This window comes from Mustela erminea, chromosome 15, assembly GCF_009829155.1.
Source record: "Mustela erminea isolate mMusErm1 chromosome 15, mMusErm1.Pri, whole genome shotgun sequence".
Classification (NCBI taxonomy): Eukaryota; Metazoa; Chordata; class Mammalia; order Carnivora; family Mustelidae; genus Mustela; species Mustela erminea.
This window is the reverse complement of record NC_045628.1, coordinates 34,017,866-34,089,954: the sequence shown is the minus strand read 5'-3', so window position 1 is coordinate 34,089,954 and position 72,089 is coordinate 34,017,866. Positions and strand designations below refer to the sequence as shown.

Here is a 72,089-nt window from a genome sequence, read left to right as displayed (position 1 = left end):
TTTCCTTTGAGAAAATTAGCGATAATTTACAAATGTTATTTTTTCCTGCTGATTTGTTTAAAATTTCTAAGTGTTTATTTTATTATTTTTTTCCCCAAAGATTTATTTGACAGAGAGAAGATGCACAAGCAGGGGCAGTGGGAGAGGGAGAAGCAGGCTCCCCATTGAGCAGGGAGCTCGATGTGGGGCTTGATCCCAGGACCCCAGGATCATGACCTGAGCCGAAGGCAGATGCTTAACCAACTGAGCCACCCAGGTGCCCCTAAGTGTTTATTTTTAAATTTTTATTTTTAAAGATTTTATTTATTTATTTGTCAGAGAGAGAGAGAGAGAGCACAAACACGGGGAGAGGCAGAGGGAGGGGGAGAGGGAGAGGGAGAATGGACTGTGCACTGATGAGGGAACCTGATGGGGGGGCTGGATCCCAGGACCCTGGGATCATGACCTGAGCTGAAGGCAGATGCTTAACTGACTGAGCCACCCAGGAATCCCTTAAATTTTGTAAGTGTTATTTATTATATTTAAAAGTTATATATTTGTATTTATATATACATATATATATATAAAGTGTATATATTTATAACTATTAAATTTTAAAGCAAAAATGATCACACTGTCTTGTGGGGTTTGTGACATAGATGTAATATATTTGACAAATATAGCAAAAGGCAAAAAAACCCCACAGATTTACATAGTAAATAGACTCATAAGGTTGCAAAGTTTCTGCATTTTACATGTGGTATAATAGTAATTCTAGACCATGAAAAGTTAGAGATGTATAATGTAATCCCTAGAATAACCAGTAAGAAAATACCAAGAGGTATAGCAAAAAGCCAATAGATAAATAAACTAGAATTCTAAAATTTTCTTATGTATAATTTTCTTGTATGTATGTTTAATTAAAAAGGAGACAGGAGGGGTGCATGGATGGTTTGGTTGGTTGAGTGCCTGAATCTTGATTTTGGTTCAGATCGTGACCTCAGGGTCCCGGGATGGAGCCCCACCTTGGCCTCCGTGCTCAGCAAGGAGTCTGCTGGGGATGCTCTCTCCCCATCTCCTGCTACCTCTACCCCTGCTCACATGTGCACACACTGTCTCTAAAATAAATAAATCTTTGAAAAATTTAAATTACATTAAAAAAATTAAAAGAAGTCAGGAAAGTAGGAAGAGAGGAACAATAGCACAACAAAACCCAGTGGGAACACAAAAGAAAACAAATAGTAAAATAATGGACCCGAAACCCAAAATGTTAATGGAATAACAAACTACAGACTTTTTTTTTTTAAGTTAAGTGAGTTCATTTTTGGAGCTGTTTGTTCTTTATTTTTAGGGGAAACAAACAAAACAGCTCCAGATAGCCGGTGTAATTACACAGATGCAAAGCAAAGGATCTACTCGTTGACCTGGAGTGAAAGAAAAGAGATAACACAATACCAGTGACCAAGAGAACTGAGATTTGTTGACATGAAAAGGGGCCAATTTTTGGACAGTTGTGGTCAAAATGAATCTGGGCTCGGGTGAGCAGAGACAGTCTTGTAAATTCAGTGGTTACAACCAAAGAGCGTGTTGAAAACCAGGCACTTTGTCAGACATAAATCAACATGTACCATGTGCCAGGATACTGTCCCAAGTTCTTTAACACATATTACCTACCTTACTGTAATCCTGTAATGTGCTTATTATTATAATACAACTTTATATTTAATTTATATTTACATTAATGCCCCTGAAGGTCAACTGACCTGTTTTTCTGCATGGAATCATAGCTAGTAAGAGACAGAGCTGGGTGTTCTGATTTCAACTCCTTGACTCTTTCCACAATAGCATACTTGTCTCAAGAGTCAGGAGACCAACTCTAAGTACAGGGCAGCCATCAGAGTCAAGGAGTTAGGGAAACTAGATATGGAAGTGACTTTTAGCTCATCTAGAGAGCTTCCCAATCCCCCTGTAGGGCAAGAGTCCATTCCAGGGGTCATGCCTGGGTCTCCAGGTGAGCCCTGATCAGTGGATTAATCTGCTCAGTGAGGGAAGTGCAGATCCTGACTGTGCCTTGGAAGAGCAGTGGAGGAGGATCAGAGCTGCCATGTATAGGAACAGACCCCCGCGCTTGTATGGGCCTCAAGGGAATGTTTCGTCCACTGACTTGAAAAAACTTCATCCAAGCCAAATAATACAAGTCACTGTAGGAACAGAATGACAAGCACATTCCTTGAGATTATACCTAAAAGGGAAGCAAGAATCAAGGGAAAGTGGGGGATGTTCCCAGGCCTTTGATCTTGTCTACCTGCCACAGGCCTCTCCTCCCCCTCCGAGAGACTTCCTGAGGCAGGAAATGGTGACATCACCCTGTGTTTGTCAGCACTCTCTTGCTCTGAGTCATCAGGATTGTTGGCATGGTTTTCCATAAGATTTTCCAGTAGATGATTTACTCCCCTTTTAGGGGCTTGGCATTGTGTTGGGTAGCTATTACTCAATGAACTGCCAGACTTCCATTCTATGGGATTTCCTCTTCAGAATGTCATTCAGAATCCTTACAAATCTTTTTTTTTTTTTTTTTAACATTACCTTTATATTAGCTAACTCTAAGTTTGGAGAGGAGGTCATAAAAATACAAAGTGGTTTCCAATTATTGGTTATTCCAAACAGTGCCATAGGAGACATCTTCCTACCTAAATGTGTGCATGTGGATGACTGTTTCTGTACGACAGATCTCTAGAGGAAGAACTGAGGGGTTGGGTGATACAAGCATTTATGTTGTTTTAACTGGTCATTAAAAAAATATTTTGATTATGGAAACTTGAAAACAAATGTGAAAATAGAGAGAACAGTATAATGAACACTCACTGAACCTTTTATGTAGCTTTCACAAGCATCAATTCACAGACAACTTTAATTTATTTATACTCCTACATTTTTCCTTGTCCTCTCTCTCCTGGAGGGAATGATCTCTTTTGATTATCTTAAAGCAAACCTCAGACATATAATTTCATTTATGACTATTTCAGTATGCATGACTTAGAGGTTATTCCTTTTTAAATAAACAGAACCACAACACCTTTCTCATACTTCAAAATTAAATAATTTCTTCATATCATCTTGATAGGTCATTTTAAGTCTGAATAGGCTCTCAAAAATTGTCCTTCAAAAAAAAAAAAAAAGTACTAATTCATCCTTCCACCAACAGTGCTGCTCTTAGGACCAAAATGCTGGAGGGAAAGGCAGGGTATAAGGGAAGGAACTTGCATTAGCCAATGTTGAAACGTAAAGAATGACACCAAGAAATGGCAGTGTAGCAAGAGCGGAAACTGAACCCACGAGGGCTCTATGAGCTCTCATACATTTAACTCCCCTAAAGAACAGTCTTGAATAACAGACAACATCAAAAGGCAGCTGTGCTTTTCTCAGAATAAAACAGCTGAGCCAAACAACCAAAACCAAACAGCTGTACTGCCTTTGGATTTAGTGTTACATTAAAATTAGATGGTTTCTTTCTCCAGCCTCTCTCTCTCTCTCTTTTTTTTTTTCTGAAAGAAACAATTGAAGAGTTTTATTTCAGACATAAATGTTATGTTCCAATCATTTGCACACAGCCCACAGTGAAATGTTAGTTATTATGAAAATTTGACTGATAGCATTGTCACTCGTAAGTATAGACCCTCTCTGTAGTGTTTTCATTATTTATACTACTTAATTATTTAGAATTTGCCTGTGTACAGTGAATACTATGATCCTGAAGGAGAAGTTCAGTTGCAAATTTTTCAGATATTTTATTTGTAAAAAATATGAAAATACTCTTTTGGATTAAAACAACTTAAACTTGATCTCTAAACAAGTATTTTATTTTTTTATTATTATTTTGAGCAAGTATTATTTTAAACAAGTATTAGTCCTTTCATTTATAGAAAAGTTAATTATTATCCATCAATCTAAACTGAAGAATCCATGAAGGCAAAGACAAACATGGTCTTAACTCTCCCTTACAATAAACTTCCCCTCAAAAAGTAATACTATGCATTAAATTTTTACATTACAAAATATTACATGTCCATAGTGGAAAATAGAGTTAAGATGAAAAAAGAAAAGAAATGCTCCACCATTTATTCTTCAGTTACTCACCTGGTAATCTGTGCTAGAGATAGCCATCCTCCATATTCAGCCATTTGTAAGTCCATTTTGCAAATTCAAGGTTATTGTGTTCTGTAATGTGCTTTGTTTCTGCATATGTCAGCATAATTTTTCCATGTCATTTGACTTTTTTCACAGTGAAATTAACGTAGCTCACAAAAGTGTTTTTAACTTTTCTTCACATGCGTCCATTCTGGGCCTGAGAATGTGCAAAAGCAGGCAAAAGGAGATGGACTTCAGACCAATGCTTGTCAAATTATCTGTGATGAAGGACCAGTTTTCAAAATTTCCAGCCAATTGTGGACTGCTATTTCTGAAACATATGATACAAATAAGAAAAGTAAAATATTAACAGATAAATGATTTTTGGGAAAATATTAAAAAAGTAATAGAAAAATGAGATAAAGTTAGACAAAGTACTAGCCCATTTCTTTTTTAAATTAACATATAATGTATTATTTGCCCCAGGAGTACAGGTCTGTGACTCATCAGGCTTACACATTTCAAACCACTGACCATAGCACATACCCTCCCCAATGTCCATAACCCAGCCATCCTACCCCTACTCCCCTCCCAGCAACCCTCAGTTTTTTCATGAGATTAAGAGTCTCTTATGGTTTGTCTCCCTCCTGATCCCATCCTGTTGCATTATTTTTCCCTCCCTACCTCCCACGACCTCCCACCTTGCCTCTCAAATTCCTCATATCAGAGAGATCATATAATTGTCTTTCTCTGATTGACTTATTTTGCTGAGCATAATACCCTCTAGTTCCATCCATGTCATTGCCAATGGCAAGATTTCAGTGTTTTTTGATCGCTGCATAGCATTCCATTGTGTATGTGTGTGTGTGTGTGTGTGTGTCTCACATCTTCTTTATCCATTCATCTGTTGATGAACATCTAAGTTCTCTGCATAGCTTTCTCACCACCCTCTCCCTACAACCCTCCCCCTGCAATCCTGTTTGTTTTGTGAGATTAAGAGTCTCTTAAGGTTTGTCTCCCTCTCGACCCCATCTTGTTTCATTTTTTTCCTTCCCTACCCTTCAAACCCCCACATGCCTCTCAGATTTCTCATATCAGGGAGATTATATGATGATTGCCTTTCTCTGATTGACTTATTTCACTCAGCATAATACCCTCTAGTTCCATCCACGTCATTGCAAATGGCAAGATTGCATTTCGTTTGATGGCTGCATAGTATTCCATTGAACATATATATACCCCATCATCTTTATCCATTCATCTGTTGATGAACATCTAGGTTCTTTCCATAGTTTGGCTGTTGTGGACATTGTTGCTATAAACACTCAGGTGCATGTGCCCCTTCAGATCACAACATTTGTATCTTTAGGGTAAACACCCAGTAGTGCGATTGTTGGGTGGTAGTGTAGCTCTATTTTCAACTTTCTGAGGAACCTCCATGCTGTTTTCCAGAGTGGTTGCACCAGCTTGCATTCCCACCAACAGTGTAGGAGGGTTCCCCTTTCTCCACATCCTCACCAGCATCTGTAGTTTTCTGACTTGTTAATTTTAGCTATTCTGACTGGTGTGAGGTGGTATCTCATTGTGGTTTTGATTTGTATTTCCCTAATGCTGAATGATGTGGAGCACTTTTTCATGTGTCTTTTGGCCATCTGGATGTTTTCTTTGCAGAAATGTTGGTTCATATCCTCTGCCCATTTCTTAATTGGATTATTTGTTCTTTTAGTGTTGAGTTTGAGAAGTCCTTTATAGATTTTGGGTACTAGCCCTTTATCTTATATGTCATTTGTGAATATCTCTCCCATTCTGTCAGTTTTCTTTTGGTTTTGTCGACTGTGTTTCCTTTGCTGTGCAAAATCTTTTGATCTTGATGAAGTCCCAATAATTCATTTTTGTCCTTGCTTCCCTTGCCTATTCCCTTGGCAATATTTCTAGGAAGAAGTTGCTGTGGCTGAGGTTGAAGAGGTTGCAGCCTGTGTTCTCCTCAAGAATTTTGATGGATTCCTTTCTCACATTGAGGTCTTTTATCCATTTTGAGTCTTATTTTTCTGTGTGGTGTAAGGAAGTGGTCCAGTTTCACTTTTCTGCATGTGGCTGTCCAATTTTCCCAATACCATATGTTGAAGAGACTGTCTTTTTTTCCCACTGGACATTCTTTACTGCTTTGCTGAAGATTAGTTGACCATAGAGTTGAGGGTCTATTTCTGGGCTCTATATTCTGTTACATTAATCTATGTGTCTGTTTTTGTGCCAGTACCATCCTGTCTTGATGATTACAGCTTTGTAATAGAGTTTGAAGTCTGGAATTGTGATGCTGCCAAATTTGGTTTTCTTTTTTCAACATTCTTCTGACTATTTGGGGTCTTCTCTGGTTCCATATTAATTTTAGAATTATTTGTTCCATTTATTTGAAAAACATGGATGGTATTTTGATAGGGGATTACATTAAACACATAGATTGCTTTAGGTAGCCTAGACGTTTTCACAATATTTGTTCTTCCAATCTATGAGCATGGAATGTTTTTTCATTTTTTTGTGTCTTCCTCCATTTTTTTCATGAATACTTTATAGTTTTCTGAGTGCAGATTCTTTGCCTCTTTGGTTAGGTTTATTCCTAGGTTATCTTATGGTTTTGGGTACAATTGAAAATGGGATCGACTGTTTAATTTCTCTTTCATCTGTCTTGCTGTTGGCGTATAGAAATGCAACTGATTTCTGTGCAATTATTGATATCCTGACACTTTATTGAATTCCTGTATGAGTTCTAGCAGTTTTGGAGTGGTGTCTTTTGGGTTTTCCACATAAAGTATCATGTCATCTGCAAAGAGTGAGAATTTGACTTCTTCTTTGCTGATTCAGATGCCTTTTATTTGTTTTTGTTGTCTGATTGCTGAGGCTAGGACTTCTAGTACTATGCTGAATAGCAGTGGTGATGGTGAACAGCCCTGCCATGTTCTTGACCTTGGGGGGAAAGTTCTCAGTTTTTCCCCATTAAGAATAATATTCGCTGTGGGTTTTTCATAGATGGCTTTGAAAATATTGAGGTATGTGCCCTCTATCCCTACACTTTACCATTAGCATGGTAAATCGTTTCCCACCCCCTCATTTAACATCTGGAGGTGTCTTTGGGTCTAAAATGCATTTATTGTAGACAGCATAGTGATATGTCTTGTTGTTTTTTGTTTGTTTGTTTCAATCCATTCTGATACTTTGTATCTTTTGATTAGGGCATTTAGCCAATTTACATTCAGGTAACTATTGAATGATATGAATTTAGTGCCACTGTATTGCCTGTAAGGTGACTGTTACTGTATATTGTCTCTGTTCCTTTCTGGTCTGTTACTTTTAGGCTCTCTCTTTGCTTAGAGAACCACTTTCAATATTTCCTGTGGGGCTGGTTTGGTGTTTGCATATTTTTTTAGTTTTTGTATGTCCTGGAAGCTTTTTATCTCTCCTTTTATTTTCAGTGACAGCCTAGCTGGATATAGTATTCTTGGCTGCATACTTTTTCTCATTTAGTGCTCTGAATACATCATCCCAGTCCTTTCTGGCCTGCCAGGTCTCTGTGGGTAGGTCTGTTGCCCATCTAATCTATCTACTATTGTATGTTACACACCTCTTGTCCCAAGCTGCTTTCAGGATTTTCTCTTTGTCACTGAGACTTCTAAGTTTTACTATAAGATGATGCGGTATGGACCTATTTTTATTGATTTTGAGGGGAGTTCTCTATGCCTCCTGGATTTGATGCTTGTTTCCTTTGCCAAATTAGGTAAATTCTCTGCTGTAATTTGCTCCAATATACCTTTTGCCACTCACTCTCTCTTCTTCTGGGATCCCAGTTATTCTAATATTGTTTCATCTTATGGTATCACTTATTTCTCAAATTCTTCCCTCGTGGTCCAGTAGTTGTTTGTCTCACTTTTTCTCAGCTTCTTTATTCTCCATCATTTGGTCTTTTATATCACTAATTCTCTCTTCTGCTTCATTTATCCTAGCAATAAGAGCCTCCTTTTTTTATTGCACCTCATTAATAGCCTTTCAACTTGGTTAGACTTTAGTTTTTTTATTTCTCCAGAAGGGGATTCTCTATCTTTCATTTTCTTTTTTTTTTTTTAAATCTCAGCTAGCACTTTGCTAATCATCTTTCTGAACTCTAGTTCTAACATATTAGTAATGTCCATATCGATTATGTCCCTAGCTGTTGGTACTGCCTCTTGTTCTATGTGTGTGTGTTTGTGGGGTGAGTTTTTCTGTCTTGTCATTTTATACAGATAAGAATAGATGAACGAAAGAACAGAATTTTAAAAGGGTAGCAATGACCCCAGAAAGAAATACACTAACTAAATCAGAAGAGACCCAAAACTGGGGGGGAGAAAAAAGGGGGAAAAAGGAGGGGAAAAAAGAAAAAAAATATGTATGTATTAGACTGGTGAATAGACTAGAGCCACACACTTGATTTGGGGTGTACTTTGGTCTGTTAGAGGAAACTACCTCCCAAAATTTTAAAGAAGGAAAAACACACACACACACACACACACACACACACACACACACACAAATAAGGGTAAGCATGATAAGGGATGGAATATGAGTGTAAAGATACAAATTTTAAAAGATTCAAAAAAGGAATTGATAAAATAAGAAGTTGGTTAGAAAAGAGGAAAGAATGTGAGCAGTCTGGAGACTAAAACAAATCCATGTGCTAGATTTAGGGTATATTTTGATCTATTAGTAGAAATAGTATCCCAAAGTTTTAAAGAATAAAAACTATATGTATACAAAAAATAAAGTTAAATACAATCAAGGGACAAAATGTGAGTATAAAAATGAAAATTAAGAAATAGTTTAGAAAACATATTGATAAGATAGCTAAAAGTGTTAAAATAGGAAAGAGAAAAATTAAAAAATATAATAAGAAAAAAAAAAATTAAATAAATTTAACTTTGAAAGACTAAGGGATCATGGGAGAAAAGCTATGAATTTTATGTGTTGCTTTCCCCTAGCTCTGGAGTTCCACAGTTCCCATTGATTGGTGAACTTAGTCTTGACTAGATGTTCTTGTTGATCTTCTGGGGAAGGGGCCTGTTGCAGTGATTCTCAAATGTCTTTGCCTGAGGCAGAATTGCACCACGCTTGCCAGAGACTGGGCTAAGTAATCTTCTCGGGTTCACTCTCGGTAGCTTTTGTACCCTGGATGCTTTCTGTAGAGCTCTGGAAGACGGGAATGAAAATGGCGGCCTCCCAGTCTCCAGCGCTGTAGGAGTTGAGAGCTCAGGGCCCCACTCCTCAGTGTGCCCTCAGAGAAAAACAGTCAATCCCTCCTGTCTCCCTGGTCTCCGGCTGTGCTCTGTGCTCACCCGGCCTGTGACCAAGTGTTTCTATCCTGGCGCACAGCCCTGTTTGGAATCTCTAAACCCAGCAGATTCTTGCCATGCTGCTCCTTCCAGGGGAGCATGGTGAATCTCCCCAGATCGGCCAGTTGTGGGATCCTTGCTTGAAGAGCAGTGTCTCGGATCACGGTTTAAGATAATCCTGAGCTGAGAGCCCCTCCTTGGCTCCATCTCTGAAGCGGCTTCCCCATTCCAATACCTGGGAGCTCTGCCACACTCAGACATCCCTGGTCTTTTTGTGGCCCCAAGTGTCCTGAGACTACACTGTCCCTGCAAGGGCTCCACCCCCCATTTATCCTCTGGAGCAACATCCCTCAGGGGAGCAGACTTCTAAAAGTTCCTATTTTGTGCTCTGCTGCTCTACCACTTGCCGGGACCTGGCCCCTCCCCCACATGGTCTATCTTCCTGTATTTTGCCTCATATTCACTTCTACTTGTGTCCTACCTTCTGGAAAGTGGTCGTTTTTCTGTTCCTTGAATTGCTGCTCTTCTCTCTCCTATTGAATTTGTAGCTGTTCAGAATGGTTTGATATCTACCTAGCTGAACTCCTGCACCTGATGATATTATACTTCTCCACCATCTTGCTCCTCCTCCAGCCCATATCTTGTTATTAGATGTGATAGATATAAAATTCCTCTGAGAAATTATTCTATATACTTCTGTTTTTTCTCAATATTTGTATTGATATCACAGGCCAGTGATAGCTACATGGACTACACTTTGATTATACTGCTTTACACTTTGCCGTGAACACTAAATAAATGTTTCTCTTCATAGGGAGTCATGAATGGAAAGTTTAAATAATACTATCAATTTACTGTTTACGATTAAAACCAGCACCCTTCCATTTTCCACAACAAGGCCCAGATATCAGGAGTGATTCCAGACTACTCTCTCGATGGGCCAACTAATAGAGAAGTCCTACACAGATCTTGCTTTTGCTGTGATTGCTTCTTTTAAGCAGCTTTATTGAGGTAGAATTGACGTACAGTAAAGTGCACGTATTTAAAGCATACAATCTTGTTAGTTTTGATGTATGTATATATCTATAAAACCATCTTCACAGTCAATATAATGAACATATACATCAACCTAAAAAGTCTCCTCATTACCCTCTTATAATTTCCTTCTCCCCCTTTTGCTGTCCCCTTTTCCCAGGCAACCCCAGATCTGCTTTCTGTCACAATAATTTTGCATTTTAAGAGTTTTAGATAAATGAAATCATACAATATGTACTCTTTGGTTGTCTAGTTTCTTTTAATTGTTTTGAGTATATATGATATAAATACCTTGAGATTTATTCACATTGCATGTATCAAGATTTCATTCCTTTTACTGGTCAGTAATAAGTATCCAATGGTCTTGATAGACCATAGTTTCTATATCCATTTACCTGTTGATAGACATTTAGTTGGTTCTCAATTTCATTGATGATAAATAAATAAAGGGGCTCTGAACATTTGTGTAGAAATCTGTGTATTGACATAAGCTTTCTTTTCTCCTGGGTAAGTAATTAGGTGTGAAATGTCTTGATCATATGCTACATGCATCTTGAACTTTTTAAGAAACTGCTAAACTGTTTTCCAAAGGGGTTATATCATTTTATATCCCCACAGGCAGTGAATGAGAATTTCAGTTACTCCACATCCTTACAACACTTGTTCGGCCAGTCTTTTTAATTTTGGCTATTCTATTAGATACAAAGTGGCATCTCATTGTGGTTTTAATTTGCATTTCCCTAATGGTTAATGATGTTGAGCATCTTTTCATGTGCTTACTTGCTATCATCAGTACATCTTTGGTGAAGTGTCTGTTTAAATCTTCTGCCCGCTTAAAGAATTGTGTTACTTTCTTCTTAAGATTTCTTAATATAGTCTAGATACAAGTGAGATTTATTAGATATACCCTTGGTAGATTTTTCTCCCAATCAGTGCTTCTTCTCTTCATTCTTCTAACATGCCTTCCAATGAGTAGAAGTCTTTAATTTTGATGATGAATTTTGAAAGTTATCATTGGTCCTAGATGACTTGCCTCTGCTAGAAGAGAAGCCAAGTTCCAGAATGAAGAAATAAGAACAAAATAATTCAGGAAGTACATGGTGTTGCGAAGTCTCACCACCAACCACAGAAGAAGGAATAGGCCAGCCAGCTGTTTTTCACTGAAGGGGGAACCTGTTGTCTCAAGTTATAAGAGTGTAGAGAATTTCCCAGCTTAAAGCAGCAGTTTAGAAATGAAGAATGCCTGAAACCACTCTTTGATTTGGTTTAGATGATTGAGGATGACCATAAAGTAACCCACTCTATTAGTTTGCTGGGACTGCCATGACTGGGTGGCTGAAGCAACAACGACGTATTGTCTCACAGTTCTGGAGACTGCAAGTCTGAGGCTTATGTGTTAGCAAGACTGGCTTCTTCTGAGGCCTTCCTCTTTAACGTGTTGATGGCCACCTTCGTGTTCACAGGGTCCTGTGTGTGTGTGTGTGTGTGTGTGTATCCAAATATCTCCTTAAAAGAACAACAGTCAGGAGCACCTGGGTGGCTCAGTCGTTAAGTGTCTGCCTTCAGCTCAGGTCATGATCCCAGAGTCCTGGAATCAAGCCCCCACCTTGGGCTCCCTGCTCAGTGGGGAGTCTGCTTCTCCCTCTTTCTCTGCCCCTCCCCCCACTTGTGCACCCTGTCTCTCTCTTTCTCTCTCACTCAAATAATAAATACCATCTTAAAAAAAAAAAAAGAAAGAAAGAAAATAAAAACAGTCTTTCCGGATTAGGGGTTAACCTAATGATCTCTAACCATAATTATTTCTTTAAAGACCCCTACCTCCAAATACAGTCATGTTTTGAGGTAGTGGGAGTTAAGACTTCAATATATGAATTTGGAGGGACATAATTTAGCCCCTAACACACACCTAAATGAAAGGCTAACCACTCATTCAGAAGGACTATATTTTGAATTCTTTCAGTGCTGGTATGGAATGAAAGTGAATGGACTTCCTGAAGGACTCCAAGAATGACCAGGTGGCATTAAGTAGTAGCTATTTGTAAGCAAATCTGTATAACAGTAGATGAATAGTCTGTTAGTCGCTTGCCCCTAGCTTATCCATTTTAAGGAAGTGGAATTGTGTATAAACTTGGGTTCATACTCTTCCTAGGCAACTGGAACGGTAGGATATGTGAGTTAGTTATTTCTGGAATTAACCAGCCACTTTTGCCTACTTTATCTTATTTTATCTTTACTTTATTATTTATTTTTTAAAATTTATTTCTTTATTTTATTATTTATTTATCATTTTATTATTTATTTTAAGTAGGCCCTGTGCCCAGTGTGGGGCTTGAACTCACAACCTAGCTCTACTGACTGAGTCAGACAGGTGCCCCAACATTATTACAGTTTAGGCAAGACAAGTCCCTGTTGTGGGCAGTTGTCCTGTATAGGACGTTTAGCTGCATCCCTGACCTCTATTCACCAGATGCGGGTATCATCTTCCCAGTTGTGACAACCAAAAATGTCTCTAGACATTGCCAAATTGCCCCAAATCAGAACTGATCTAGATAATACGCTTCAGGATTCTGAAAGTAGCTCAGCTACTGGACAATATGAAAAAAAGGTGTGTGAACTGAAGCAGGAGCGTCTGCTTCATTTTGCAAAGCCCTATCTCTTCTAACCCAGCAACATTGGACACTCAATGTCTCACTGCTTTACTAGACCCTACTTTTCTCGAAGTCTTGGAGATATATATATATATATATACACACACACACACACACACACACACACATGCTTTCTGACCAAGATATTCTTTGAAGTGTCCCCTTTCTTGGGATCTGTCACTCTGGATCAGTTGCCTAGATCAACTAGCTGAAGCTGGAAAGAATTACAAGTGCTAAATTGTTAAAAGCTGTCAAGAAATACAAGACTAACTTTGCAAGTGGTGTTTACTTTTTAAAAAAGTATAGTTCTTTGGAAGTTCCATGGAAGATTCTTTAAGCAAACTTCCAAGTAGGATGACATGTTATTTGTAGAATATGGATTCTTCTTTCTAGGCGTTCCAATTGCATGACATTGGCCATAGTCTAATCTCACCAATAGGGAAGCCTTTCCAGAAAATACCTCTTTCTGAATTGTGAGTCATTCTCCCCCTTTGTTAGCTGCTGGGCAGTGAAGAAGTTAAGCAACACCTTACAGGTTGTAAACCAGAGATAATAATAGTATTTGCCTTATAAGGTTATTATGAAGATTCAAAGAGATAATCCACATAAAGCCCTCAGAAGAGTGCCTAGAATTTACTGAGGACCTAAAAATGGTAGCTATTGTTATTTGTTCATCAACTATATATTGAATTCTGGCTTTGAACTAAGCATTGTGCAGGGTGATGTGGCAGAGTCAAAGATCAGTCATGGATTCAATATCAAAGAAATGATTAATGTATCAGTAGTACTAATAGCTACCATTTACTGAGCACCTCCTGTGGGTCAGCTTCTATGCTCGATGACTTATATTTATCATTTTGTTTATTCTTCCAAAAGACCTTGCAAAATGGGTCTTACTTATCCTATTTTATAAGTGAGGAACTTGAAACTACTTGGGCTTAAGCAAAGCACCCTATGTCAGCTATTTAGTCGTGGATATGAGATTTATGTAAGAGCTGGCTGATGCCTAAGTTCTGCCCCTGTCTTCTGTGAGTGTAGGTTCTAGAAGAGATCCCTCACACCCATCAAGTTGTATCCTACCAAGAAAAAGGGGCTACGTGCCTGAGGACAGATACCTATACGCTGTCAGAGGGATTAGAGCAGGAAGTGATTTTTCCCTTCGGGATTTTAAAGAAAATCCACAGGAGAGCTATAATCTGGGCTGAATTTGCACGTGTGGTGGGTTGGAGCATTACTGAATATAAGAGCAAAACCATACAGCAGGAAATTGTGGTTTTTAAATGAGGAACAAGAGGGAGTTGGGTTTGACTAGAATTATGAAGGAAACCCTAATCAGCTGTATTTGGAACTATTGTCCCTTTGTTCTCCCTCTGACTTGCCCTCTGTCTCATCTTTCTGAGAACTTGGTCCTCCATATACTGTCTACATTACTAGGAGAGAGATGATCTTTCTAAATCTTATCATGTTGCTCTACTGCACAAAATTCTTCAATGTCTCCTCATCATCAATGTGATGGATATCTAAATTTTAGAAACTTCATAATGTGCCTCCAACCTACTGTCTGGTCATACCCCATTCCATTTTTCCTCTTCCGTGTTATGCTGTGCAATGCTGAACCCCCAGCTGGTACTGAGGAGACACTGCTTTGTTTTCTTACACTGTCCTTTCCTCACATATGCTGTTTTCCCTTGCCTTCTCTTGGACACCTGGAAAATTCTACCTTCATTCTTTGGTTTTGGACCTTAAATTGCTTTCCTTGAAGCCTTCCCAGACATCCTCTATCTCCACTCCCAAACAGATGTGGCCCATCATTTTAAGCACCCACTACATTGGGTAGGTGGTCATTAAGTGATTATTTTATTATTGAGATTGTGTTACTTATATGTTCTTCCATTTTTCACCTTTTTGAGGGCAAAAGCTGTGTCTTCTTTTCTCTTCTGCATTCTTAAGTCTCAATACATAGCGAGAGTCCAATAAATACTTCTTGAATAAATGAATGAATGAACACATGACTGAATGCTGGGCGTGTATTAGCAAGGGATTTTGAGACTCTCTCTTTGGGGATCTAGATGGCAAATTGAAGTAATTCAGTTCTTTTTATTTGTTTTATTTCGTTCTGCATTGGGGAACCAGGGAACATTTTTGAATAAGGGCCATTAATCTTAGATTAGTATATAAAGCCTACAGGAAAGACCAAAGTCAGAAAGATGAAGAGACTATAATAAAAACATGGCAAAAAGATAATGAAGCCTTGAATTGGGGTTATGTTACAAAACCATTCCATTTTACCGCCCCCCTCCCTTTTTTTTTAAGCTTTTATTTTTAAGTAATCTTTACACCCAGCTTGGGGCTTGAACTTACAACCCTGAGATCAAGACTCTCATATTCTACCAACTGAGCCAGCCAGGTGCCCCTGCTTTACCTTTTTGACTGAGGAAAATATTATTGGGAAACAAAGCGAGCTTTCCATTTATCAAACTTTTAAAAAAATATCGCCGAGTTTAAATAGAAATTCCTAGATGCTCCTTTCCTCACAATCATCTGTAAAATGAGGTTAGTATTGATGTGTCTCAATTCCCTGTGGCTGATACGAGAGGATTTCACTGAGTTATGCTCCTTCAAGACAGGGACTTTGAGCCTATGGCACCTGCAGAACCTTGAACGGAGCTTGCCAGATAGACGGGTGCTCCATATACATTTGTTGAAAAAAACGCCTTCCGGTGTTGTTCTGTTCAATTTAATAGCGCTGGTGTAATGGCTCCCGTGTTCTCTCTCTTGTCCTCTCCGTTCAGACAAATCAAAACCTTTAGTTCTGATGCTTACACTTAGTTGGTGCCCTCTCCAGTTGGCCTCTTTGTCTCACTAAATCATATTGTCTCTTCTTTAAAACAACAACAAAAAACCCGTTAGCTTTTCCCAACTGTGGTCAAACCGCCCCCCTCCCCGCCCCCAACCTTCCTCCACTCTTTTCTGACTACATTACGGAAAACCACTGACTTCAGGAGTCAAGAGTTAAATCAGGTGCTTGAAACTTACTTACTGGCAGGTTGTGAAATCCTTGAAAAAGTCTTGGCTTTTGTTGTGAATCTCGCCCTAGGTCCTCGGTTCCTAGATCTGGCCAGGTGTCATCATCAGAACGAGTTAAACATCTACTTTCCTGGGGCCATTCCAGCTTCAGTATCTCAGAATTTAGGATGGGTGGGGCCCGATGAGGACAGCGGGAAGCCCAGGAATCAAAATTTAATAAGTGTCCAGGTGATTCTGACATCCGGACAGGTCGCTGGAACACTTGGTGTAAAAATGTCTCCCAGGGTAAGCAAAGCGGGGAGGGAGAAAGATATGTTCAAACTTTGGCAGAAACTGGGGGAGGAGAGGAGAGACCGTAGGCTTTGCTTAGTCTGAGTCTGACTCTGCTTTTGAGGGTTATCTATGCATTTTAAATTTTATATTTCCATTCGACATTTTCTTTTGTGCTTTTTATGGTTAATGCATAGGTGGAGTCTGGAGGCCCTGGGACTTGCTACCACATCTGTATTAGAAGCAGGAATTTCCATAAAAACTAACAGACCCGAATTCTTTTATCTTATACAATCCTAGAAATGTTAGGAATCTTAAAGGTCATTTAGTGGGACATGCAAATTTTTAAGACGACCTTAGATACCCAAGGGACGGGCAATGACATCAAGATTAACAATGCACATAATTGTGGTGAGCAACCTAAGTTAAGCTTCACCTAAGGCTTCCTGCCTCCAGCATTGCTCCAGGAGAGATCGGGGAGCCCGAGACTGAAAGCCAAAGGGCGCTAGCTAGGTCTGGAGCGTTGCACATGAGAAAATGAAGGGAGATAGGCCTGTAAGGGAGCAGAGAGGGAGCAGGACAGAAGTATGGGTACAGGCAATCTTTCGGTGCACTCATACTCAAAGGAATTCATTCACTCCTTTACCAAACATTTATTAGTCATCTGCTTGGAACCTGATCTGATACTAAGCCGCAGTTTCTGCCCGCAAAGCGCTCTCAATCGAGTGGACCCACAAATACACATGACAATAGAGGTGATAAGTCTCACAATAGAGGCAGATACTAGGAGAAACAGTAAGGATATGCTAAAATACTACAGCCCAAATAGCCCTTGCTCGCTCTTTTTTTTTAACACCAACATTCTTTTGTGTTTCTTTCCTTGAAAAGGCACGTTTCTCTCTAAGCCGCAAATGAATACGCTTTGCCTACATCCCCCCCGACCCCCCCTCCCCCGTCCCCCTCCTCCCCTCCACCCTGCCCTGTCCTGGCAAAGCTGTTGCTGAATGCTAGGGAACAAAGGTATTTTCTTGGTGTGATATAAAACGCCAACTGTGTGAATGTAGCTTTTAAATGTTTCAGGAATGGACTGGATAGAAGCAAAATATTAAATAGAAACAGATTGAAGGTGCCCGAGACTGGAATCAGGGCAGGGAGGTTCAGGGAAAGGAGGGACGGATGAACTGGAGGATGAGAAAGAGGAAAAAAACCCCACGTTATTCCAAACATGGACGAATGCAGTTAGGAACTATCAGGAGGCATAGTTTAACCTGGAGAGTGGAAGATAAGCATTCAGTGTATTATTTTACCGAAGAGCAAGGGGAAAATACAGCTCAACCTTTTAAGAAAGAACCACCAACCTTTTAATAAAGAATCGGAAGTGCTGCGGGGAAATTTCAAGGATCCTGGGAAAGATGTTATGCTGTTACAATCTACTGTTATAACTGTTTGATTAACTGAAAATTAATAATCATATTGGCATAATCAGTGGTACATTTAGTCCGAATGACACCCAATGATTAAAATTACTCTCTTACTGTAATTTAGTTAGTGAATGCCGACTTCAAATAAAATTTAAATAATAAATCGCTTCAAAAAATGTAAAAGATGGTCCTGGTTTTTTGTCCCCTAGACATTATTTAAGGTATCTTGTGGTAATGAATCCTAAATCGCTTCACAAAGCTTTTCACTTCTAACAGCGAGTTTGAATCTGTGCTACACAGATTTAGTTATTATTAGATATCTTATAATTCAGCCCTTTCCACTCAAGTCAGTGCTTTCTTTTTATTTCTTTCCGCTCCTGATTCACGACAGGCACATCCTTGGCATTCAAAAAATAATCATTGGCTGTTGAAAACCTTGACTAGATATGCACAGACTCAGAGTTTATAGTTCTGATCTGTTACAGAAAAGAATAAATCCATAGTCACTTCAACACACTCTTTTTTCCCCCTCTCTTAGTACATATCAGGAAAACATTTGCATTTTCTGGACACATTTCTTCCAATAAAATTGAAATCAGATTCAGTGTGCTTATTCGGATTATAGGAGACCTCATACTTAGATTAGAGGAGGGCATGTCTGTAACTCAGAATCCACTCTAAAGGGACATTCAGTCAAAGAAGCTTCGGGACGGCCTCAGTTCTCCCACATACTTCCCTGTTGCTGCAATCAGTCACCTGGGCTCTGAAGTGTGGCCCAGTTGCCATGGGCAGACTTGTTAGCATGCAAAAGATAGCACCTGTGACCGTACATACTGAAAATGCAATTGCAGGTGTATTTGCAAATTGGATTTTGAGGGGGAAGTTTAAGCAAATCCTTTTGAAAGTGAATCCCTCCAAGGCGTGAGTAATGAAAAAACAAGAAGAAAAGTGACAATCAAAAACCTATTAAAATCTAGTTTCCAGAGAAGAATATGACTGCCTAATGACATTTATGCTTTCATAGCTAGGCGTTTAACAGTCATTTTGTGTCAGTTGCTTCCTTTATAAATGCACATGACAAATTTTTCAGTTCTCTGTGTTTCTGAGGCCTTAAGCCCCACTATTCTTGGATGCTTGGAATGAGCTGATGGCCTCTCAATTTCTCCACAGGAACCTACGATGGCTGCCTCAGTCACCAATACAAGAACTCAGTCTCTAGTCCAATCCATTCATTCCTTCTTTCTTTTATTCAGTCCTCAAAATTCAGGGTAAATTAGGGATGCCCGGGTAACTCAGTTGGTGAAGTGTCTGCCTTCAGCTCAGGTCATGATCCCTGGGTCCTGGGCTCTCTGCTCAGTGGAGAGACTGCTTCTCCCTCTCCCTCCCCCTACTTGTGCTCTCGGTCTTTCTGTCAAATAATAACAACTTAAAAAAAAAATTTTTTTTTCAGGGTAAATTATCATGGCCCAAATAAAGACCAAATGAACCAAGCTGAAAGAAAGGCCAAACCAATGAAGCCAAAAGAAAGGCCAATGTTTAAAAACTTTAGAATCTGGGATGGCAACAGATTTCTGTGTCTAAACTAAAGGAGGCAATTATTCTCACCAGATGCATCACTGATACTTTTACTTTACAGTTCTGTTTTGCTTCCCCAGTTGTTAGATTTCCTCAGAAATTCCCTGCACCCCCCACCCCCAACCCCCAACTAAAGTTTTCGTCTGACGATTGTGCTTGGTACCTGGACTCTGTTTGCTACTGCTGCAGTCCTTCTCTGGCACAAGTGAAGTGGTTGAGAAGGTAGGAACAGAGAAGAGGAATGGGAAGCAATAGATACCCAGATCTGACATTTTGGTCAGATTGTAAATGCATGATGAGAGCCATGTAACCTCAGCTTTCCACTCTTAACCCTGAGCTCTCCAACTGACATTGGTTCTTGGGTGGACTATGTGAAGGGCTGGCTCCGATCCCAGTATCTCCCTTTCCCTCCATGGTAAAGAACAGAATTTAGTCAGGAAAAGAAGATGGGAATTAACAAGTTTCAACAGTTCAAACAGTTTATAAGATCATCTTGACTGGTCTAGTAGGAACATAATTAAAAATTGAGTTGGGCTCTTATTCGATCTCTGCCAGATTCCATGAATTGTGGTACTAGGACCTATTAAAAATAAATGCCACCTAGGAAAATGTTTTCTGAAAGCACAACTTGATGTTTGCAAAACTTATAGGCTCATGGGTTTTTTTGACTGGGAGAGTGCACACAGACCCCTCCAATGTAAATACATACATTCTAAATTTACCTGAGCGCTTTAAGCAGCTCTTAACATCATATGACAAGGAGAACATTTGTTAATCAGAAAAATTACAACCTATTCATACTTATTGTTTGATTATTTCTTTGCTGACCTCTGAGGTCCCATTGTTGATTGAATTAGTTAGAGTAACTCATATTTATTTTAGCAACTAGCTATTATGAACGCAAACTCTTCTTATCGCCAGATGATTGATAGACACATTAAGAAGTTGTTCAACAGGTTGCTTGGTTTGAAGAAATGCTTAAATCCTGATCGGTTACTTTTTTTTTTTTTATCAGTAAAGAGTGGGAATTAGTGCAGATAAGCCCTTAGTAACAAAAATTTTATTTTCAGAGTGGAATGTTGTCGTTTCTTTAAATTGGAGTCTTTTAAGCAGTAGATTCCTTTAGTTCCCTTTTATAGACTTCACGTATAAATTCTGGTAGGTTAAAAACGTTCTGAAATTAATCGTCTTCCTAGTCTTGGCTGGTAAAAGTATTCAATGAGGAAAATTGTCAAGCAGCTGAAGGTGATAAAGTAGCTGTTGTTTCGAATTGTGGACTTTTATCTTCTCTTTAGAAATTATTATTATGTGCTGTTTAGTTACTGCATTAAGGGCCTCCATCTTGTAAAGGCTTCCAGTTCCTTAAAAATTAGGCTCACAGATGCCTAATTTTTTTGTTGGTAGAACCATTGTTTTGATACTTTTTTTAAATGGAAGCATAAGCACAGTTGAGGAAGGTAGATTACCCATGGTGATCTGATAGGTGAGTGACAGGGTTAACCTTCCTAGGTCCTCCTCTTTAATGTAGGCTGTGGTTTGCGGGACTAGTGGAGCTTCTTGATCAGACTGGCTGTCATGTTGTCTCACTATAATATCTCTTCCTGAGGACTCGGGCACTGTGGTGGTTCATGAAGGTGATAAGATGGACCCAATGGATAAGTCAAAACAGAAGACCGAACATGTCTTCTTGAAAGGAAACTGAACGATGTTGCTAGAAACTTCTGTCCTGGAATGCCTCAACTTCCAGAAGGTGACTGAGGGTGGCTTGTCAGGGTTTTTTGTAGGACCTTAGTTTCTGATCTCTCTTTTTTTTTTTTTTTTTTTTTTTTAAATAGAATTGTTTGGATTACCCTACCAGCGTTGTGAAGGCAGATAGCCAAGGAAATGCAATATTATACGCAACCACAGGCAGGACAATTTTGAGATACAAAATTATCAAAGGAATAGGAAGATCGATGGTGTGGCATTCCTGAAAATGGAACCAGCCTGGCGTCGTGTGGTCAGGATCCCCTGGCTCTTCGGTGGGGGTCCCTGCTGCGGGGACACTTCATCCCCTGGGAACACTTCATCTATTGGCATATTCACAGACGATATGGAGTGACAGAACGGCAGCCTGTCTAATGATTAAACAAATCACAGGCTCACGTCTTCCTCCCCTCCTCCACTCGTTTCCTTGGAGACACAGTTCCTTGTCAATTTTCTGAATTACATTAATATTAAACTACGACTTTGAATCGGGAAGAATGTGAGGTATCTGAAGAGTCATATTTATATCCTCCATGTGACATTTGCATCACACGGATCAACGTTTAAAATGTTCTTGAGAACACTGAAAAATAAGGAAATGGAATTCAAAAATAAAGTATAGAACTTGTTAGACTAGTTTCTGTTTAAAACTTGGTGGATTATACCTCTTTGTTTTAAACCATTAGAACAGCAATGATTAAATATCAGATTCCTTAAAGAGTCACTAGTTCCTCTCGGAAAGTTTTGATTAAAGCATTGTATTTATTAAACTGTTCTACCCACACATCTCTCCTTCAAGATGTTGTCTTTCCCTCGTCTGCTGTTTTATTACATGACAGTTATTGAAAGGTTAGATGCCGTTTACTTTCTCAAGGTTTATTTTTATATCATATAAATCAGACTTTTTTTCACACCTCACAAGCGGCAGTGTGGTCTGTTCAAACTGGGCGTCAGGAGACCTGGGTTCTATTTCCGACTCTGCCATGTGACTGTGGGTAGGTCAATGAATGCGTGTGTGTCTCTGTCTCCCTCCATGCATAATGGGGATAATAATATCTCCCTTCTACCTACTTCACAGAGGTGTGTTTTTTTTGAGGATTAATTAGTTAATGTTTGCAAACCATTCTGAGCTCCTTTGATAAAACACAAAGCACCATTCTTTATGACAATAATAATAGTGTCTTGGACCTGTAGGCTTCCTTTCATCCAAGGATCCTAAAGTACTTTACCACTGGGATTGTAACTTTACAGAGGGTTACTGTGTGGTGGCTGGCTCTCCTTGAAGAAACAGATGGTAACAAGCAGTCTGGGTTTTCACTAGAGAGTAATTAAGTCTCCCACCAACCTCTTGCGTCATTTGCATAAACTTCCCAAGACAGCTCCCCAAGGAGAGCCCAGTCTGACTCCTTATCCCTCATCACTATTTATAAATAAGCCCCAGGGGATTTGGAATTTGGACTATCAATGTTTGCAACTCCCAAATCTATTTGTTGAGGATGAGGTAAAGCATGGGAATCTTTAGTCGGCTGGTAAATTAATTTCAACAAAAACGTAAATGAAAAACAAGTGTGGGTTACCTGTGGGTCTTTGAGGTTGCGTACCCCAATTATGGACAAGTTCTATGATCTCTCCCTGGCGGTCTGGTTAGCCCAACTTTTGGTTACCTGACAAAGATGAATTACGTGCCTCACTCATGTGCATGTCTGAAGTTATTAAGGAGAAAAGCGTATAGTGTGGTCCCTGTCCTCGAGTTGTTTACAACTATTTGAGAAGATGAAACTGAGACACAGGAAACAATTACCGGACCGTGGAAGAGAGCATGTAATTAAAGGCTAAATTGTGTGGAACAGACCACAGGAAATAGGAGAGAAGGGAGCGATCAATACGGACCAGTGAGTTTGGGGAAGGTTTAGCCAAGAGGTCGATGTGAAGGCGTGCATCTCCCACAGGACCAGTATCACAGAAGCGATTTGCGTGGTGTGTGGATGGACTGTGTGTGTGCGTGTCTCTTGGGAGCATGGCGGGGAAGCACGGGGGATGCTGTGCCAGGGAACGGGGTGGGCGTGGTGGGGTGCTTTGAGGCAAGCAGAAAGGAGGAAGTTCCTAGGGAATGGGGAATTTTCATAGGCAGACAGAGTTTGCACTTAATTTGTCACTTAAAAAAAGAAAAAGCCTTCAGAAACCTGGGGATCTGATAAAAGGAATATTTTGAAATGATCCTTTGGCAATGGCATGTAGGGATCCCTGGAGCAGGAAAGAGACCTAAAGCTGGGAAGGTGACTGGAAACCAATGCAGTAATCCAGAGGCTGGAACATTCTCTGGAAGGGCTGTGATAGACACAGAGCTGGTTCAAAACAGAGCCTTTAATGAGAGCTTAGCACGTCCTGGGAATGTGTCTTCTCACAACAATCTAAGGTGATACAAGTCTTAACTGACTGTAGCCTCGATTTCCTGATACGGAAACTACCGCTAAGGGGGCTGAGGGACTTGGCCACCGTCACAGACATGGCATGTGGTAGAGCCCAGGTGTGAGCCCCGTGTGAATCCTTTACGGGATCAAGATGGGGGCAGTAGACATTTGGTGAGACAACGGCTGTCCAGTCCACAGCAAAGCACTGGGTTAAACACAGTTAAAACCAGCCGTTTCCCCTGCTTTACTCCTAGGATGTCTTTGGAGCCTCCGCTGGGCCGCGCATGGTCCACTGTGGATCTGCTGTGGATCTGCTGGAGGACGGAGTATGAGGAGCGCGTCCCCACGCGGGCCTCGCGCTGGCAACACTGGCCAAGCGCTGGCTTGGAATCTTCCCTCACAGCCCCGGTGAGCTCCAGGGTTGGGAATCTGAGAGACTGGGAGCGGGGAGGCACCCCAGTCACTGAGAGAGAGCGTGGGTTAGGATGATGGTTAAGAGAAGCTGGAAGCGAGAAGGGAGGCAGGCCCAGGAGGCTGCTCTCCAGACGCCAGATGAGGTCTAGGGACCTGGGAATGCCAAGTGCGAAGGCTGAGGTCACAGGCAGGTTCGCTCCAGAAAGAACCTAGAGCCTGCAAGTTCAGCACCTGTACCTGCGGCCGGATGCTCCCTTCCCTCGCCCGCCGAGACCCTCTGCCAGCGCGACCTGTCTCCACTTCCAAGTCTCTCAAAGCACGAAGGCCGGCAGCCGATGCTCTTGATGTGGGGTTGAAGAGAGGTGAGCAGGTTTTCTGGTGGGAAAAGATTTTAGAGCGTCAGGCTGAGAGCAGCCGTGGATTCCGATGACATCCTGGAGGCCCGGGGTTCTCAACCTTGACTTTGACTCAAGATGAAACTGGGAAGCATTCTAATCAGATAAGAAGTTTCTTGGAAAAGAGGGTTCTTGCTGCTCACTTCTGAGGTGTTGAAAGGGGAAAGGGTAAGAACGGAACTACAGCTGACTCTAAAACCCCAAGAAACCTTCAGCGTGGGCGGGCTTTGAAATTCTGCTACAAGGGATCCGAGCATTAGCCATTATTTCTGAAGCTCGCAATTTGATTTACGAATCTATTCACTGATTATTACATTTTGGATACATTTGGCAGCCCGAGTAAAGCAGGAAATAATTACTGGATAAAAAGGGCCACACAGGAGGAAGTTTTTATTGGCGAATATACCAGCTTATATAGTCACAAAATCCTGTCATTTCGGTACTAGAAGTCTAACCCTTCTCTCACGGAGGCCTTTGCTAAAATGTGTCCAAAGAGCTAACAGTCTCTTGTTTCACGTTTCATGGGACAACCCCAACCACCCCACCCCCACTCCCCACAACACACACAAAAATCTACCCCAGCCCATGGGGCCCAACTCTCTGAAATGTATTCCAATCTCCCATACTGCTATCATCCAATCTGGCCACATATCAATTTGGAATTATTTACTTTTTGTGATTCTTCGGTGAGTATGGAACATAGTTATCTTTTCTTTCAAAACCCTTCATATCCCAGAAGGCTGTAATTACATTTCCCTCGCTTCTCTCATCTCTAGATGCAATGATATACATGGGTTAAGTCTGACATTTGGTGACTCATTGGAGATGGGCAGGGCACCGAGCATGTCACAAAAATTATCTCATTTACTTCTGACAAAAATCCTGTGAATCAGGCATTTTTAATCCCCATTTGAAAGATAAAGAAACTGACCCTTGAGGTTCAGAGGTTAATAACACCTTTAAGGAGGTGGTAAACAGAAGAGCCAGGACGGAAAAACTGCCCTACTTACTGGGAACTCATGGATCAAGTCTGGCAATCCTTTGGGTGGACTCCCCTTCCTTGACCGTCCTTTTCTTCGATTCCTTTTGCTTTTCTTCACGGCCCAGTTGTCCTGGACCCTTTTTTTTTCTTTCCTCCATACTTTCTTGGACTATATGAGGCCTCACAGTTCTTCTTTTTAGCTATCACTTTTAATATAATACACATATACATTATTTGCGTATTTTATAATATTTGTACATTATTTAGTGCCCCCCCATTCTATCTGAAATAGAGGCTCCTTACAATTAGGAACTGTGTCTTGTGATTCATTGACTTCTCAGCCAAAACACTATACTTTGAGTGGATATGGTCCAATTATGGAATGGGCAGCAAAGAGATCAAATTAAGGGGACGATGGAGACTTTGATGGGGCCAGACCATTCCCCTTTCCTCTCTGCTCAGAGAGCATTTTGCACAAATGCAGGCAAGTATGGCAAAAAGGAGGTGGTGCAGAATTGTGGCAGTATCCAGTGGGATGGGTTTCCGTTTGTCTCTGTTGTGATCCTCAAGAGAAAACAGACACAGTGTAGTTTCTATTACTTATAATAAGGCCTAGAGTGCAGACCCAAGAGACAGACCTACAGATCACTTCTCCTGTGCCTTCCTAGTCTATTTTGACAACCAGCATATGGTTATAATCATGTACCTTTCTAAGATACTGATAAGGGCATTGTAAGAGTCCCCCCTTCCTCTTATGCTTCCAGAACTGTCACTCTCATGTGGAAACTAGATGATTCAGACAGGATTAGTTGTTAGGAACCATTCTGATTATTATTCAGTACTGAGTTTTCTTAGTTTACTAAATTGATTGGATAGTGAAAAGCACAGGAGTGGAGATCATGGGTGCATATATTTCTCTTATTTTATTATTTCATTTCATTTTTTGGTGAATATGGTTAGTTTATTTTCTTTGTGCTTTTTTATATTTTCCAAATTATCTATAATAAATATTTTTAACTAAAAATAATTTTAAGTAACTCTCTTCAAATTCCAGTTCTCTTAGATTTCTCAGCTCATCAGTCTACTTTTCAACTTCCCTAAGATTTCCCAAGCAGAGCTACGAGGCTTTTTTCTTCATGGGTTGTGATCTCTCTCTCTTTCTCTCTCTCTCTAAATTCCCTTTAGGATTTCATAGAATTACGAAAACATATATCTCAAATATGCCAGAAGAGTCCACTTTCACTCTCATACTTATAAAATCAGTATTTAATTCAGAAGGTATGGCTACTGTACTTACACAGTTTTTCAGCTTCTCCCCAGGCCATTGCCACCCACCCCTCTAATTTTCTCTGCATTTTTTTCTCTAGGGCCTTATTTATTTAATAGCTTAAAGAAAGTTTTCCAGTTTTTATTGCATAGAAGTAATAAGTATGTTTAGTGTTATCTTCACACACAGAGTTTACTATGCTTTTTATCCCCCAACACATGAGCACCTCCTTAGACATTTATGGAGTTCCGGGAAGGTGATGGTAAGTAGTCCTTTGATAGGGACAGCTGATTGTTATCATAGACTGGATCCAAAAGACTGGAGATACTGGTGTCTCAAGGACAAATAAGACATTGAGATTTCCATCAAAGAGTTTAAAATCTAGAAGAGATCTGTACATCTAAGGCAATGACAAGGGCACCACAGAACTAAGTAATGTCTTGGAGGTAACTATCATGAGCTATGGGAATGAAAATTCAAGAGTGCCATGTGGATTCTGCCATGTGAAAAACAGTAAGGGACAACCAGAGAAAGAGGCTGCTGTTGGAATGAGGATTGCATCAAGAAGGCAAGGCAGGAGGGAGTTTGTGGCAGAAGAAATAGCTTGAAAAAGGCACGTGTGACTACCACAATGCTTAGATGCAAGAAATAATACATCTTTTTATTTTTTTCTAAATAAAATGAAATCTGATTCAGAATTCCCATCCACTTGTGAGGAAGTACAATGTGTCATTTTAGGGGATGGGAACACTGTATACAGTATATAAATTTAAGGGGCGCCTGGGTGGCTCAGTGGGTTAAGCCTCTGCGTTTGGCTCAGGTCATCAGGGTCCTGGGATTGAGCCCCATATTGGCTGTCTGCTCAGCGGGGAGCCTGCTTCCCCCCCCTCTCTGCCTGCCTCTCTGCCTACTTGTGATCTCTCTGTGCCAAATAAATAAATAAATAAATAAATAAATAAATAAATCTTTAAAAAAATGGGGGAGGGCCATGGTTCTCTGGTCTTAGGGCATCATGATTGTCAAGGGATGCTTGTTGTTTGAATTCCTGGAGTCCACATGAATATGCTCATGGTGGCTACTGTTCCTGGGTGTTCCTCTCCCACAAAAACAGAGGTTTTCATGGGGGTTTGCAAATTTCCTGGGAGCTGGGCTGAGATTTTTCTTAATGCCCCAATTTTCCATTCAATCCCTCATCCTTGCCCTATACCACGCCTACTGCCTAAAGATCAGACATCCCCAGACTGGTTCAGTGGCTCCAGAGAATGAAGCTCTTGGTTCTTTTGAGCCTGGGGAAAGATAGAGCGCAGAAGGTAGCATAGGGTGTGGGGTCCCAAGGCTCTTTGTGCAGACTTTCAGGCAAGCCCTCTATTCTCAGCACCTCCCCTCTCTCACCATCCTTAGTGACTGATGCTTCCAACACTGGAGCCTGAGTGTCAAGACAGCTGCCTTCTGGTGCTTTCCCTTCTGCCGGTTGTGAAGCCCTTCCTTCCCCCACAGGGCCCAACTGGTTCCTGCCTCTCTCTCCACTTTGTCTTCACGTTTTACTGTTTGGGGCTACAGATATGTCCTAGTTTCACTGATGAGGAAGTTTTTATTGCCTCTTGTCCTTTTTGTTGGTTTTGGATGATATCTGAGGAGAGGATTACTCCGCCATCTTTGAAGATCGCATTCTTTAAGTTAATTTTTTCTTTCCTTTATTTGCTAACTTTCTGATACTTTATAAGATTTTTTTTTTTCTCCCTTCTTAGGCCCTAAAGCTATTGTTTACTTTTCCTTGTACTGAAGATGAGAATCCACCCTAATATTGTCTAATGTTTGAAATTTAATTTTTAACCAGTTATTAATGCATATAAAGACTCCGGTAGTCCTGTAAGTCTCATTTGTGAGAATCAGCTGTCATCTGCTTGCCACGCCCTTCATCCTCCATTTTCCAGCTCTCTAGAAGCATCCTCCAGCAAAGATTATATTTGACACTTTAACTATATCCCTAAGCAACTGTTTGTAGTGTCCTATCTCAATTTTTCAGTTAAGATATTGCCTATTTACTTAACTTCCTGCTGTGGAAAGTGAGAATTTAGTTCTTGTTTAGCTCCATTCTCAAATGCACACACCATCCCCTGCATCTGCCTTGTAGAGATATATCATAATTTTGTTTAGATGAATCTGCAGCATTTAGAAGATTTATAACTATTTGTAAGATTATGACTGTATCCCCAAGCCTATTACACATGGGCTAAGTGGTATTTTATGATGGTTCTTGAAACATTTTGAAAATTTCAGTGAAGCACATAATTGTCCTGTCCTTTACTTTTATTTTTTTCCCCCTTTAATCATTTCTAAACTCCCCTCTGCATATATTCAAGCCCCTCAGGTGTTCTATCAGGTTCATCTTGGACACACCCCTCTTAAAATCTTCTTGACCTCGAATCTTAACTGAACCTTTTATCCCTGGTACGCACCTGCCATCTTGAACTTCTCTTTTGCTATCATTCTGGGACCCTCTTTACCTCTGACTTGAATCGGTTCCACTAATTTTGGGATCTCCTGTCTTCCTCTTCCTTGGTTTTCTCTCTTGTTATCGTGAAGCTCCTCTTCCAGTAGCTTCCTAAGTAAGAGGGCATAGGAGGTAAACTTTATAAGCATGTCTTTAAGTGTGCCTGCACAATTTATATTTTTGCTAAGTGAATAATTCCAAGTTGGAAATAATTTCCCTCAGACTTTGTAGGCATTGTTCTTCAATTGTTTGCTAATTCTAATCTTGGAGGTTGACAAATCTGGAAGTGTTTTGTCTTTTGACTCACTGTATATATTTTTTCTGTTGAAGCTTTTAAAATCTTCTCTTTATACCAGTTTTCTGAAATTTTATGAGGACATGTCTTGGTATAGCTCTATTTTTATCTATTGTGTTAGGCACTCAGTTGGACTTTCCCATCTGGCAACTCATTTCTTTGGGAATTTTATTGAATTATTGTTTGATTTCTTCCTCTCCATTTATTTTTTTCTCTCTTTCTGGAATGCCTATTATTTGGATGTGGTACAAACTGTATTGACGTTCTACTTTTCTAATTTTAAAACATTTTCCACTTTTCATCTCTTTGTCTTTTGCCTTACTTTCTGGGGGATTTTTTTCGACTTTATTTTCTGACCTTCTTGAGTTTTTCATGTTTGCTTTTATAATCTTGATTTCTATAAACTTCCTTTTTGTTCTCTGTTTGTTTTTTTAAAAAGTTATCCTACTCTTGCTTTATGGTTATGGTATATTTTCCTATCTCTTTGAGGATACCGAGGACGTTTATTTATTTTTTTTTAATTCTATTTTTTTTAGTAGGGTCTCTGTTTTTTTCAAGTTGCTTGATTCTTTGTTTCTCCTCTCTCACAGTAGAGATTTTCCTCACATCCTTGGTTATCATATTTATCATTGGGCACTAAAAAGCTGATTGGAAATGCTAAGCATACGGGCGGGCTTTTTGACCAAAGACTTGTGTCATGATAGGGTGGTCTGACTGGGTCATTTTGGGGGATAATAATCCTGACATCTGAATCTTCTGGTTTTTATCTGAAGGTTTTTTACAGCAAAAAGTCCAATCTCCTGTGAGAGCCATGCTGCTCAAACTTCAGTGTATATGCTAGTCACCTGAGTTATGGTTGAAATGCAGATTCTGATTCAGTAGGTCTGGGGTGGGGCTGAGACCCCAGTTTCTAACTCTTGCTACCATCCTACAGACTGTATCGTGAATAACAGTTCCGAGGGACTATGATCCTGGCTGCCACTTCTGGGAGTCATTTTGGAGGAAAGGACTGTGAAATCTCAACATCCAGCATGTGATGTTTGCCTCCTTACTCCCCTCGCTTTTAGTATGATGCCCTTGCTCTCAACCGCTCGTTATGCCCCATCCACGCAGCCCGTGCCTCCCCTGTCCACGGGTTTTGTGGGGGAGGGGGAGGAGCAAGAGGAGCCGTTGTTTGGTCAAAGGTTGAACCAGGAGAGGGCTAGGGGTGGAGGTCTGATTTCTTTCAAACAGACTTTTCTCCCATTCTGTTTTGGTCTTATTTTTGCCCCTGCTTCCAGAGATACCTGGTTCTGTCAATTTTTAAGGATTGAAAGAAACTCTATGGGAAGCAAGTACGGTTGCTGCTGCAGCTGTTGATTTTAGGATTTGGCTTTCTTGACTCCTTACTTTATTTTAGCAGAATTTGTCCTTCTATTTCCGGTCTCTATTTGTAATTTTAAAAAGTGTTTGACCGTGTGTCTCTTCTCCCAGTGCCGTTGGGAATGGTGCTCTTAATGAAAGTCTCTTTACTGTAGTTTGGGAGTATAGTTCACAATACACAATTTAGTTCACAATACACAATGTAGTTTGTGTATAGTTCACAATACACAATTTATGGGCTTTTATTTCCCACTTGAGGTTGACTCTCTTGCCTTTGCAAGGTTGAGTAATCTGGGCTCATAAATTCTGATGTATAGTCTCAAAGTTTCTGTATGCAAATGAGACAAACATCACTATTTTATTGACCAGTTTCCAATATTTCCTCTGATCTGAGGCTCATAAGCACCATTATTCTTTCTCCATGTCTGGGAACAACTATAAGGGCATAATTCAATTAAAATGAGGCTCCTACTTGTCTTAAAGCTGATTTATTTATAGCTGAAGAGAGAGCTAGTTTTACATTACTAACTGAAACTCTGACTTAGTTAATCCTTGTTCCCCTCCCCCACTTTCCAAATAAGAATGCAGATGAAGGGAATCTCTCAGAGAGACGTTCCATGATAATCCTAAACTCTTTTTTTTCCTTTTCCTTTTCCTCTTTTACTAAACGACCCCACAGGGAGCTGAGCCTAGATAGTTAACACAAATAATATTTGGGATGTTGAGGAACTTAAAATATGGTGGGGGAGGGCGGTGGCCACTCTGAGATTCCATGATTCTATGAGAACATGAATTTCTGAAGGTGTATCCCCCAGTGAGTGTGTTTTTTGTTGTTGTTGCTGTGGAACCCGATGGTATGAGGAAGTAGAAAATAGTGGCTAAGAACATAAATCTAGCCTTTGCAGTCGCATAGACTTGAGTTCAGTCCACTTACTAATGGGAATGACTTGCACAAGATACTTAATCTTTATAAGCTTCTGTTTCCTCACCTGTAGAGTAGGTGCCTGCCCTACAGGTTATTGTAAAGATTAAATGTGATAATATGTGTAAAGCATGTAGGACAGTGACTGGCCCTTAGGATGTACTTACTATTTGTGGTTATTCTGGGGTATTACCAGTGCCTTTTCCTCTATTTCAAAATAGAGACTCTAACATCATCTGCAATTTTTAGAGTTCAAGTATTTTCTATTTCCATTAGACAACAGAACACCTTTGAGTCATGCCTGTAATGACATATTTGGCAGTCCTTAAAAAGTTAATTTACAATAGACTTTTAAAAAAAACTCCCCAAAGATTCAGAATCCCCTGATTTAAAAAAAAAAGAAAAATTAAATAGTTAAAAGTATCTTGCTGCTTTGACTCTATGAAACCCATTTAGACAAAGACATAGAATTAGGTATTTTTTTAAAACAAAAAAAATCAATGCAGAGTGCTAGATCAGTTCTGAAGGGTGTAGGGTTCAACCCTCCAGACTACCTCAGGTCCCCTTTAGTATTCAAATTATTTGATGTATTTGTTTTTGTGAAATATTACATGAGAAAACATTGAACAGGTGCTTGAACAGATCTATGCGCATAACCTGGCTTTTCCCTTCTTCTTCAAGATAGAAAGGGGGTAAATTCTGTTACTTTGTTTTTCCTTGCAATCCCTCTTTTTCTTTTCTTGGCTTTTCTTTTTCTTTTCTTTTCCTTCCTCCGCCTTCCCTGCTTCCTTCCCCCTTTTCATCCTTCTCCCCTTCCTTCCTCCTTTCCTCTGTTGCTCCCTCCTTTCCTTCCTTCCTTCCTTGAAGTTGGAGACAAGATGGAAGGCTATACTAGCTAAATTAGACAAGATTGAAATACTCTGCTGGCCTGGTTGGCTGTAACTTTCCTGTATGACTACACTGTACAACTAGGGCCTAGAAATACCTGTCCTGTTACTTAACCTGTCATTTAAGACACCCTCAAATGGTTTAGTGTGATTTAATCACTCATTCTCTTTCTCAGCCACTTACTAAGCCGTCATTATCATGGCTTCTTATCAATATGAGATGCCAATTAATGCTTCTGAATTCTTATTGTTTTGGAAACTCTTAGCATTGGGTCTAGTTGCCTATGGATTGAATGCACTACCCACGTACTTTTTCCACATTTCCTATAGCCAGTGCTTCCTCAATGTCTAGCCTGACTCCAACCTGCAAATGATGTTTCCACCAGGAGTCCTTGGGTTGTATGAATCTTTTTTTTTTTTTTTTTAAGATTTTATTTATTTATTTGACAGAGAGAGATCACAAGTAAGTAGGCAGAGCAGCAAGCAGAGAGAGAGAGGGGGAAGCAGGCTCCCTTCTGAGCAGAGACCCTGATGCGCGGCTCCATCTCAGGACCCTGAGATCATGACCTGAGCCGAAGGCAGAGGCTTAACCCACTGAGCCACCCAGGTGCCCTGGGTTGTATGAATCTTTAGCTTCAGTAGATCCAGCCATCTGGGAAGGGTAAGAGGTGCAATGAAGATTGAAGCAATTCTTCAATGGCTCTGCCTGGAAGGCATCGTTTGATAGCAAAATTCCCTTCTACCCTACTAGACTCTCCTGGCACCAAGAGGAACCAGGAAGGAAAGACCCATAGGCTTGGGCCTGGGCCTGTCTTTGGTCTTGGAACTCCTCTGTCACATTTGCCCCAGGACATTAGTTTTTGGATCGATCTGGAATGGATTGTATGAGTTCCTAAAAGCTTAACAATTAGAAGAAAAAGGCCAAGAACATAAGTTTTTCTTTTTTCTTTTTTATTGACAGCGGAGAATACACTAGTGTTTAGTATTATATGTATTTACAGCTGAAAATAAAACTGCTTTGAAGCCCCAACATTTATTAAGAAAAAAAGCCACTTTTCACTTTTTCCAAAATTGGACCATCACAGTGTTCTGTCCAGTTTTTATTGTTTTCCTGGAGTGTTGTTTAGGTAGAAAGTGGTTTCTTACTTTTTTTTTTTAATCACATGATTCAACATTTCAAGATTTCTTGGTTTGATCTCCTTAAAACCTTTCTCCTGATGATCAGTGAAAGCCTTCAGGGGTCTAGGGACCTAGCCTCTTTCCTTTCAAGTATGCTTGGAATCACCAGGCTCTTATAATTCAGAATTTAATTTGAGGGCTGTAAGAACAATTCAGCATCCCAGTTTTGAAATTTGATGCGACTTTCTAGTCACTGTCCATCTTCTCTGCTTTTCTTCCTCACTTCTCCATCCCTCCTCACTGAACTCTCCCATGACATCAAAAGGAGCCCTGTTTTGAAGGGGCAAAATCACACTCACAGGACATTCTGTTTCAAATTGAAATTGTGATTCTACTTGATAAGGACCATGTTTCTTTTTCTGTTTTTCTTAGAGCCCAACCCATGCCTGAATTTTAACAAATGGGAAAAAGTGCTGAGAAGAAATTAGCTAACTATTGTATCGGAAAATGCTTAGAAAAGGTTTAAAAATTACGATTATTATGGTCCCTGCTTTATGTAAAGTCATTTTATTGTTTGAATAGCATTACTTAGTTGTACCTTTTTTTAAAAGTATAGAATTTATATGGAATTCAATCAGCTCAACCTAAACTACTAGGGTACATTTAAGAATTAATGTTCCTTTGTACCTTTACATTAAAAAGCAGTTCTTAGGTTTGTAATTTAAGAAAAAACATCAGAGATTTAGGTAAATATATCCTGGCTAAACTCATTGGTATTGGAAAGAGAATCCACAAAAAATAGTCTTTTCAGGTACCAGTAGTGTGAAAGGCATACATTCTGGACAACGAAGAAGAATCATGAAAGCTTTGGAGGGAAAGAGAGAGAGAAAGAGAGAGAGAAAGAGAGAGAAGGAAGTAGAGTGAGTGTGTGGGGGGGGGGGTCGAGCTTTTCTCTATTTTTTTACCTTTCCCCCACATCTTGGTGTGGCAGGTGCTAGAAATATGGAGAATTGAGCTCTTGTCCTATTCATGGACCCAGCAAGTAATGTATCTCTGGTCAGCAGACTACTGGGCCCCTGTAGCCATCAGATTTTTCATCCCTTAAGTAAAGACTAGATTCCCTGTTCATCTGTCTCTTCTTGGGTCACCTTTTCATGCTAATCTTTGGAAGTATTTCAAAGAAAGTATCTTAGCATTCATTTCAGCCCATGTTTTTTTGTTCCTGTTCTTGGATCTTTGGTTGGTTTCTTTGGAGACAGTTTCTGACTGTTATGCCAATTGTTACAACGTTGTGAATATCGAGTTACAACCTATAGTTAATATTCAGAATTATTAGAATATTTTAAAGCAAAATCTACCAGATACAGATTTGTGGAGAGAATATGGCATTGCCTTTCACCCTGTAGTCCTTTAAAAAAAATCTGGTTTATGGGGTAAAATTTAAACTGTTTATAATCAGTGATGGCGTTTTTGTACTGTAGTCACTGTTGTAAGAAAAAAGAATTCTCTAGTATTAAAAATTAAGAAGAATTTAAATTTCAATGGTAAGTGACTAAATACAAGAAATATACTCCCAGCTTGGGGCGCCTGGGTGGCTCAGTGGGTTAAAGCCTCTGCCTTCGACTCTGGTCATGATCCCAGGATCCTGGGATCGAGCCCTGCATCGAGCCCTGCATTGAGCCATGCATCAGGCTCTCTGCTCAGCAGGGAGCCTGCTTCCCCCCACCCCCTCTTGTCTGCCTCTCTGCCTACTTGTGATCTCTGTCTGTCAAATAAATAAATAAAATCTTAAAAAAAAAAAGAAATATACTCCCAGATTAATAAAGAAATTGATATGAACGTCATGCAGTTTGTAATAGCAGCAGTGCAAAATTCACAGAACCATTTTATAAAGAACTTTTATAGATCAAACAAGATTGTCATGTGAATTTTATATTCAAAAAATTGATTTTTGGGGGTGACTCCTGATCTCAGGGTTGAGAGTTCAAGCTCCGCATTGGGCGTAGAGCTTACTTAAAATAAGTAAGTAAGAAAGAAGTGAATAAATAAATAAGTTTGGTTCTGTCTGGTCTTATGGAATAAGTGTATTCTATATTTTCCTTCAAATTGACATTGTAATGTTATCAGAACTGTTTGCTTATATCTTACAGAACTTTGGATATGTATATAAAGAATTTATTTAGGGGATATGTTTAAAATGAAACCAGTGTATACTCTTCTATTTAGTTTCTAATAAAAATAAAACAAAATTTTGACTTATTTCTTTGTAGAAGTAACTCTAAAAATAGAAAATAAAAGCTGTTTGGTATTAAGACAGGAGACTTGATTCTCTTGTATAATAGTTGTCAATTTTCAAAATTTGGGAGCTCCTGAAGGACAGAGGTTTTATCTGTTTTGTTTATTGCTGTATGACCAGTGATATATGCTTAATACATGTTTAATTGTTGACTGGGTATATATGGTTCCACTGAAAATCTTCCTTTATATTCTTTTGTACCATGATTGTGGACCATTATACACAAAAATTATTTGATTCCTATATTCTGGACTTTATGCCTTTTTTTAAAAAAGATTTTATTTATTTATTTGAGAGAGAGTGCAAAAGAACACAGAGGGAGCTGGTGCATAGGGAGAGGGAGACACAGGCTCCCCACTGAACAGGGAGCCTGATGTGGGGCTTGAACGGAGGACCCTGGGATCATGACCTGAGCCAAAGGCAGATGCTTAAGCCAATGGAGCTATGCAGGCACCCTGGTTTTATCTTATTTTGACTAAGCTATCATTCATAGAACTAACTTGCCTCAGTTTTTTTTTTTTTTTTACTCTTTTGGCCATTTTCCCCCACTTTCTCTCAGTGATTAAAAAATGTTTCCAAATCTGTTGCTCAGTTCCAGACTCGAAGTGATTTGGACATATATTCATGTTGGGTCATTTCCTGAATTGTCTGTCTCAGGCACTCAGAGAGTTTTCTCTCTGTGAGACTGAGGAAGGGACATCTGACTTAGCATTAAAGTAACTACGTAGAAAGAGTATGTTACCTTTGTGATTAGGAGCTGGTAACTAATCAATGAACAAGGATTGGTTGGTTGGTAAACCGCTAACAGCTTGAGTAAAGGGTATTGTTGAGTTAATTTAGTTACATACATATTTAATTATATATATGATTTGAAGTAATAGCTATAGTTACATAGAAATATGTAAGTTTCTGACAATATATTTGAAGTTTTTGACAGTATATTTGTAATACAATTTATTTGACAATAAATATGAAGTTTTTGACAATATATTTGTAAAACGGTTGTATATTTAGAACATATGCAGATTCTTTATCTGAGCATTGACTTCTCAGTGTCTCACTTCTCTAGGCATTTAATGGTTTTCTGCGTATTGAAACCATCTCTTCAGATGACTTTTGAATAAGAAATGACAGAGAGTGATGTGCCCATTCATGTGGCTTACCCTTCTCTTCTTACTCCCTGGGTGAGGCACCAAGTCAGAGATTTGAGCTGAGTTGCTTGTTCTACTGATGAGGTTTGTTTAAGGACCAAGTGGAGCCTCTTGGCCTCCCCTGGCCCCGCCTAGCGCCCCGCCCCCAGCCTCCCCAGTCAGCCTCCCCATGTACATTTCACACTTGCAAATGTGCTCACACAGGAGTCCTTCACGAAACAGCCGCTAGTTTTATTTGAGCAGTCTTACAGTTTGAAGATAAGCAATGCCAAATCTAACCAGATGGTAAGTATGGAGTTACTTATAGATAAACTTAACTTGATGCCAATGGCTTTACATACATCCAACAACTAATTAATTTAAAAATGCTTTCCCCCAGAAAACATACAAAACCTTATCCATTTGGCATTAATAACATGAGATAAAGACATTAAAAATGATCAGTGTTGTGGTCTTTCGTTTTCCCTGTTTAAGGGAGAAATGCGATATGCTTCTTGGTACAAAATCAGTTCCTGCCTTTCAGATGCCACACTTTTCTTCAAGCGCTTATCTTATCATTTATCATGCAAGAAAAAAATTACCCTTGTAAAAATTCAACTTACAAAAAGTATACAATATATATGAAATTCCCTTGTCCTAAAATGCCCTTCCCTACCCTGAACACCGTATCTTACTTCCTTCCCCGAAGTAACCACTGATAAGATTTTGTTGTATATTCTCCTTGACCTTTATTCTCTGCATCAGTATAAACAATTCTATCTGTTTTGAATTTCATATGTTGAATCGTATCACACATATTGTTCCATAATTTAATATTTTCACCTGCATTTTTTCATATCAGCACACAAAGATCCAGCTCATGATTTTTTAATGCTGCGGAGTTAGTAGTCAATAGAATACTACTCTGTGCACCTTTTTTGGGGGTTTTACCATTTCTCTAGTAATAAATCATTCATGCCCTCCCCCCGTATTTCAGTTATTAAAAAAAAAAGCCGCGGTGAACTTTCCTTGTACACATTTTCTCAAGTGCTTCCTTTTTTTGGTAACTTCTAATGAATTGCTTTGGTAAATTCCCTCTGCATTTTTGGGCCCATCTACTGAATGCAAAAGCTGGACTGTGAAATGCCGAGGTACTACTTTGGTCTTTTCTGAAGTGTTAACGGCTTCATCCAGCATGAGGAGCTATTCGAGTTATTGAGCTATTGAATTCCTCTTTGCACTGAGATTCCCCCACAAACTCTGGGGAGGGGAGGACATGGCAATGGCAGAAAACTCGGACATCCACCTGTTGATTCAGCCACCAATTAGCTCTTATCTTCGAAAATAATCCAAAATCTTCCTTAACGGGACATATCTCTATAGTCGTGGCTTCTCTTCACATCGCAGTCAGACCTCACTACGGAGGAATCTACTTGCTCTGAGTGCTCTCCCCACACTGCAGTCTGGGCTCTGGCCCACTGCAGCAGCCACCACGGAAATGGCTCCCACCATGACCTTTTGGGTACAAGGCTCTTGCAGGCATATTGGGGCCCTCCTTCACCTGGAAGGTCCTACCTCTTTTGGTTTGGATGACACGACGGTATCTGTCTGTTAGCGCTACTTCAGAAGAAAGTAGCAGAAAACTCAAAGCAATTGCGTTAGGCAATCAGGAAATTCGCAGGAAGTTCACACAAGTGGAAGGCTAGAGGTCGGGCAGGTATCAGGCTTGGCTCCAGCTCCAGATCTTTGTGATTCTCTTCTTTTGGTTGGTTTCCTTCTCAGACTGAGAAGGCTGTGGCCAGTCTGGGTTTCACAGTTCCTGAGGATGCCATCTGGAGGAAGGAAAAGCATTGCTTCTTGAAGCTGTGCTAAGAGATTAATGAAGAATTTTGCTGGAGTCCCATTATGCCTCTTTCTTTCCTTTTTAAAAAATATATTTTTCTGGGGCGCCTGGGTGGCTCAGTGGGTTAAGCCTCTGCCTTCAGTTCAGGTCATGATCCCAGAGCTCTGGGATTGAGCCCCGCATCAGGCTCCCTGCTCTGCAGGAAGCCCGCTTCTCCCTCTCCCCCTGTTTGTGTTCCCTCTCTCACTGTGTCTCTCTCTGTCAAATAAATAAATAAAATATTTAAAAAAATAAAATACATTCTCCCCAGTTTTGTTAAAATAATTGGCGTATAATATTGTATAAGTTTAACTGTGTACAACATGACTATATATATGTGTATATGGTGAGATGGTGACCACAGTAAGTCTAGTTAATGTCCATCACTCAGTTATAGTTTTTTTCTGGTGATGAGGGCTTTTACTTTTTAATTTATTTTTAAATTTTTATTTAAATTCCAGTATAGTTAACTTCCAGTGTTAGATTAGTTTCAGGTGTACAGTATAGTGATTTGACACTTCGGTACATTACCCGGTGCCCTCCTTAGTCCCCATCACCTATTTCACCCATCTCCCCTCCACCTCCCCTCTGGTAACCATCAGTTTCTTCTCTAGGGTTAAGAGTCATTGAGAGTTGGGACGCCTGGGTGGCTCAGTTGGTTAAGCAGCTGCCTTGAGCTCAGGTCATGATCCCAGCATCCTGGGATCGAGTCCCACATCAGGCTCCTTGTTCCGCAGGGAGCCTGTTTCTCCCTCTTCCTCTCTGTCTGTCTGTGCGCTCGCTCGCTCTCTCTCTCTGTCTCTGACAAATAAATGAAAAAAATCTTTAAAAAAAAAAAAAGAGTCATTGAGAACATCTACTCTCTTAGCAGCTTTCAAATACACAGTACAGTATTGTTAACTACAGTCACCATTCACACTACATCCTCTATACCTACTTATCTTATAACTGGAAGTTCTTTTTTTTTTTTTTTTCCTTTTAAGATTTTATTTCTTTATCTGACAGACAGAGATCACAAGTAGGCAGAGAGGCAGGCAGGGGTGGGGAAAGCAGGCTCCTTGTTGAGCAGAGAGCCTGATGAGGGACCCAGTCCCAGGACCCTGGGATCATGACCTGAGCCGAAGGCAGAGGCTTTAACCCACTGAGCCACCCAGGCACCCTGTAACTGGAAGTTTTTATCTTTTGACCAACTTCTTCCGTTTCATCAACATTTCTTGAGTCCCATTGGGGTTCTTGTTCCTCGTAGTCTCCAGCAAAGGGGGTAAGATTATCTTTAGACTAGTTAGCTCAGTCCTGGGAATTGAGACCTTTAGCCTGATTAGAGGCCCATGCACGTTACAGGGAGTTGGGGGGAATTATGTGAAGGAGAGCAGGAAATTGATACTTGTTAGGAAACCAACAATGTCCACCACAACTTCTGTTTCTTGGTTTTGGTTTTAGTTTTCTTGTTTTGTTTTAATCTCAGATTTCTCTTCTTGGTTCCCTAATGATTTCCTCTTCTGCACATCAGTGTGGTGGTCCCCAGAGTATCTCTTGTGCTTTCTTCTCTTCTCACTGTTCATGTTATCCCTGGGAGAGTTCATTCACTTTCAAGGCTGTGTATACTGATGACTTCTAAATCTACAACTCCTGATCATGAGTTCCTATAAATGGTAGAGTCTTTTGTCCAGTTGTATATTGTACAGCTCCACTTGATTATCCCATATGCATTTCAAGTTCAATATGTCCCAAACTGAGTTAATCACCATGGTCCAAGGCCAGCACATCCTTCTGTATTCCCAGTCTTAGTCAAGAGCCTCATCAAACACTATTCCCTAAGTCATGGTTGACCCCTTTTACTTCCTGACACTGAAACAGGCCCAAAGCCTTATTGATCTAGCTATCAAAATGAAATAGGGCTGCAGGCTATGAGATATCCTTCCTATATTATGCTTTCTTTGGGTTGTGTTCTTGTATGTGATCTTACGGCATTTCGTATATAACTATAAAAGCACTAATATTGTTCACTAACTTCTTGACTGTGGGCACCACATCTTATTTGTTTTTAATATCCCTGTTCTCAGCAGAGCTTCTTGAACACTGTAGGTGTTCAGAAAACATTAGACAATTATTAAATGAGTTTAGTCGTTAAACACTTATTAGGCCGCTATTATTTTCAGATACTCTCCCAAGCTATGAATGTCTGATGCTCTTCATTGACAGACTTGGTCCTGCTCTGTGGTCGGGGTGGGTGGAGTCAGTGGGAAAATGCCAGAAGCTGTGTCCTAAGGCACTGAGTACCCGGTCAGGGCCAGTGTAAACAATCTGAAACTAGGTCACAGATCCAAAAATGGCTGGATGGATCTAGGAAGCTAAGGCATGAAGCCAGTTGGGTTGGTGTCTGAGTTTTTGCAGAGGCTGATGGCAAGAAAATCTTAGAATTAATCCCAGGTCCATGAGAGGCACCTGTGACAACTTTTTATCCACCTCAAGATGCTCAGTGTCATAGTCATTGGGATACAACAATAAAAAGGAAGTGATTCCTAACCCAGTAGAAACACGATTAAGTGGGAAAGTGGATATGTAACAAAAAATTAACTTTAATGTAAGAAGTGAGATAGTAAAAAATATGTATGCAGCATTAAGGAATCCTGAAGAACGAGCTAATGCATGTGCTTAGAAATTGTGATGAACTTGAGGGGATTTTTGCTAATTGATTTTTTAAAAAAGATAACACTTTCAATACTAAATGTAGCATTTAACTCCATAAATCTTCCCAGGATAAATCATTTCCTTCAATACATAGGCAAAAGTTTGGTTCCACCGTATCTATATGTCATCATTTTGTTCCAGGGCTCGTAGACACTGTCATTCCATGGAAATCTTTTCAGTAGCTTGGTACTCAAGCTATAAATATAAGAGTTTTTTTGTTTCTTTTTTTTTTTAGGATGGTTTCTATGCAGAGAAAAGATTCAGAATTTACTTTAGATGTATAAAAATTAATATTCAATAGAGTACGTTTATCAACTATACCTTTAAATTACTTTTAAGTTTAGCTTGTAAATCTTATTCTATTTAAAAGTCTAGCAAATTTTAACATCACTTTATAGGAATTTAAATAATGTTTATAAATAAAAACCCTTAAGCATTTAATATTGCATTTATAAGTTTAATATATGTGATTTTCCTAGTTACTGCTATAGTTGCATGATTTACTAAAGAAAATTCTTCTTAACTTTTAAAATAATTCTTCTAAATCTATTTGAACACAAGTGTGCATAACCTTAAATATTCTAATGTTATTCATAAAGTTAGAGTTCATCAAGTCTAAATCTATTAATTACATACATTTTAAAATTTTTAGGTTGACCCTTTATTCTTACAGGTCAAACTTTCACATCATGAAGACTTAAAATAACCAAGCATGCTCAGATTTTTTTTTTTTTTTTTAAACTTGTGTTGTTTACTTAATTTAGGAGACACAGGATTCTCTAAATCAGGTGGGTCAAAAGAGGATCCAGCTATGTTGCTCAGGCCAGAGTACAGTGACAGTTCAGAGACTCTGTCCCACCACCAAAAGCATGGTTGTTTTGACCTTGCTTTGTTTCCCACCTGGGCGGTTTCCTGCTCTGGGGAGATCACTACTGATGCTGAACTTAGTGCAGACAAAAGGAAGGGCACAGTAAGTTACTACCACCTAGAATTCCTGGGCTTAAGTGATCCTTCGGCCTCAGCGTCCCAGGTAGCTGGGACTACAGGTACATGTCACATCCAGTTAGATTCAAATGTAGAAATATTATTCATTGGGATTTGATTTTCTTTTTTTTTTTCATTTATTATTTTTTAATTTGTTATTTTTTATTTATTTGGGGGGGTTGATTTTCTTTTCTTTCTTTTTTTTTTTTTTTAAAGATTTTATTTATTTGACAGAGAGAGATCACGAGTAGGCAGAGAGGCAGGCAGAGCGAGAGAGAGGAGGAAGCAGGCTCCTGCTGAGCAGAGAGCCCGATGCGGGACTCGATCCCAGGACCCTGAGATCATGACCTGAGCCGAAGGCAGCGGCCCAACCCACTGAGCCACCCAGGCGCCCAAGGGGGGGTTGATTTTCTTTTCTTTCTTTCTTTCTTTTTTTTTTTTTAATATTTAATTTATTTATTTGTCAGAGAGAGAGAGAGAGAGCTAGCACTGGCAGACGGAGGCAGAGGGAGAAGCAGGCTCCCTGACAAGCAAGGAGCCCGATGTGGTACTCGATCCCAGGATGCTGGGATCATGACCCGAGCTGAAGGCAGCTGCTTAACCAACTGAGCCACCCAGGCGTCCCGGGGGTTGATTTTCTTAACCATTTCTCTATTTAATTAAAAACTACTCCAAGGCTGGGAGATGATTAATGTAGGTGGACAAGATTATGTATCCATTTCCCACCCCCCAATGCAGTTACATTCTTGGAGACTTTGGGACACCCTGCATTCATCTGTAGTTGGGGTGGCTTCAGATTCCTAAAGGGTGGATACAAGAGGTATATTTCCTAATTATTCCATCTATTCATTCACCTTTGCAACCGACCTGGTCTGCTTTCATCTCCTGATTGAATTTTGCATTTCTTTGACTCTTCAGATATTTAAATGACTTGCCATCTGGCAGATCTAATGACTATTGTACTTGTGAATTTTTTGCATTCTTTTTATACCTTGCTTCTTTGTTAGGGCCACAACACTCCCATTAAAAAAGCTCATCCCACTGAAATCTGGCTATCCTTCAAGGCTTTGCCATAGTAAAGTCACAATTTTGAAGGTCATCCTGACTTACATCCATCAGGATCTTTTACTGTGTTTGCTTATCATCTCTCTAACCTGGCTGGCTCAGTCTCATTTTTATGGTTTCAGTTTGAATGTAACCCCCTCAAGAGTTTTCCTTGGGTTGCCCTTTCCAAGACAGGGCTCCTTTATTATTTCATATACCAGTACTTACTAAAAAATGTTCTTCACACCACATTAAAAAATCTTGAGGAAGAGGAACGGAGTGGGAGATATCACAATTCCAGATTTCAAGATATGCTACAAAATTGTAGTCACCAAAACAGTATGGTACTGACACAAAAACAGACACATAGATTAATGGAGCAGATGAGAGAGTCCAGAAATAAAGCCATGCTTATATGGTCAATTAATCTACAATGAAGGAGGCAAGAAGATGCAATGGGGGAAAAGACAGTCTCTTCAAATGGTGCTGGGAAAACTGGACAGGTACATGCAAAAGAATGAAAGTGGACCACATTCCAGTATTATACACAAAAGTCAACTCAAAATGGATTAAAGGCCTAAATGTGACACCTGAAACCATAAAACTCCTAGAAGAAAATATAGGCAGTCATTTCTTTGACATCAGCCATGGAAACATTTTTCTAGATAAGTCTCCTGAGGCAAGGGAAATAAAAGCAGAAACAAAGAGTTGGGCCTATGCCAAAATGAAACCCTTTTGTACAGCAAGGAAAATCATCAACAAAATGAAAAGGAATCCTACTGAATGGGAGAAGATATTTGCAAATTATATATCTGATAAAGGGTTACTATCCAAAATATATAAGGAATTTATACAACTCAACACCAAACAAGCAAATAATCTGATTAAAAATGGGCAAAGGACCTGAGTAGACATTTTTCCAAAAAAGGCATACAGATGGTCAACAGATATATGAAAAGATGCTCAACATCACTAATCATTAGGGAAATGTAAATCAAAACCATAACAGGATATTACTTCACACCTATTAAAATGTCTAGAATAAAAAAGATAAGAAATAAAAAAGTGTTGGTGAGGATGTAGAGAAAAAAGAGCACTCATGCACTGTTGGGAATGTAAATTGGTACAGCCACTACAAACAGTATAGAGGTTCGTCAAAAAATTAAAAATAGAATTACCCTATGATCCAATAATTTCACTACAGAGTATTTACCCAAAGAAAATGAAACATTGATTCCGAAAGATATATGCACCCCTGCAGTGTTTACTGCAGCATTATCTACAATAGCAAAGATATGGAAGCAACCCAAGTGTCCATCAGTAGAAGAGTGCATAAGAAAGATGTGGTGAACACACACACATGCTGGAATGTTACTCAGCCATAAAAAAGGAGACCTTACCATCTGCAATAACATGGATGGACCAGGTATAGAGCTAGGTGAAATAAGTCAAACAGAGAAAGACAAGTACCATATGATTTCACTCATATGTGGAATTTAAAAAACAAAGCAAATGAGCAAAGAACAAAGAGATCTCCTTCCTTCCAAAAAAACAAAAACAAAAAACCCAGACTCTTGATACAGAGAACAAACTGGTGGTTGCCAGAGGGGAGGAGGGGGCGGGATGGGTGAAATAGACAAAGGGGGTTAAGAGTATACTTAGCATGATGAGCACTGAGTAATGTATGGAATTCTTGAATCATTAAATTGTACACCTGAAACTAATATAACCCTGTATGTTAATTATATTTTAATTTAAAAAAACATAAAAAATCTGTAATTATTAATTAATCTACTTGTTACTTCTCTGTCCCACTAGAGTGAATGTTCCATGTAAAAGCTAGTCTTTTTTTTTTTTTTCAATTAGGCATTTTATTTTGAAGTAATTTTAGAGTCATAAGAAATTGTAAAGATAATACAGACTTCTATGTACTCTTCATCTAGCTTTCCCAAAGAATATGTTCTTCCATAACTAGAGTACATTATCAGAACCAGAAACCTGACATTGCTATGATACTATTATGTAGACTTACGGATCTCATGGGGGTTTCACTGGGTTACATATACTCATGTGCATATGTGTGTGGATGTGCACAGGTGTGTAATTCTGTGAAATTTTATTCCATATATAAATTCATGTAACTTACTGCAATCAGGATACGAGCTATTCTATGACTACAAAGACACTCCTGCTATCCTTATAGGAGGACTAGACTCTTTTATTCATGATTTTTCTGCCAATGCCCTGTGTCATGTCAGGAACATGATGACATCCAATAAATATTTGTTGAGTATACCAGAACGTGGCTGGATATTACTGGGGGGAATTTACCTAACTTGTTTGAATAAAGATGTATTACTCTGTTTTTCGGATTTCAGTCACTAAGAGGATGTTTGAGGAGAAAAATGTTATCAAACTCCATCTCATAATGACTAATTGGCAAAGAACATAAAAAAAATCCATGGCTACCAAGATCTCCCAGAAGAGTTACATCTCTCCAAGTCTTATAAGCAAGGCTTTGCCAATGTGAAAAGTTTGTTAAGTCTTGAGAGGAGGCTTTTATAGACTCTGTATACCTGTGTGTGTATAGGTATATGTCACTGATGAATTATGTGAAATGTCATTTCAACATCATCTGGAATCCAGACTAGAAGATGGTGGCCTGACCGGAGTGCAGAATGCCTCGCTTCCTCCTATTTTCAGTGACTACTACCATCCCAGAGTCAACAGAAACATGACCCTCCATTAACGTGCTTTAGACGGACTATAGTAAAATTTCCCATAATGGATACTAGGGGGAAATCGACTACTCCTGAAGGATATTTGCACACTGTTGGAGTTTCTTGACCTTAAGATATCTTTTTTGGAAGCATTTAAAGAACTAAAGAAAGAAATTGCCCTTTAAGGAGACCTTGTGACCAAAGGAGGGGGAAAATAATTCCACTGCATACCAGACCTTACCTCTGCACAGAGTAACCACGGGACAAATGCTAAAGCAAACATGCTATAAGAATGCCACGATATTCATTCCCAGCTTTTCTGATAAGAAAGGTTTATGAATTTTTCTATCTTGAAAACCTTTGTGTTGCAGGCTTTGCTTTAGCAAGTTGCCTCTTACTCAGTGCGTGGAGACCAAATCACTTCGGAATCCATTTTTATTTAGTTCCTGGAGGTGTAGCATTTAGTGTATTTTGTGTTGGAAACCACAGGTAGGACCTGTTTCTGTAAATGATTTATTTCCATGGATCCGTTCCTTCAATTGATTTGTTATTTACATAAGAAAGTTCATTCTTTGCTTGCCTTGTCAGCCCCCTCTGAGAGCTATTGTAAAGTATGTCACTGTCATAAGTACGCTGATTCCTTCCCAGACCAGTTGTGAGGTTTATACATCTTTAAAGGGATTCCGGGCACCATTTCATAAGGATTTTTCTTGAAGTTCTCTTTTGGGATAAAACCTATGGCTTGGGGAAGCTTTAACTTGGACCTCAGTTAACTTGGACTGTTTTTTTAAAAAAAAGCTTTTATTGGGGCACCTGGGTGGCTCAGTGGGTTAAGCCTCTGCCTTCGGCTCACGTCATGGTCCCAGGGTCCTGGGATGGAGCCCCGCGTCGGGCTCTCTGCTCAGCGGGGAGTCTGCTTCCTCCTCTCTCTCTGCCTACCTCTCTGCCTACTTGTGATCTCCATCTCTGTCAAATAAATAAATTAAATCTTTTAAAAAAATCTTAAAAAAAAAAGATTTTTTAAATTTATTTGCGAGAAAGTGAGAAAGAGACAGAAAGAGAGCATGAGTTGGGGGGTTGGGCGGAGGGGCAGAGGGAAAAGTAGGCTCCCCGCTGAGCAGGGAGCCCAACACAGGGCTCCATTCCAGGACCCTGGGACCATGACCTGAGCTGAAGGCAGATGCTTAACCAGTTCAGCCACCCAGGCGCCCCCAACACTGTGGACGGTTGACAGAGATCTCAATTCTACTTGGATTTTAAATTAAAGCATCTTTAGAACTCTTTGCTAGTTTCACTGATTTTAAAATTCAACCTAAAATAAAAACAGGGCAGTTGCCATTAAAACTCAGCTTTAAGACAAATCCTGTGCCAGCCCTTCCAACCACACAGCCATTCTCAAGCCATTCTAGAGTGGCCAATGGATACATAAAGAGTGATGCAACATCCTTAAGCACGGAGGCCAGTCTAGAGTGTGCCTCAGTGTCTTCACCTCTCTGGGAAATAGTGATTTCAATGTCCTAAAAGGGTTTGTGTGGGTCTCACCTCTGTCTCTGTCCATACTATGGGAGTGAGACGGGTATGGCGCATACTCTTCAAGTTGGATTTCTGAGCTCCACGGAGCTGGCTGTGGCAGGCTGCTGGCCAAGGGAGTAGGGCCTGAAGAAGGGATGTCCCAGGTCTGCACTTTGACCCCCTTCCTCAACAGCAGATGGAAGTTGTTCAGTCCCTTTGCACCACCCTTTCTCTTCCTGTAAATAGAAGAATGCTGCCTTTCTGCAAAATAACATTTCAAGAAGCACCTATGGTGTTTGTCTCCAACTCACTGAAAAGGAAGGGTGATTTTTATATGGAGAGGAAAACCACAGGCCAAGGTCGCCAAGGAAGAATAGTGCCTTCCAAAGCAACCAGCTGTTCCCAGCCACTGAATCCCATTGGTATCAAAGCTTATGGTGCAAGTGATTTCAACTCAGAACTCCCGGCTGCCATCTTGGAGCTGGCCGCAAGAACCAAAGGGAGTCACCAAATTTCAGCTTTGCTTAGGAAGTCCATGATACAGGGAAAGCCCTGTCCAGCTTTCCAGGGAACTTCTAGAGATAAGGACTCCTGTGACTTGGGTCAATTAGGTGCACTTTCCAGACACTTCTCTCTCATCAACATGAATATTTTCCCAAATGTGGCTCTCTGTTTTACCCTTGCCTCTGAGGAGGAAAGTCTTCAGTGGTAAGGTCAGACCAGGGCAGGGAATTGCTCATTTTTCTGCATCATGGAAAATATAGGATGTGCAGGAAACATATCCTTTCAACTGGCTTAATCCTTCAGTGAGGCTGATTTCAATGAGCTCCATTGTGTTCAGCTCTTATTCGAACGCGATAAAAATAGAACACTTAGAGTGCTATGTCTGTAGAACCAGAGCGAAACAGAGAGTTGAGGTAATTGCCCAGATAATCCAAGCAAAAACAAAACAAAACAAAATAAAACCAACCACTGTTGAGAAGGAAAAAAAAAAAAACCAAACCTCCGCTTTAGGAGTTTGAATGATCCAGTCTGGTTCCCTACATTGTTCAAATTCATCAGCTCTGCTTCTATATTTACTTTTTCTACATAGACGGAGCCTAAGTTATGTTGAAGGGTTTTCTCCTTCCCCCCATATTATCTCAAGTACCACCTCAAAAAATGCTTTTGCTTTAAGAGTATCTCAGTCTGCCCTATTTCCCAGGAAGAGAAAAAGGAGATCTCACAATAGAATTATACATGTTTTTAACGTTAACACAGCAGAGTAAAGACAAGACGACTCCGGAGTTCAGGGGGTAGGGGGAGATTTCTTTCCCATTTGTTTCTGTGAGTTCCCCTCAGCAGGTTGCTAAAGGCTGGAGATGGTTTATCTACACACTCACATGTTTTAGACCTGTGGCTTTATGCTTGGCTAAGTGCCTGTCATGTGTGTTGGTCGCCAACCTAACAGCCTGGCTCGTTTAGAGAATCAAGGAACCCGGTTCCCTCTGACACAGCAGCTGGTAATATTCCACTGGATGCGAGTGAGACGCTACCTGAATTGGAGATGTCGTCCTGGCGGGAGCTCTTAGACTGGCTTCCCACGTTGGGACCTTGGCACTGTGACTAGTCTCTCCGATTACACTCCCTGACCCTGTTGTTTTAAAGGCACTGCTTCTCTTACCATCCCTTTTACAGGGACTCAAACCTTTTCACTCATTTTCCTGATTTTTTCCTTCTACCTCTTTCCCAACATAACCAGCCACCAAGTCCTGTGGATTCTTCTTTCCCAAAAGTTTCCCTGATTCCGACCTTCAATTTTAGACCCATTCCCTGAGTTTAGGTTCTCATTTTCTTATCCCTCCTAATAATTTCCTGTTTTTTTTTTTTTTCAGTCTCACCCGTTTCTAATCTGCCCTAAGTAAATGCCAGAACAAACTTCCTTGAAGCTCTCCTTGATTGAATTGTAATTCCTTGCAAAAAAAAAAAAAATTCCTTCCTTGATAGCTCCTTGCTGCCTAAAAGGTTCTGTCCAAATTCTTCACTGTGGCGTTGAAAGCGCTTGTGAGTTTGGTTCTGATGACATTGGACCCTCATGTGAAAATTCGGCTCCAGCAGGTCGAGCTTATTGTCCTACATGAAATGCCTTTCCTTCTCTTGCTCACCCCTTTCCACCCTTTGACCTTTGCTGGAACATGTCCAAGGTGGAGAACACATACGCATGGGAGCTCGTTGCATTTTTGAGCAGCTATTGTTGATAAGAATGCATGCCTGCCTCCCTCCCTCCTTCCCTTTCCTTCTCTCCTTCCTTTCCCCGTCCTCCCTTCTTCCCTCCCTCCCTCTCTCTTTCTCCCTCTCCCTCTCCTAGTCCTTATTCCTCTTCCTTTCCTCTTCATCCTCCTCTGTCCCCCCTCCCCCTCCCCCTCCCCCCCTCCCCTCCCCCTCCCCTCCCCCTCCCCTCCCCCTCCCCACTTCCCTCCCCCTCCCCTCCCCCTCCCCTCCCCCTCCCCACTTCCCTCCCCCTCCCTTCCCTCTCCTCCTCCTCCTCCTCCTCCTCCTCTTCCTCCTCCTCCTCCTCCTCCTCCTCCTTCTTCTTCTTCTTCTTCTTCTTCTTCTTCTTCTTCTTCTTCTTCTTCTTCTTCTTCTTCATCTTCTTCCTTTTCTTCTTCTTTTCCTTTTCCTCCTTCTTCTTTCTACTCCTCTTTCCTCCTCCTTCTTCCTTCTTTCTCTCCCTCTGTCTCTGTCTCTCTAATTTGGAGGTAAATTTCTGTCTGCCTGTGCCTTATTTGTTTTTGATTGGTCCTCAGGAGAAATACAAAAGAAATATCATTCTCTTATATCAAAGCCCCTCAAATATTTGATGACTAGCTAGCTTGACTAATCCAAATACAACCCAGGTTGTAGTAAATGGTTTTCTATTAGAAAAAAAATTTTTTTTCTATTAAAGTGGTTTTTAAATCATTCTCCATCTTGGCTGTTTTACCTGGAAGTACTCCAGGGTGTTAACAATAATCTTAAAATACAGATTATCAGAAAAAACACAACTTCCTGATTTATAGTATTCGTTCCAGAGAACTTGATATATTTGTACCACTCATTTGGCTCATTATGTACTGTAGTATTTACAGGTTTTTTTGGCTGCAGAAGAGGGAGGGAATATTTCTAGTGCCTTTGCAACTTTGCTTATAAACTACATGATCAGCCTCTGGAAAGAAGCAACTCAGATCTTTAAATCTCTGTGTGCTTTAAGGAAGGTCCTGTAACTAATAGGTGTTCAATCCTTTGATTTTGAAAAAATCATCTCTAGTGATGAACTTTGCTAAATTTAGTGTTCTCTTCTCAGTTCTTATATTATTTGATCTCTTGGCAGTATTGACACTGTTGACCACTTTCTCCTTCTGGAAACTTCCTTTGGTCTCTCTCACAGTGTACTCTGCAGATTTTCTGTCTAACTCGCTCCACTTCTCAACCTTCCTTGTGATTTCTCTTTAACGATGGTTTTCCGTGAGGCTCTTTCTAATGCCTGACCCCCTTCTCCTTCCATGTCATCCTGTCCTCACCTCCTATAATCAGATTTTAGCAGCTTGTGAGTGCTAAAAATGGTTCAGCTTTCTTTTCCTTGGAAGAGAGATGGTGGGAAGAAGAACATTGAGGAGATTTGAGAGATATTTCGGAAGTGGAGTTGAATGAACTTAGGGATGCACTGGATTCTGTGGTGGGAACAGGGGAAGGAAGAGGGAGGGGCAGTAGGTAAAGGGGCACTACCAGCAGGGTGGTAGGTGTACCGTGGGGAGGAGGAGTATGAGCTAAGAGTATGAGATGCACACTTTAGTTCCCATCACAGCACTTCTCATCCTCATTGTAATCACCTGGCTCCCTGCACGGGCCCCGCAGTAGACCTTCCCTGCAAGGACTTACCATGGATCCTCTGTGCTTGTGGTTGTAGCCCCTTTCCTTGCAGAGCACACATTATGGCATGTTTAAAAAATCTTATTTTTTATTATTATTTTTAATCACACTGTATTATCTTTAACTAAGTATAATTTCAATCATGTCTTCCTAGACATGTCACCTGGAGACCATTTTACCCACTGTTCTATTTGCTCACCAGTCCCTTGTCTCTCTACATACCAGTGGTGAGGCAGATACCCTTTCTGCAAGGAAGAGCAATCCATGGTTTGTTGCCTTTGCCAATAACAAAAATGTTAGAGAACCAAGTGGCAACGCTGTTACCATTGGCATTCTTCATCTGAACTACATCAAAAGAACCAGTGTGTGTGTGTCTCTCTATCTTTATTGGTGAACAGATCAGTTCTTTCCTGGTTAGTACCTCTGGTCACCACACACAGGTTACCAGGGTCAAACTTGCAGAAATCAGTAATCTTTCCAGCCCCCAAATTAATCTGAGTGGTGTCATCCACCTTGATGAGGGGATAGTAGATGGTGTGAGCACCGTGGGTCACCAGATAAGGGATTCCTTTTGTTCCCCACAAAGATCTTCCTCGTTCTGCAAAACTAATACTTGGCTTCTTGGGTATAATCCAATGAACATCAAAGCAACACTTGGTGTCAGAGATCAGACAGAAATTCTCCCCAGTCTTGCCAATGCCGATGACATCCATCAGTAGGGTAAGTTCTATCAGTTTGGACCTTGTCATCAATCTTAATAAAACATTGCATACAGGTCTTTACTTCATCTCCTGTCAGGCCATCCTTAAGTCTTTTCCTTAGGAAAATGATGAGGAGGGACAGTCTTTCAGCTTAGGGGGACCAGTAGATGAATAAGAGACAAACATACTGGTCAGTCTATCTGGCAGCCAATGCTTTGGAGCTGCTACATTCTTCGGACACTTCTTGGGACCAAGAGCCATGGCCGTGCTGGGCACGAGAAGAGGATTGCCTCCTTCTAGTACATTAGGAAAGAGAGCTAAAAATATCTTTAGAAAAAGGTTTGATGGGGACTGTTTAAGATTGTTCAGACGATCTTGCTGCATACAACTGGTGTTATAAAACAGAAGAAAAAAAAGACAAACACTGGCTTTTTAAAATCTATTATGGCATTAATAGAACATCAGAAAAATGACACAACACACTGGATCCAAACTGGATCCAAGAATCCAGTGAAGTGGTATTTACTGAGTATCTATTGTGGACAAGGCTCTGAGTTAGGGCCTTTGGGTAATCATATAGGCTTTGCTCACCAGGGGCTTGCTCAGGGGAGGCCTGGCTTATACCTGCTGTCCCAGGTGAATTAACAGTTCTCTCTTATGCACTAATGTGTTCTCATCTGGACAGCGTATTAACAGATCACATTATCCCTGGGGGATAGGAATAGTTCCAATTCAAATAAAAAAAGGGGATTGTTTTTGATATTGGGTTAGATGGGGGTCAGAGAGTCAACAGCCAGACTTGGGGAGATTTAGGGATGTCATGAAGAAATTCACTCAGGAAAATTATCAGGAGAAACAAACAGACCTCAAATTCCAAACAGAGTCAAGAAATCTCTAGAAGGAAGATCTGGGGACAGATTTTTTTTTTAAGATTCATTTATTTACTTGACAGAGAGAATGATCACAACGAGGCAGAGAGGCAGGCAGAGAGAGAGAGAGGGAGGACAAGCTCCCCACTGAGCAGGGAGCCTGATGTAGGGCTCGATCCCAGGAGCCGGGATTATGACCTGAGCTGAAGGCAGAGGCTTAACCCCCTGAGCCACCCAGGCGCCCTTGGGGGCAGATTTTGACAGGATTCTAAAATGCCCTCATTTTCCAGATGTTGCCATCCCTTCTTGGTTTGAAATTTCCACTGTAAGAGTTATTCCCTGGGTTTCTACATAAAAGCAGTGGGGGAAGATGCAGACTCTTGGCTTTAGAATTCCATTATAAAAGAACAATATGGCTAGAGAAGGACTGAGACCTCTCCTCCCATTCCTGGAAAGCCTTTCCTCTTTGGAGAATGAGCAACACTACCAAGTTTGGAGACTGCTTGGTTTTCCCCTTGGCAGGGGACAGGGAAAACAAGAAGGCATAGATCCTGGGGGAAAGCTTGATCAAAACTGAGGATTGCCAGGACCCAGCGTAAGCCTTGAAAGGGCCGGGAAGCTGGGGACATTGTAACTGGAAGGAGGTGGTCATGGGAGGGAAACCAGAATGAAATCAAGTGTAATGATTCAGAGGACTTTTTTCTCATGAGATTTCAAGGAGATGGCCCTCATGATCATGATGAAAACAAAGACAGTAGCACACTGTGATGAAAGAGGTGTCCAACCAGAAGCAGAGGAGTGCTGGACTGGTGAGGAGAGTGGGAAAGAGTGCTACTGGCTGTTGGGAGTGGGAAATCAAGGGAGGGAGAGAGGTGCTTAAAGAGGGATTTTAGGAGCTTTTACTCTGTATGGTTTATAAAAAGTCTTTTCCTGTTCTATAGGAGTTGCATAGGCTTTACCAGCTTCACCCCGTAGTGGGGACTCTGGCAAGGGTCTGGGGACCTCCATGTATGCCAAGCACATATTTGACAGAATAAAGACTGTAGATGTATTAATAATACACAAATGAGAAAAAAAAAAGCATTACCGAGGTCACAATGACTTCTCGTTATATATATATATCCTCATCAATAGATAATTTAAAGAAAGAACTATTTTTGTGTGGGTGTGTGAGGACAAGTCTTGGAAGGTTTCAGAAGCAGGAAGGTGACAAACACAGGTCTAGGGCCATCTTGAATTCTTTACTCACCCTCCTCTTCACTGCTTTATTCGTCAACATACAGTGTTGAACTTTCCGATAGACATGGCGTACAGTTTTTGCTTTTAATAAAAACCTGGAGGTTATTTCTGACATAAGAATTTGATATTTCCTTGATTTTTCTCTTGGAAGGTACATGTTTAAAGCATGTCTTGGATGTTTTCTTTGACTATGACAATGTTAAAAATAAAGATGCTTGAAACAAAATGAACTTCTCTCCAAATGTTTGTTTCTGTGGTGATTAATTAATAGCATCGTGTTGTGGCAAGTAATTCCTGTGTTCCTCCTCATAGCAACCCTCTTCTCTCTACTCTGGTACAGCCACACTTGCTGCGGCAGGGATTACTCTTGCTATACTTTCGGCTCGGGGTGAATGTTTGAGGATTGTAGTATTGTGTGCCATGTGCATGCATATTTCGGTTCCAGCGTCTTTCACTTAACGTAGTAAGTGTTCATTTTCCCACATCATTCAATTTTCACTTAAAATTACTGTTTTTCCAGATTCCCATATGTATATTCTATAATTCACTTAACTCGTTTGTGGGTAATTTCTAGATTTTTATCATTAGAAATAATATTGTGGTCTCCAGTGTTGTGGAGGCATGTTACCTGCCCCTTTCCACCAGTTGTTCTTTTGCGAGGGGGTAGTCTGATGTCCTCTGGGCCCCGCATTCTGGCACTCTGAGCGATACACTCTAGAGGAGCTGAGGAGTTGAGCCTAAGGCCTAGGTCTAATCACAGGATTCCCTTGGCCACAGCAACTGGCTCAGCCATGGACCTGTGATCCAAACAGAGTCAGCTAGATGCGGTGAGTCTTGGACTGAGACTTCTGAGTGACTCATACTTTTTCCTCAAAGGATTTACAAATGAGAGGCCACAAAAGAGATACTGGTGAGGCCATCTTGCCATCACCTCAGAATGACACCCAGGAGGAACCAAAAGACAGAAACAACAGAAAACAACAACAAACAACAAACAAAACTGGAGTTTTGACAAGGTCGGTTAAACTCTGACTTCAGCCTGTTCTTCATCCAGACTTTGTTGTTTGTTGAACCAAGAAATCCTACAGCTATACCGCTCCCCCCAATATACACACACACACACCCCTTTATTTTTAGATTTGTTTGCATTGAGAGCTTCGTCTCTCGATGAGAGAGCCCTGTTGTCACCTTTTTGTTTGCATGTTGTTGACTTCACAGCAGATTATGTCTTTTGGGTGATAGGACCTAACATGTTTTCAGTGTCCACCTTGTGTCAGGCATCATGTTAAAGACCTTCATTGTCATATTGAGGCCTTACAAGAGTCACTGAAGGTAGCTACTATTACAGTCTTCATTTTACACATATGGACATTGAGGCCCAGAGAAAGGACCAGAAAAAAACATTAATGCTGAGTCACAGGCTAGGAAGCGGCAGAGCCAGGATTCCTCACTAGGTCTCTCCAGAGCCAGATCTACAACACAATTTGCCCTTCTGTTTCTCCTAATTTCCTTTATTTATTCCCTAAAAACATAATGAATTTTGTGTGAAGTCAGAAAGACAAGAGCGAGTAAAACCCTTTTGAGAAGAAGTGTGGTTAAAGGTTTTGGTCTTGGAACACAAAACTAAAAGACTGGAGTTTAGAAGGAGCGCAAGAATTAGAAGCGTCTGAGAAAAGACCCACAGTGGGGATTGACTATGTTTGTGAGCACGTGTGTGTGTGTGTGTGTGTGTGTGTGTGTAATGGTTGGACGTTAGGATGCTTTCCCATCACGGAGTCTCAGAGTCTAAGAAGTCAAGTCTATCCAGAGTGAGCGCTCATGTGGAAATGTGAGTGATAAGATTAGAGCAGATGTGGAATCCTACTTTAAGAAGTCTAATTATGATATTATAAGCAACAGAGAGCCCTTCGTTCTTTCAGAAGGTGTAGTGGACTACTGCTTTGGTGGCCCTAGTATTCATGCCCTGTGTACTTCCCTCCATGTTGATTTAAGCTTCTCCATTTAATAAGCCTTGGCCCATATGGCATTAGCAGACACAATGCAAGAGGAAGCTCAATAAGCTTTTACACATTTGGGTTTATTCTCTCAGAAGGCTCTTTCTTAGAATCCAGCTGCCACCTGTGAAGAAACCCAAGCAGCCACAGAGAAAAGTCCATGAGGAAGTGAGGTCACCTGACAGACAGTTCTAGCTCTGCTCCCCATTGCCATCTGCCCTGGCAGCCATTTGAAATGAGACCATTTGGATGACGCAGTCATCCTAGTGTCCTAATCACCACAGCACGGGGCAGAAGAACTGCCCAGCCAGACCCTAGAATGGCAAAAAGTAATAAATAATTGTTTTGAGCCACTAAGTTTGTGGGAGTTTGTGATACAGTAACAGATGGTTGAAAGGGTTGAAAATGCTCTTCCTGCTTTCCACCCCCTCCCCTTCAACCTTCTGGCAAATATAATGGGCTTTTTGGACAATGCAAAGATAAAGAGAAGAAAGCCTCACCACCCCTGCCCACATCCTTTCACCTCTCGCTCTACCTTGCATTTTTGGAACTCAATATTTTCAAAGTAGAATTCATTTTCTTTGACATCAAAACTCCCTTCTTCCTCCTTTCTCCAGTTTGGTTGTTGATATTGCCCTGTACCCGGCTGGCCAAGTTAGACATCTCGGATGCATGGGACTCTCTCTTCACTCTCACTCCCCATGGTGAACAGCTCGCTCTGCTCACTCCCCATAGCATGGCTGCCAGCCCAGCCTGGCTTCACGGGAGAGGGGAGAGCCTGCGTGCCAGGAGATCTAATACAGCTCTAGTAGAAGGTGTAGCCCCAGGACTGCTGCAGCTACAACACTGTTCTAGAAACAAAGGGAGTGGCTAGGCCTCTGGCCAAGATGGAAAAATCTCTCTTCTGGCAGTTGTACCTCCAGAGCAAATAAATATCGTTTCTGTCCCCTCTCCCCTATTCTCTACCCTCTCCAAGTCTTCACTGGGTAAAGGCTCAGTGGCAGTTTGGGTGGGTTGAGTACAAAGGAGACTGCTCTCTGATCATTTTAGGAGACTGATCCTGGCATCCTCCTTTGTGCAAAACTTGGAGCACCTGCTCACATTTTCCCAAAAGTGTTTTTAAAAACTCCAAAACATATTTAATTAATATGGAGTTGAATCAACTGCGCTACATTTAGAGTGTGTTATATTATAACAAGAATGAAGTATCCTGGCACATTTTTAGCCAGGCAATCTGGTTACATTGCCTACTTCTTGGTATACAATAATATCCTGGAAACTAGAAGCCACATATCATTCTTGGTTTCCTTGCTCCATTTCCCAAAGTCAGCTTATCCTTCCTATTCAGCACTAGATGAGCAGTCAAGACACATGGTCTCAGAGCCGCTGGTGGTCTGAATGGTGCCCTAGTGCATGTTAGAAGAAGGCGTCTTCTGTGAGTGGCAGCGGCTGTGGACAGAGGTGACCTTTCTTCCGGGTGGGTGTTACTCCCATCCTAAAGCATGGAGCATGGATGAGACAGTATTGGCTGGATTCTAGTCTCCACTTTGTCCTTGGCCATAGGCCTTTGCATAGTGCATAAAGTGTACACATGTTCTCATATCTCTCTCGGGACTCTGGGGTAGCACGGCTACCAGCAAGTTGTGTGACTTCACGTGTCTGGATCTGGGTTTCCTCAGTGTGGACAGATACCTGGAGTGGAGTCGTACCTCCTCCTCTTGGTCACAACATGATCTTGAGCAAGTCCTTGATCTCAGTGGGCCCTAATTTTCTGGTTTGGAAAGTAGAGGTGGGTAAATTAGAGCATTTCCAAGAATCGCCTTCTGAATTAAAAAAAAAACTTGGATACTAACATGTTGCAGAAAGGCAGGCAAGTATTCAAAATCTTCAAGTTTCATGACAGGACTTGCTTTTAATAGTCTGCAGCCATCTTCTTCCCCTTATGGCAAGTCAGTCAATTAGTCAATTTCTCTGCATTTCAGTTTTGCTCTATTTGTCAAATGGAGATACTAAGAGATGCCTTGGAGGGATTCAGGGAGGATAAACCAATTAGTGGTCATAAAGGCCTAGTGGCCATGTGCCTGCTAAGTGGTCATGATTCTAAACAGATCTTTCGAGCTCCTTGGCCGCTCACAGCCTGAACGTCAGACAGCTCCATTTGTGACATGACGTTCTTTTTCATCAAAACAGACACGCGGAGGCATTGAGAGGAAGCATGTCAGAAGCCAAGGCCAGAATACTGAGTAGGAAAGGGCTGGGGAGTGGGGGGTGGAAGGGAGGAGGCCCCAGTTGAGAAAGGAAGAAATCTGCGAATGGAAGGAATCGCGGTTGCAGTTGAGATTTGGGGAGGGCTGAGCTCCTGGGAGGTTTCTCTCGCTCCTGGGACAGGTAGCAGAGGAAGGGATGGCACCATGATGGGCAGAAGGACACTGGCTCTGTATCTGTCCTTGGGGCTCCTGGCCCTGGGTTCTACATTCTCTCTCCTTATGCAGCTTTGTTGTGTGTGAATGGGGAAGGCAAAGAAGCAGCTGTAAGGAAGGCAGCATCCACTTCCTTAAGAGTTAATCTTATTATGACACTGAAGATCCTAGCCAGCTCATTCAAAATGCCAATATGGTATTTAACTTTTTGATCTAAGCTAAGTTCTGGGCAGGTTGGCACTTCAGAAACTAGAATAGAACAGAGACATGAGCCATTGTGTCTCCATTTTAATTCTTCCTTAAAGTTTTTTCAGTTGAAATTAATTTCTTCTTCTTCCTAACATTTCTGTATAGCTTTTTGGACTGCCATATATTTGAGGTATTTATGTAACTATGATGATAAATTGTAAGTCCCTTGAGAGCAGAGAACATATTATTCATCTGTGAACTTTTTTATAGTGTCTAGCATACCTCTTTCAAACCAGAAAGTCTGCCATAGCTACTTAGTAAGCTCAGTTATGTTGTGTTACGTGATGAAAGAACATGGAAGAATTAAATGACAAGGTTTTAGAATATCAGGATTTTTTTAAAAAAGGGTTTTATTTATTTATTTATATTAAAGGTTATTTATTTATTTGACAGACAGAAATCACAAGTAGACAGAGAGGCAGGCAGAGAGAGGAGGAAGCAGGCTCCCTGCTGAGCAGAGAGCCCGATACAGGACTCGATCCCAGGACCCTGAGATCATGACCTGAGCTGAAGGCAGAGGCTTAACCCACTGAGCCACCCAGATGCAGGATTTTATTTGTTTGACAGAGAGAGCAGGAGAGCACAGGCAGGGGGAGATGCAGAAGGAGAGGGAGAAGCAGGCCCTCTGCTGATCAGGTAACCATGTGGGGCTTGATCCCAGGACTCTGGGATCAGGACTGGAGCTGAAGGCAGTCGCTTAACCGACTGAGTCACCCAGGTGCCCCAGAAGTTCAGGATTTTAAGGTTTTCTGGATTTATCAATCAGGTAAATCCCATCATTTTCTTTCTCCTTGATTTACCATTCTCTCTGAGGCTGGAATTCTTCTTTTGATATAATAATACAGCACTAGTTTATTTGATAATCTAATCATATCACATTGGAAAGCAGATGGCAATGATCTAGGGGGAAAATGAGATTAAATTAATTTTATTGGGGGCAAGCAATGGGGGCATATATCTACAATGGGAAAGGATGGGTAACATGACAGAAGTAGCAATGGAAAAGAGGAAAAGCAAAGCCTCTGTAAGTTGGTCTTTGGGTAGATTCTATTTTATTTCCAGAGCCCCTCACTCAGATGGGTCCTCTCTGCAAGTCCTTTGATATGGAACAACGGGAGTCTTTGGTTGCCCTGTGTCACCAAGAACATTAAATGAAGTAAACACTGATTCTATCTTATGATTTGGTTGAACTTTGGATAATGACGTATGTTGTCAGCAGACCCTCTACTGTAATTCTTACTACATAATTTGCTAAGGAATATTTACCTTTGTACTCATTGTCTCTAGAAAGCAGAGGTATAAGGTTGTATTTCCATGCTTTTTGTGGGCAAAAGGAAAGTTTACTGACCCTTCAGTCACATGTTTTTGCCTTCAGTGGGAAAATTAATGGGATCAAAGATTGAAAAATGTTTTAGATATGCCCTTGCGTCAAGAAGCTATCTGGTCCCTGCTCTCATTTCACGAATGAGGACACTGAGGCCTAGAGAGCTTAGCTGATATCCCCAAGGCAGTAAGGCTGGGATCAGAACAACAGGTTTCTGACTCTGAGTCCTGGACATTATTGCTACTTTTTTCCTCCTGTGATGATATGGTCTGGCTTGAATTCATAGAAGTGACTATTTTTGTTTGATCTTGTATTTTGCTTCATTCAGCATACCAGATACAGTTCAACCCACTGCCTTCTGGGCGGGCTGGCTACTACTAGGGTTTGCCCTCCACTGGCACTGGAGTCTTTGGAGTAAGGACGTTAGGCTCTTCCTACCCCAGAGCCCCTGTGACCATTCCTAGAGGTTTGACTTAGTATATTTAGAAGCTGGCAAAGGATTTCTTTGACTAATGGAATCCATAATATGTGATGTAAACCATTTATTGTTACTACTGTGTCGGTAAGGAATGCTTTATGCTGCAAGTATGCTGACTGACTGGCTTAAGCAATAAAAGTGTCTAATTATCTCACATACAAGTGGGTGAGCAGAGATGCAACAATGCCTTCAAAGTTCAAGAATCTATCTTTCTTCTCCACCATCCTCAGTATATTGGCACTCTTTCTTTTTGTCTTAACATTGCCGAATCGTTTCTAGAACCTACACTTGTATGGTAGCAATAAGGGGAATGGGTCAGTACTGCTGATTTTTTCCCCCATTTTTTGAAGAAAATAAATGTTTTTTAGAAGCCTGTCCACTCCTGACTTATCGACTGCCTACTTCTTATGTCAGACATATGACATATGTTCACTCTTATCTGAAAAGGGGCTGGGAAAGAATTATATAGCTTTTTTTTTTTTTTTTAAAGATTTTATTTATTTATTTGAGAGAGATTGAGAGAGAGAGCATGAGCAGGAGGAGTGAGAGAGGGAGAAAGAGAAGCAGACTCCCCACTGAGCAGGGAGCCCAGTGCAGGGCTCCATCCCTGAGCCAAAGGCAGATGCTTAACCGACTGAGTCATCCAGGTGCCCCAAGAGTTCTATAGCTTTTTTTAATGTTTGTAGTCGATGCGTGTAAGAGGAGTGGTCTAGGTGTAACTGCTGAGTATCTTCAGTTTAATGTAACCCAGGAATAAATATATACAACTGTAAGTAATATTCTATAATCATTTCATTTTTTAAATAAAAATTTAAAAGTTTATTTATTTATTGTTTTTAGTAATCTCTATACCCAACGTGGGGCTCGAATTCACAACTCCAAGATCAAGAGTTCCATGCTCTTGCATCTGAGTCAGCCAGACGCTCTCCTCTATCACCTTCAAATTTGCAGTTCATTGTCTGTCCATGGGCCCTCATGGAGAAGTCAGAAGGTAGGCTTCTTTGTCGGTGAGATTCAAGAGAATTGACTGGGTGTGCCAAGTATGCTCATACTCAGGGACCTGCAAAATTAAAGGGTCAGTAGGCAGGCTGGGATCAAGATGTGTGTAAAATAGGTCATTCAAAGGAGAGAAAGTACATCAAAGTGGTTAAAGTGGTTAAATCAAGCCAGATTATTCGGGGTTTAAGTTCTGGCTCTGTCAACATCCTAACTATGTGACTTCACCAAGTTACATAACCTCTCCAGGCCTCAGTTTCCTCCTGAGTTTAATGAGGATAATAATAATACCTCGTGTGTTAGGTTGTTGTGAGGAGCTGTTTCCAAGTCCCTGAGGTAGTGCGGCTCATAGTGAGTGTTCGGTGTCATTAATGTCATCATCATCATCAAGGTCATCATCTAAGCAGGAGGGGTGTCAAGTCTGGCATTAGGAATTGGTATAGAGAATGAAGGACTCTCAGAGCCCGAGGTATGAGAGGAGGTTAAATGGGAAAGCAAGAGCACAAATCAGGCAATACAGATTCTCTGCAGTGAGGGCGGGCTGCCTCCATTAAAAGGATTCCCTGTTGCAAGATAATACGAATGACTCATAGATGGGGGTATAACTCTTATCTTGTGGCTTAAACATATCTTCTAGAAGGTGGCATACTACAGAGGATTCCAGAGTACAGAAATGGGATGGTGGAGGGAAGAAATGCTGGCAGTTGAGCCCCAAGGAGGGGGAGTGGAATGGGAGTCTTTTGGTTATGGAACTTCTGCCAAGAATGCCACAGGCTTAGAAGAACCATTCACTATAGAAGCCATAAAGCATTAGTTTCCCCTTTGATCTTCTGGCCCTGCTTTGATAGATTGATTGGTTGTGTGGGGGGTGAACGTGCACATGATTGTGTGTGTGTGTGTGTGTGTGTTTTATGAGCCACTGGAGATGCCCATTTGCAGTGCCCACTTACACAGCAGTAGCTATAAGTAGGGTGGGCATTTGGGTTCCTTGGAAAGCAGCTGGCTTTACAGACCTGTGTGATGTGTTTAAGTCCATCACTGGCTGGGAGCTAGGGTGAGGTGGAGATGCAAGGCCAAAGTTTAGGTGGTTTCCACCCTCCTCTGGGGCTGTTTATATGTCTCACTGACTGTGACTAGTCAGTTACATGGCTTTACTTTCCTTCCAGAAAAGACCTGATGTATATAACTTTAAACATGTATGCTAGACACAATTGTTTATGTTAACTGACTTAATCCACAAAACAACCCTGTGGAAAAAACAAAACCAAAACCAAAAGCAAAACCAACCCTGGGAGGCAGTTATAATGATTACCCTGATTTTTACAGATTAAAAAACCAAAATACTTACTGAGGTCCAGTGACTATAAAGACTGTAAAGGCATTTGGAAAGTTTGGAGAAAAAAAAACTTGTTTGGAAAGGAGATATGGTTACATCCAAACTCAGGCTTTATGCTACGAGCCATGATTTCCCATGACTAGGAAGACCGTTCTGTGATGGTTCTTAAAGGTTGTTTTCTTCTGACGTCTACACAAAGAACTGGAGGTTAATGAAGCATTGATCCAAACCCTTTGCACGATGACAGAAACAGTAAAAAGAGAAGAGCTCATGTTCTGGGCTTTTCCTGACATATGTGAGCCAATGACTTGTGCAAGGCTCCTCTTTGGCTTCAAAGTGTACCCACAATGAGATGACTGACAGCAGGGGTTTGCCCTACAGTTTCTGGGGTGGCAGGTTTTAGGAGTTGAGCCTGGATGGAGAGGTTTGACATCAGGGAAGGTTGTTGAGGAAAAGGTTATAAAGACTGAGCTGGGTCTTGTAAAGGATGAATGAAGATGGTGGGGCAGGAAAGTCCTAGGTTGGGCAAGGATACGGAAGCAGAAAAAGAAAATATATGGGGCTTAATTCTTTTGGACTGGAATAGAGGACATACCAAGGGGAATGTTTGGAAGTAAGAAGAGTGGGCGATGGATCATGGAAGACTTTAAATGTCAGGCCAAGGGGTATGAATTCTACTCACTAGCAATGGAGAACTTATTAAATAAGATCTCAGTAAAAATCTGGGCCCTGGAGAAGGGACAACTTGAATTTCACATATACCTCTGTACAAACTCAACCTGGGCTCTTGCAGTCACTGCCTGACTTGTGACTCTGGATTGCAGGTTGTGGCAGCCTATCTTCCTCCTCATTAAGGAGTTCCTGTCCACCACCGTGTGTGTGGGCAAAGAATCGTTCTGTACATGGTATAAGAGTGGGACTAAGATTCGTATTTTCTGACTCTCAGATCAGTTTGTTCACTTCACAAGTATTGCTGAGCCTCTTTTTAGGTACAGCAAATACAGTCACTGTTTTAGGAAAAATGGTCATCCCCAGGCTTAATCTGCTGCATAGCTTATTGTCTCAATCTTCAGAGTCTTGAATCTGACCCTTTCATGGTGCTTCCGTGGGGCGTCCGGATCGGAGATTTGAGATGCCATTGTCTCTTGCCTAACTCCATTCATAGCCTCTTAACAGAGTCTCACAGCTTTTTTTCTTGAGACTGTAGGCACACACGGCAGCCAGGGCCATCTCATGAAAGCAGAAGCCAGTTCTTGCCACTCACCTTCATAAAACCCTCCAGTGGCTCCCATTACACTTAGATTAAAATCCAAACATCCCTCCATAGGCCATACATCCTTGAATAAACATCCCCTGCTAAGACTTGTGATCTTAGCTTTTACCTATTTCTCCCTTGTTCTCTATGCTCACTGGTCCTCTTGCTGTTTCTTGATCAGTCATCATTCCTGCCTCTGGACCTTTACTCTTGCTGGTCACTCTGCTTGGAATGTTCTTCTCCCAGATTCCAGCATGGCTGCATACCTTCCCCTCTTCCCAACCTCATGCCATTCAAATCTCTATTTGAATATTGACTCCTCAGAGAGCCATTCTCTGATTAGCTCTTGAGCTATCTTTATGGCACCTAGCACTACCTGAAATCATACTTTGGTTTGTCTATTTGTTTACCATGTTTATTACTCGCTAGAACGTACGCTCTGTGAAGAGAGTCTTTGTTTACTTGCTCATTGTGGTGTCCTCGGCACCTAGAACAGGACCTGGCCCATGAGCACACAATAAATAGTATCAAGTAATTGAAAGATTATGACCGGGGCTTCTTTCACAGAATCAAAGGAAAGATGTTTTATCCCTCAAAAGCGTAACCTCTCTCTATATGAAAAACAAACAAAATATCTATCTATATGTTTTCCTCACTTCTCACAGCTCTGAATCTGCCCCTCTTGGCTCTTGCATCGCCCAAATAAGTGACATCCATTTTGGCACGAAAATGGGGAGTACTCAAGTAGTAGAGTGCATTGCTGATTTTAATTCCCTTGGCTGCTGTGAATAGTTTTTCTCTGGTTGTTAGTAATTAAAACAAACAAGCAGAAAGACTCATATTATTCTAGCTCATTGCCAAATTGGATATTGCTCAACTCAAAATTAAATGTACACACACCCATAAAACTAGCCAAACTGGCTATTACAATTACATAAAGATCTTTGTGTTCATTAGCAGTGTTGCCTTTCAAGGGTTTATCCTGTTTGGCACAGACATCAAAGTAACAGTCATAAAGACTTTACAAAAATTTGGAGCATGTAGATGGGGAAAAAAATATCTTAAGATTTTTTTTTTTGAAAAAAGATTTTGTTTCCAGCTAAACTGCAAGGCACAGAGTAAAGAATTTTGGTGTTCTGTCAAAACTTGGTACTTAATGATCAATTGTCACAGTCACCTAAAAATGGCAGTTATGATTCAGTTGTCTTCTGCATCTTGGGAATTAATGTCGGAATACCAGCCCTGATCTCTTTAGTGAATGATTCATTTGCTAACGTGATTAACAATTCTGAGAGCCAGCAAGGTTGGCCACTAATGTCAGATTTTTAGAAGCTGCCTAGTTTAATGGTGCTGGGGACATGATCGTTTATCCTCTGTGGGGGAGAAGAGTCCTGAACCTGCTTTTTAATGTTCTGATTTTTAATGTTTTTATTTGAACCAGGGGAATGAGCTTCTCAGGAGTTCTATAGCTGTCCATTTTGTTTTTCTTTTAGAGAGAGAGAGAGAACGAATGCGTGCGTGTGCGGTGGGGAGTGGAGGGGGTGGGCAGGAGGAGAGGGAGAGAAAAAATCCCCAGCAGATGCCACACCGAGCACAGTGTCCGACAGGGGGCTCGATCCCACAACCCCGAGATATGACCTGAGCTGAAATCAAGTCGGAAGCTTAATCAACCAAGCCACCCAGGTGCCCCTGTCCAATTTTTTTTTTAGGGGGGGGGAGTGGGTTGGGGAGGTAGTACCTATCCATGAGAAAACCAAAACATTAACAGTTCAGGAGACTTCAGAGTAGAAAAAAGTGACAAAGACTCATCAAGAAAAACTTGCAGATGAAGTTCCTAGAGATTTGATGAGTATGTGGAATAAAAAATATTTAGCTTCGATTCATCGTTGGACTCAAAGGCGTGGCTCTGTATCGTTTTGAACATAAGGGATTCAGGAAGATGGGGGCAGGTGGTCAGACCGAGATTGCTGTGTGACTATGTGGGTACATGTCTGTCTCCAGGGATCGACTGTGAGGGCCTCCAAGTTATTTCCCATCGTCTGGCGTGGGAAGTTGTGTAGCTTCATGACAAGCATGATTGTGATGATGCTGGTAAGGGCTACCATCACTCAGCTCTCCGGAAGCCAGACTCCACGTTCCTTTGCCTACACTACCTTATTTAATTCTTAAAATAATATATCCTGTCCCCATTTTGTGCAGAAATGAAGGCTTGGAGATGTTCGTACATTTGTCCACGGTCCCAGAGCTAGTAAAATACTGAACCTGGGATTTGAAACCATTTCTGTTCTTTGTCCTAACACCATGTTAATTACCACACTCTCTGTTTCTGGAGAGTGTAGTTAAGTCAGGAGCCCCTCCTCAACCTGGCTGCATGACTCAGCCGAGAATTAAAAGGTGACATATAGAACCAGACAATACTAATGTCCTAGAACTAATCACTATTTCACCAACCAGTAAGAGAAGAGAAAACTTCAGTGTGGGTAACAAGAGATGGAGGGATTACCTGCATCAGGGATTAGCTCCAAATATGAGGACAGTGGACTTAAGAAAAAGCCGAGAGCAAAGAAAGTGCCGCAAAAGGGAAACCAAGTAGGATTTTTTTTTTTTTTTTTTTAGATGAGAAGGTAGATTTTCATTCCGGGAAGTTTCCAGTGTTGCCCCCATCTTGTTCCGATTCCTGCTGGTATGCATGGAGCTGGAGAAAAGAAAGCGGGTGGAAAGGTTTGAGCACGCCTTTGAACACTGAGCCACGCTCCTCACCCCCTCCTGGTGATACGGGCTTTGGAAGCAAAAGGGTGGAAAGTTTTGCCCACTTTGGCTTCCCTTGCTTTTGTGTGTGGGTGTAGGTTTGTGTGCCCAGCTCTTCCGTGGGGAGTGCAGGTTGCTTTACCTGCTGTTGAGTCTTAACAGGGTGAGACATGTGCCTGTGGCTGCAGGCCTGTCCCAGGAAAACTTGTCATACCGGATATGGAAATCGTTAGAGCGAAGTGGGAGGCCAGGTTGTCTTATTTTCATGCTGATACTTGGGTTGCTTTCCCCTGGCCCGGCCAGAGCACGGCATCATGGGACGAATGGGACCAAGAGGAGACCATTTGCATGTAGTGCTCACCTGGCAGGTCTGGATATTCGAGCCAAGAGTGCCATTTGCACAGACAACAGGCATTAGAAAAGAATGTCCCCATCAGAAGACAAAGGAAAAAAAAACACCACAGGCTTTTCTAGCCTTTATTATCTCTCCTTTGCTCTGGGTCCCATCATCCTGATGGCTCTCCGGCTTTTCAGACAGATCTTTTTCAGATGTCTTTCTTTGGTCTTTGATTCTTGGCAGGACTGTCCTTGCACTTCTGTTGGACCAGTGGTTTTTGAAGAACTGATTTAAGCATCAGTATTCGGGTCCTGCGGACCTGCTATAGGAAAAGGTACCCTGGTTTCCTAAAGCCAGCAGCAGCAGCCGCTGATGGAAAGTACCCTTCGCCTAATGGGAGCCCATCAAAATTAATGGTAGGGAAACATCATTGTTAAGAGATTTAATTTGGATAAAGCTTATAAAGCTTGTCTGCTTCATTGGGGTTTATCTGACCCTTTCTGCCTTTTTTTCCCTCCTTTTTCTTTGTTCTGCAAATTTTCCAAAAACAGGTACCAGTGTCAGAGTCTCTCTACACCCTTCTCTAGGGCAGATGGGAACTTTGTGAGACCAGAGATTTTTCTGATACTTTGTTAACTTCCACTTCAGGGGAAATAGACCAAAGCATACAGAGGCATTCAGATGCAAGACAGAGGGAGATGGGAGCAGAGATGGTTAAAAAATCCCTCCTCCTCCCAAGGGCTCCAGTGAGAATCAGCAGGGGAACATTGGAGGAGTTCAGGTATTTTCTTCATCTTGGTTTACTCTTTCCTAGCAGGGAGCCACGGGTCTGTGAGAGCTGCTCGCTTTTGAGAGCTCCCAGAAGACACACAGTCTTGTCCGCTGCCAATCTTCCCTCCTCTGGTTCTCAGGTCTTTCTTGAATCCATGTCTGGTTTCCTGAAAGATACATGGGCCAAACGTAATCCATATCTAACGCATAGCTAAAGTGTACACATTTCTCAGAAGGAGGGTGAGATAGTCATTGTTTCCAATTTCCCGATGTGATTTTTTTTTTTTTTTTTTTTGCCTATGACAGAACCTAATTTCTCACATCTTCTCCTTTTCACTGAGGGGTCTACTGTCCTGCCTTTCATTTGTGCCTCTCACACTTCCGCTTGTCTGAAACGGCTCATCAGGCAGAACCAGAAGCAGGCAGAGTGAGAGGCGACTTTTGGAGGAAAGGAAATGCTTTGGTGGAAGTGCTCAATTTATTTATTTTTGAATACCTTTCAAAGACCATTTGCCCTATTGGGACAATTGGAAGAAGAGTTACATTCATTTTATAGTTGCTGCTTGTTGGGTACAAAAAAGAAAAAAAGACAGTTCCATGATCCAGGAACCCATGTATTGGTTACGTCTCACGAGAACTAAATGCACTGAACGCCAAAACGCCAAACACACTTTGTTCATGTTTTCTCCACCTTTGGACTGATACCAGTCATAAAATGCCATCTTGTATAGACAATCTGTTAAACTAAGTTACTAAGAAACCCAAACAGGTGTAAAGGTCATTCTTCGTGTGAGTGGGCTTTCCTTTTGCGCTGGTGACAGCCAAAGATGGTGCCAAGATGGTGCTTTATAGGGGCACTTGGGTGGCTCAGTGGGTTAAAGCCTCTGCTTTCGGCTCAGTCATGATCTCAGGGTCCTGGGCTCGAGCCCCACATTGGGCTCTCTGCTCGGCGGGGAGCCTGTTCCCCTTCCCCTGCCTCTGCCTGCCTCTCTGCCTACTCATGATCTCGCTCATCAAATAAATAAATAAAATCTTAAAAAAAAAAAAAGATGGTGCTTTATAGCCGATATTTTAAGCTGTAAACCACATGCTATGATTGATTGTAGAACCACGCCCAGCAGAGTCAATTTTCCTGTTTCAGAACTCTTGGTGTGATTCAGTGAGTAATTCACGTTCATGCCTCGTGTCCTCACTCTGTTCAGAGCTTATAAGCAGGTTGCTTCACTGCATTTTAACATGTCATCTCTCCCCAGGTGTATTTTAGAAAATATATGGGCAATGAAAAGGAAGCCAAATGTGTCCTGAGTATGAGGGACAGAGGATGTGGTTAACAAAGGGGAAAGAATTCTATTACAGTAGGGCCTGAGGAAAATTCATCAAATATGGGAAGGGCATACATGTCTGAGGGTGAAAGCAAACGCCTTTTTTTTTTTTTAAAGACTTTATTTATTTATTTATTTATTTATTTATTTGACAGGCAGAGATCACAAGCAGGCAGAGAGGCAGACAGAGAGAGAGGAGGAAGCAGGTTCCCCGCCAAGTAGAAAGCCCGATGTGGGGCTCGATCCCAGGACCCTGAGACCATGACCTGAGCCAAAGGCAGAGGCTTAACCCACTGAGCCACCCAGGTGCCCCTAAGCAAATGCATTCGAAGAGAAGAGACTACACTTGTCTACCATGTTCCGAGCACATGTTACATAACAGGCATTTTGTTAAGCACTTTAGACATACTGTCTCATCAAGTCCTTGATGAGCTTTCTTGAAATATCTAGAGTACGGGTTAAGAAAGGTGAATGACTTGCTCAAGTACTCTTAGCAAGGAATTAGCTGATGTGCCATTGCGGCCTAGTGTGGCTTAACTCCTGCTCCGTCTGCGTCCCAAGGCCATCTCTCCTTGGAGTCCCTGTGGTGATCCGCCACATGTCTGCTCCCGTGGGTTTTAAACAGTGCAAGGGCAGAAGACTCGAAATGTCTTTTTGCATCTGGCCTGGCTTTTCAATAATAAGATAATGAATGGCTGGCAATAATACTGGAAATGTAGATGCTTAGCCAAACCGAAGAGCCTCTGTGCTCATCTGCATAGAAAAGAAACAATGTGTGATAGACAGACTTACCTTGCTTTTCTCTAAAAGGGAGCAATGGTGAGTCATTACTTTTAAAAAAGTCAAAGCAGATTTTTTTTTTTTTTTTGCAGAAACATCTATTGTTTTTCACAACCCACTCCTACCTTTAAATGAGTCTGCTAAACTGTCTACATTTTAAGTGAAACTTTTCCAATTTTTTTACTTATGGACCTAAAAAGCAGGAATGTTTCTCTTCTTCTTCTGTCTTGCCGAAGGAAAAAGAACTCCTTCAGAACCTGATATATGAAGTTGCCTTGGCTGACTATGGAGATTTCTAAACCAATGCTCTTTTTTTTTTTTTTTCTCCAAAGATAACACATTTATAGCAATAATTATTCTGAAATGTACTATGATTTTCCTCTATTCATCTGTGCTGTATGATTGTATAACTTGTACACTTTCAGTCAAATAAGACTAAGGAAAAAGTGCCCATATTCTCCCTAATTAGAAAGCAGACCCCAAAGAATTTATAATTTAGTTGGGGAGTCACAAGAAGCTATGACACTTTAGTTACTCAGGGGTGGGATTAGTTACCAAGGGCAGGATGCAGTAGCGACAGTGGGAGCGTGTTTTGGTTGGGGGTAGGTTGGATGGGTGGCTTGTCAGTGCTCCCTGCAGTAGATGATATAAATGAATGAACCCGCATTTGTGCTAGATCTCGGGGGAGTAGTTGAATTTGGTTAGGTGACAATGAACAAGAAGGGATTGCCATGCAGTGAGTGGAACATGTAAGAAACTAAAAAAAACACAGTGGATATGGATAGGATGATAAAGAATATTGGGCAAGACAAAGGTATATGTTTGCCATATAATTATGTAACTAGATTCTTTCCTTTCTTCTGTAGTTTTCCAGACTGTTTTTTTTCTTGACCTTTTATCCTCTAAAAAAAGGGGGCAGAGAATTCTGGTAAGATCTCTAGCTAGTTATTGCAAAATATGGGAGGAAGAGGTACGTCCTTTCTTTTTTTCCTGCTTTCCATCTTGATCAGTACAAATCTTTCTCAGTGTTATTGTTGCTGAGACAATAAGTGGAGGAATAAATCCGTGTACGTTACAAGGACAAAATGGCTAAAATAAAGATGACCTGTACTAGGTTTCTCAATCTCAGTGCAATTGGCCTTTGGAGCTGGATAATTGTTTGTCTTGGGGGATGGGACGATCTTGGGCAATGTAGCACATCCCTGACTCTACCCACCAGGTGCCAGTGGCTCCGCCACTCACTGCCCCCATTGGGAAAACCAAAAACGTCTCCAGATGTTGCCCAATGTCCCCTGGGGGGCAAGATCTTCTCCAGCTAAGACCTAGGCTTTGCAGTCAGTAGATGACGTAGCAACAGGCACGGTGTCTTTATGTCTGGAAACTTGCTGAGCC

The 72,089-nt window shown here is 41.0% G+C and overlaps 1 pseudogene; it reads right to left on the bottom strand.

Annotated features, from left to right (window-relative positions):
• Positions 1-23,740: 23,740 nt before the first annotated feature.
• LOC116574062 lies at positions 23,741-52,840 on the bottom strand (annotated as a pseudogene).
• Between the last annotated feature and the right edge of the window lie 19,249 nt (positions 52,841-72,089).